Genomic DNA, 72,089 nt, shown 5'->3' with positions numbered 1-72,089 from the left:
CAAGACACTAGAAGAGGAAGAGGACATGTCCCGTGTTCCATATGCAAGTGCAGACAGTAGTCTGATGTATGCAATGGTCTATACTAGACCAGACATTACACATGCAGTGGGAGTATTAAGAAGGTTTATGTCAAAACTAGGGAAGGAGCACTGGACAACAGTGAAGCGGGTTTACAGGTATTTGTGTGGCACTAGTGATTATGGTTTGTGATACCAAGGAAGACCAAGATTAGACAGAGTGTTGGTTATTCATGGTTTTGTTGATGCAGACTGGGCTGGAGATTTGGATAAGAGAAGATCTACAAGTGGGTATGTGTTTAACCTATTTTGAGGTGCAGTCAGTTGGATGAATAAGAAACAATCTGTAGTGGCACTATCAACTACAGAGGCAGAATACATGGTAGCCACTCATGCAAGCAAGGAAGCGGTTTGGTTGCAGAGATTGTGTTCAAGTATGGGGTTAGTACAGGGAGCTATAAGGATAGACTGTGATAGCCAAAGTGCAATTTTCTTGGCAAAGAACCCTGCTTACCATTCAAAGACAAAGAACATCGATGTTCAGTATCACTTTGTGAGGGATATGATAGAAGACAAAAGGGTGTTGCTGGTAAAGTTGGACACTTTGAAGAATACTGCAGATGCATTGACAAAATCTATGAGCTCTGATAAGTTCTCTTGGTGTGAGAAACAATGGGCATTGTAGGGCTGTATAAATGACTAAGCTCTCCTGTGGCCCTTTGTTGAAGGAAAACAACAAGTGGGATAATGTTGGGTTGTGTTATATTCTTTACATGACTAGCCTACATAGTTAATCGGGGGGATTAGAGGGGGGGTGGAGCCCCCCCTTCATTGCTTCGATTGCGCAGCGGGGTGTCTGAGGGGGATGAGTAGCCCCCCAGGAAATTTTTTGTGGAACCTATATTAGGTTGGGAGAACCTACCTATGGTTTTGTGCATGGTTTTCACACATGGTTTTGGACGCAATGGTTTTCAGTCCATGATTTTGGACACGATGGTTTTTTGGTCCATGGTTTTAGACACGATGGTTTTTCAGTCCATGGTATTGGATGCTTCGGCATGTACAAATATGTATTGTATCATTGAAAGGAACATAATGAAAAATCAAGCTGGTAGTCCCAGATTTTGGATCCAAGGGAAAATCTCTATGTATATTTGTTTTATGTGTTATTCTCTCACATTGTTTATTTTCTGTGTTTTAGAATTCGTATGCAGGTAATTTTTGTATGGGGTTAAAACCTACATTTATGAGATTTGATCTAAACTCAACTTAAATGAATTGATTCATATTTTTTGAAATTTATTTAGTTTTTCAAATTTTTTTAAATTTTATAAGAATTTTGACTAAAATTATAATTTTATTTGTTTGATAGATTTTTTTTAATTAATACTTTATATTACTTAGAAAATCCATTTATATGAATTTTAAAAGTGACCGCTCAGGATAAAACACTCTTCATCATGCTGCCACTGATGACCAAAGAACCAAAAGACTCACATAACCAAAATACATTTAGACCAAGGTTGGAGATGACCTATATCTCTCCCTACCCATCCTATACATTGATACCAACTAATTACCCAAGGATGGGCATCTCATATAGCTTTCAAACAAACAAAATCCCACCATAATTTCAACATTAGAAGCCTTAAAAAATAACATCGACCAATACACAGATAACAAATTGAGATTGAAGTGTCGTGCCCATCCAATTCCATACACCGGAGCTTTTCAAAAGGAGTAACAGATGCCCTGAGAAATGGGCCCAGGACCACCGTAGGGATCCAATTTTTTTTTATGAAGTGTCATTTCCAACAATTTCCTAACAATATAGATTTCAAAAGAAACAAACAATGCCCAACGAAGCAGACCAGAGTCAACATGAAAATCAAAACACTGCGGCCATCCTATGTCGACACAACTAGAAGACAAAAACAGATAACAAGTACCTTGCATAAACGAGCCTACAACCAATGAGAAACCACCATACTACACCACCCACCATCCAAACTCATTGAGCATTTTCTAAAGATGAAATATTTGTTGGCGCCCTCACAATAGAACCAAGAGGATCCATCAAGTATCCACCATCTGAATCACAGGAAATATGGTTTTCTACATGCACCATGTGCGTGTCAGTCCTATCCAAGAAAAACCTTTGTTTCTTGATCATCCTCTTGACATCCTCCAGGGATGCAAACATATTATATTTCTCCACTTGCTTATCCCTCAATAACAGGTCCAACAAGGTCTTCATTTGGCAATGAAGAGCCACAAAGTTTAGGTACTACTTCCTCCTTCCCCTTTTATGCCCAGAGTGAGGAACCTAAGCTGAGATGTCATCCAAGATATCTGAATATGAAAGAGACTGTCTTTCCTCCCTTGCTTGGGACTCGAGCTTACAAATTTCCTTATGGGTATCAAGCGAAATTGCATTAAAGTAGGTGGTCACTGAGTCATGGGCAAAGAGTTTCGCGCCTCGTTTCCATGGCTGGGAAATGCCCCCCCCACCCCCCCCTTTATACTCCTCGTTGTTTGTCTTGGTGGAATCACAGAGACTTAGGGGGGGAGTTTATTGTCACTACAATGACTACCTCTAACCTCAAAAGAACAATGCGACAGACTCGACCCACCTCCTACCAGACCAAGATACTAGCAAGCCAAATCATCACAAAAACACCAGACATATGACCCAACCTTTGCAGAGGACCCACTAGTTAAGAAAAATCATGGATCTTCCTTATTTATGACCCGTTCGCCATTGACCATTGAACAAAAGAAAAACAACACCAAGACGAGAAGACATAAAAGATAGGATAGGGAAACCATACACCCAATTCAACCACCCAGTGATTATCCTGCCATGAGAACAACCCACCACAAGAGGATCCCCACAATTCACTCCAAATAAGACTCATAAACCTCAACTTGAACCTTGAATAGAGACCCTAAGGAAAAACCCAAAGCTAAGTTATCTATACACTCCAAATGGAGTCTTAGACTAAAGATGAAAATACATGCATGAAGAATTGATCCCTAGACCCATAGACCCAGACCCATCGAGATGCCTAAAGATACAAACCATTATTAGCAAATACATGACCTGAGAGTTCATGTTGTGCTTGAAATTCAATGTCCCCAACAACTTTACAAGAATGGAATCTCCCAATGCCACGAACGAAACCATGAATCCAAGACGCCCCAAGAATTCAAGCGTCAATTGCACTGGGCAACCAGAATTAAAATCCAACCGTCGAAACCCACTACAACCCATTTTTAATTTTTCATAGGGCTACATTGTTCTTTCCTTTGATAATTTCATTTTTTCATTAATAAATTAAGTTCACCCCATATCACCTTTACATTATTTAGATCTACACCATTATTCATCAACATATGAAATTATTTAGAAAGAACATCATCATCATCATCAATGCAGCGAAACATAAAGGAAAAATAGAAGAAAAGAATGCACACATAAAGACACCAAGATTGGTTCGAGACCAAGGAAAAACCCACTATGGGGAAAACCCTTGCAAATCTTCTTCTTCTTAGATCGTGATCAAATGATTCAACAAAAGGGAGTACAATGATCCATAACTTTATCTATGCAAAAAAACGACTATGATATCCATGAAACAAATATAATCATGCTTATAATAAAAACCCTCATTTTGATGGTTGTAATGTGTTGTAAATGATTGTAGTCAATTGTTGGATACTTCTCAACAATGCTGTCATTGAGTGGAATCTTCAGGATATTGAAATCTCATCTTTGAGTCTCGTATGCACAAAGGAGGAGACGTGTGAGCATCTATAGCTATCCTTGACATTATCTTTGAACTATATGCCAATGTCTATGGTAGCTCGCATGCTCCCTAGACCATTATGTGTGTTCGTCCGAGGACCAACTCACCCAGATTTTCTCCACATCCTCAAACGCTCTTTTCCAGTTACTGTGTGAGAGTCCGGGACTTCCTAGATGCTCTCAGGATGATCCAGATGGATATTAGTGTCCACCTGCCTATTCCACCTAGACCTCTAGTTGATTTCATCTGGTTTCTAATTTATTTTAGCATTTACTATTTTTAGCAGTTTTTCGAGTTCTGAACTTCTAGAGCAGTTTTGACCCCCTAAACAACATTTTTTTGAGGCCTGTAGTAGGCCCATAGTTGTAGCTTACGACAAATCCTGTAGTACTCTGGGAGACATTTCCATGAAGGTATCGTATGCGCCAAACATAGATAATATGACCAAGTTACAACCCTGGGAAGTTGGCTTCCCAACTAACCCCATCAGGGCCCAAAAACTCTTGGCATTACATCTCCTGGGGTTAGGGTTTTGGTTGTTTAGAGTTTTCCTTTATTGTTCAATAGGAAATAGGTGCTTGAGCCTCATTGTAACACAATTCAGAGGCATGTAGCTGCCACATCTCTTCTCAAAGATGAGCTACCATCACTTGAGCTAGTTTATTTTAGTATTTTGATATTAATGAAATGAAGTGTTATTTCTGCTGCATCTCTATATTTATGGTTATATCTATAATTTTTTGTGTTCTTGTTTAAGTTTGTATTAGTGGTATCAGAGTGGTCTTCTCTTTCTCCTTTTTTCTTTGCATGTCCCCAACGAGGTCATGGTATAAGGAGTTAGGGCTCGAACTGATTAAACCTTTGTAAGACCAACCTCGCAAACCCAAACACCCTACCATGGCAGAAGAAAATAAAGACAAGGGGGCATCAGATCCTTTAAAAATATTGCTCGAGGAAGCTCTCAAGTGACAGAGGAATGTGGTGATGGATAAATTTGCTCAGATCCTCCGGCGGCTACCCACATGTGACACATCTTCATCCATTAGCCACTCTAGAGGTGTCACCCCTTTTAAGGTACAAGTTAACTTTTATATTCCCATATTTAAGGGCCAAATAGATGAAGATGCCGTAGATAAATGGTTGAATTTGTTGGAAGGATACTTTTTAGTTCATGACTTTTCCAATCGAGAAAATATTACTTTTACACTTCTCAAAGTCGCCCCACACGTCAATGATTGGTGGGAAACCTACTTTGAACAAAAGAATGAGAGGGAATCCTCATTATTTTCAGCCGCATCCACTTGGGATTCTTTCTGAGATGCCATCAAGGAACAATATTACCCTATTTGTAGCTATTAAGATAAATACATAAAGTGGACCACGCTACCGCAGGGAAGGGACCAAGATGTGTCGGAGTTCACAAATGTTTTCCACACCCTCCACACGAAGTTGGGTATCAAATATTTTGAGCGACATTTGGTACTCAATTACTAGGACTATCTACATAAGTACATCCAATATGATATGGAGTTTATGGACATATCCTCACTTGGCACGACATACTGACACGTTGTCAAGATTGAGCAGAAGTTTAAACATAAGAAGTGAGAATTTGGACCTGTGAATCCGAAGTGAGGAAAAGGCATCCCCAAACCATAGAGCAAAGGCAAAAACCAAGGCAGGGCGACCTAGGACAACTTGTCAAAGCCACAAACAAAGAACAACACCACGAAGACAAAGAAGGACACGGGAAAATGGTGTGAGTTCCATAAGAGCTTCACTCACAACACAAGTGAGTGTCGGGCCAAGCAGTCACTGGTGGTGAAGCTAAAGGCTTCCGATTCAGATGCATGTTCCGACTCAGAGTCAAAACCAAACAAGGGGAATGAAAAAGGGAAGTAAATCATTGATGCAGAGCCTAGTGCCACTGTGGCCACCACCAAGATCCAGAAGAATGAGCCTGAAGATCCAGAGGAGGGGGAGCACCTCTTCCACTCACAGATGTGGGTGAAGGGTTCTCCGTTGTAGTTCATTGTCAAAAGCAAAAGCCTAAAGAACCTTATTTCAGCAGAGGTCATAAAGCGGCTGGGCCTACCAATGACAACACATCCACATTCGTAGACCATTGGGTGGCTTCACTAAGGACGAGATCCCTGTTTCAACTAGCAATGTCACCTTCCCCATAGCTTCAAGCCCTTCACAAATGATGTACTGTGTGATGTTTCTCCTGTCGAAGTTTGTGATGTATTATTAGGAAAACCATACTTGTGGAAGTGACATGTTGTGTACGAGTCTAGACCGAATTTAGTGATTATTACTCTGAGAATTAAGTTGTACAGGATATCGAAGGTAGCCCCACCTACTGCCATCTCTTTGATCACTGCAAAGAAATGCAGTAAGATCATTTCCCAAACTAGGAAATTTGTTTTCCTTATGATTCACCCTCTGGAAAATAATAAGTTTGTGGCCACAGCTTCCAGAGAGGGTTCCTACGCACACCAACAATAGATGGACAAGGTCGTCGAGGAGTATAGGGACATTTTTGCCTCACGTACAGGGGTATCTCTACACTATTAGGTCAAACACTCCATCATTAGGGGAATTTTGAGGTCTAAAATGGGCCTCATAAGAAATATGTACAACCAACATAAAATTTATAAGAACCAATAAGATTGAATATGATGATGTCAACCATGGGGGATGATTCACCATTTTCAGAGTAAAAAACTAAAAAGATTAAAAAATAGTAAAATTGTAAAACTACTTTTTCAACTCGTATTTTCAACTTAAGTCCTTAAGGTTTTACTCAAATTTTGAGTGGGAGTACTCATTGGATGAAAAATTTAATTCCTCATTGAAGGAGCACCCATGTTGTATACTTTCGATGGACCTTGCTACATGAAAAATGAGAAATACATGAAAAAGCGTGATTGCAATTACGTTTTTCAAGTATTTCTCATTTTTCGTGTAGCAGAGTCCATCAAAAATATGCAACATGGGTACTCCTTGAATGAGGAATGAAATTATGCATCCAACGAGTGTTTCCGCTCAAAATTGGAGTAAACCCATAGGGATATAAGTTGAAAATACGAGTTAAAAAAATAGTTTCTTCGTTTCTCCCTCTAAAATTTGATGATGTAATGTAATCTTATTTTATTATTTTGATTATTGTTTTATAATTTGCTTAGGAGTCCCATTTTAGACCTGAAAATTCCCCTAATGTGATATGACCTCGTGCACGTCACTACCCAATGGACTGATCTATCGATGCTCCATTCTGGAGAACGATGAGATCAAGAGGAAAATTCAGGAGTTGTTGCAGAAAGGGCACATCAAGCCAAACTCATCACCTTGTGGGAGCCTGATTGTATTGGTATAGAAGAAGGACGAGACCTGGAGACTCTGTATTGACAATCAGGCACTAAACAAGATCATTATCTAGAATAGGTACCCAATGCCACAGATTGATGACCTTCTAGACCAGCTCAAGGGGCCCAAATATTTCAGCAAGATTGACTTGAATTCTGTTATCATTAGGTGCCTATTGAACCCTCCGATGTGTGGAAGACTTCCTTCAAATCCAAGGAGGGCCTTTTTGAATAGCTGGTCATGCCTTTCAGGTTAACAAATGCCCCCGTAACCTTCAGGAGATTGATGGACAACATCTTACGACCCTTCACCAAGGCATTCATGGTGGTGTATTTAGATGAAATCTTAATCTTCAGCCAGAGTTGGGAAGATAACCTCCACCATATCCGACAGGTCCTTCAAACTTTGTGATAACAAAATCTATGTTCCAATTTGGAGAGATGGACTTTTGGCATGACCCAGGTTCACTATATGGGGTACATCATTGATGAGTAGGGTGTGCATGTGGACCCAGCCAAGATACATGTCATTCGAGATTGGTTATCTCCAACCACTCTAACAGAGCTCCACATTTTGTTGGGTCTTGCCAATTTCTACCGCAGGTTTGTGTTGGGGTTCTCTTATATCACTTGGCCTTTAAATCAAGTCACCATGTGCGGAGTGAAAGCAAAGTTTTTTTGGTCCAAAACCGAACATAAGGCATTCCTTGAGTTGAAGCATCACCTTTGATCTGCACTAGTACTCACATTACCAGACCTGCAACAACCATTTGAGATTGAGATATATGCCTCCAACTATGCTATTGGTGCAGTTCTTACTCAATAGGGGCATCCACTGGCTTACCACACTTTCAGACACATTCCGAAAGTATCCCACTTATGAAAAAGAAATGTATTCCATTGTGCAGGCCTTCCGTCAATTGAAGCATTACATTATGGGGAAGGAAACAATCATCCACATAGACCACCGACCCCTATAGTTCATGTAGACACAAGGGAGGTTGCAAAATGATTTCCATTAGAAATGGTCCACCTCCCTACAACAGTTCAATTTGAACATTAAGTACAAGAATGGAAACAAAAATAATGTTACAGACTGCTTTTACTAACCACCATTCATGGCGTTGATCATTGTGCTCGACTCCTGTGGGCACAAGACTTCAGAGTGGCCGCATCTTTACCAGAGAAATCTAGAATTCGGCAACACATGATAGACACTCCTGGAAGGGAAGCAAGTTCCAAGTTTTCACCTTCAGAATGCACTGTTATGCCACCTGGGACACATTTGTGTTCCTTTAAGGAAGTATGCCAAGATGATTTGGGAGACACTCTACAGCCGAGTGGCTAGACATTTTGGAGTAGAGAAAATAGTGGCGGTACTGCAAAAGTATTTTTATTGGCCAAAACTTTGTCAGGATGTTTGGAAGTACGTTAGATCATGCACTGCCTGCGCCATTTCCAAACCAACAATCAATAATCAAGGCCTGTATAATCTTCTACCTACTCCTAATCAACCTTGGAAATATATCTCCATGGATTACATGACAGGTCTTCCTTCTACTAAGAATGACAATGATTTCGTTTCATGGTCATCGACAGATTCTCTAAGATGACCATCATGAAGCCCTTCAAGAAGAGTATCACAACAGATGCCACTGCTAAGCTTTTATTTGAGTGAGTGTGGGTCCACTTTAGGATCCTATAGTCCATTATCTCAGACCAAGACAACAAATTTCTAAGTGCATTTTGGTCAAGTCTCTGGTCGATGCTAGATACCAAACTTACTAGGTCCACGACATTCCACCCCCAAATTGATGGCCAAACAGAGGTCATCAACATGATGATCACACACATTTTGTGCATGTACAACTCGAAGCATCCACACACATGGGATGAAAGCCTCCCCTATTTCTAGCACAACTACAACAAATATTTCCACAGCTCAATGGGCCATAGCCCCTTTCAGGTGGGGCTGGGATTTTAGCCATTATGTCCCATTGATGTGGCCATACCATTTGCAGCTACTCAGGCATATTCGTATCACGTCCAAAATGAAGCCGACAAGGCTAACAACTTCACTAAGCACATTCAACATGTTTGCCAGTAGGTCCATGATATATTGGATAAAGCCAATGCTAAGTACAAGCAACGCCATGATCAACATTGAGTGCCACAAAATTTCCAGGTGGGTGACAAAGTTTGGCTACATTTGCAGAAGGAGCCCTTTGTTGAACCCCACCACAAGCTTTGCTTGCTCAGATATGTTCCATATACCCTCATCAAGGTTGTAGGTGACAATTCCTTTGATCTTAGCATCTCACCATTCCTTGGTCTACACCTAGTGTTCAATGTAGGCCACCTTCGACCATACTTTCCATCATTGTTGGACAAATCTGACATTGCAGAACAACTCACACCAACAAAGTTCAACTTGGACTACATGGAACAAGCCATAACTAATCAAATCATGGACACGAAGATCAAGAACAATCACCAAAAGGATCTAACTATATCAAATTGTCAAAGCAAGCCAACTCCTTCACCAGGGCAAGTGGTTCACTAGGGACTAGGTTCAACAAAAAATTCCTCACCTCATGGAGGATCTGCACGTAATGAGGACCATTGCTTCCTAAGGGGGGAGGAATAATCGACATGGATATTGGTGTCCACCCACCTATTCCACCTAGACCTCCAGTCGGTTTCATCTATTTCCTTGTTTATTTCATCATTTACTATTTTTAGTAGTTTTTTGGGTCTTCAAACTTCTAGAGCAGTTTTGACCCCCTAAATTACATTTTTTTTAGGTCTGCAGTAGGCCCATAGCCATAGGAAAGGACCTATAGAAAATATTATAGTACTCAGAGAGACCTTTCCAACAAGGTATCGTACGCGCCAAACAAAGATAATATGACCAAGTTACGACCCCAGGAAGTTGGCTGCCTAACTAACCCCAACGGGGCCCACAAACTCTTGTGTTACATCTCCTAGGGTTAGGATTTTGGTTGTTTAGGGTTTTCCATTGTTGTTCACTAATAAATAGGCCATCGAGCCTCATTGTAACACAATTTAGAGGCATGTAGCCACCACATCTCTTCTCAAAGATAAGCTACCATCACTTGAGCTAGTTTATTTCCATTCTGTTTGTAAGCATATTTCAGTATTTTGATATTAATGAAATGAAGTGTTATTTTTGGTGCATCTCTGTATTTATGGTTATATCTATAATTTTTTTTCTTTCTGTTTAAGTTTGGAAAACAAGACCACTCTGTGCGAGCGTCTAGGGACCGACACCTCCAGATCTTCCTTTGAAACCCTGAACGCTCCCATAGACTTCTGTGTCAGCATCCAGGGTTCTCTGGATGCTATCTTGACCACTGTGTACCAGCGTCTAGGGACTAAAATGCCTAGTTCTGTGCCAATGTCAAGGAATAAAAAAAAACTTAGATCAATCTGAGCTTCATCCCTAAGATTTCGAACCCTTGCGTGAACTTTCCTCCGACATACCTAAGCGAACCAAGACAATAAGAGAAAGAAGAAACCTTGATCAATGTGTACAAATGAGCTTGAGGTATCTTCTATTTATAGGATTTCATGAGGGTCCACTTGGGGTTGAGGCTAACCTGTCCAATTTAACATGTGCTTAGGGCTGACCTAACCCAATATACATGAGTGAATAAATAAATTCAAAAACCAACTTTCTCTTGTCCAAATAAGGTAATATTTAGGTCCATTTTGGTCCTCTTGAAAATAGGAATCTAATGAAATCATCATCTCAGTCATCTGAGTTGTCTAAGGTGGAATTTGACCGCAGTTGCAAAAATTAACACTCCCTCTCAACTAGGGATAATTCCACTTGTCAATATCTGTCCATCGATTAATATGCCGTTCTAGTGTCTTTAAGTGTCATCACATATCATCCCTGATCATCTCTGTCATGTAGTCATCATGCCATTATCATCACAGATAATCAATGTACATCTCAATCTATCCCTTGATTATTCTTGCTTATCTCTTGATTGTTCATTCTCATATGCTAAACATTCTCGAATCTAGAAGAAGAAGAATTTGTTACTGGAGGGGAGCTTTAGCTACCACCCTCTATCCATCAGGTTGCTACCTGGCATCTCTTCCTGCGGGTTACTATCTAAAATATCATCATCAATTTTCATTAGATAGAATATCATCAAGGAGCACATCTCAACGTGGAACCACATCGGGGAACAAATCTCGACGTGTAACCTCATGGGGGATCTATACATATACAACCCCATATTGAGAAATAGGATATTTAAACACACAGGGGAGTACATATTGACCCTGGGATCTCATTAGGGAGTTCAATCTCAAGCTAGAATCACATAGGGCTATCTCAACCCATCTTGTTGCCTACTGATATTCCCATTGATGACCCTAAATATTCATGTGGTAGAACACCTACATCATAATTGACTTGGGTTGTATACCCCAAGTACACTGTCAACTTGTTGGGCAAACAAGGAGCGGTATTCCCGACTAGCCTAGCTTGTGGGTATGATGCCCACTGGGGTATACTCTGCAAAAACCAGACAGGGGAGAAACATTCTCCGACCCTATGAAGATAGGGGAGTAGCATCTTCAACCCTATGGATAACAGATAGGGGTCATAACCTATTTTCTAGACTTCCCTCAACCCTAGGAGCACTCTATCTTGATTCCTCACCCTGGGATCTCAGACAGGGAGGAAGAGTTGGCTCAATGTCCTCGATTAATGCTCCTCTCATCATACTCAAATTTGGTATCACCTTGTCTCAATAGCAGCTGTTTCATGTTCATACAGGACATCATATCAAATATCATGTCAGAATCATAAATAATCATATAAATCACAAAAGGATACCATAATCATCCTCCCTCTCAAGGGGGTGCCAACCATAAGCCAAATCTTGTTTCAAACAACTGCATTGTCTCAATATGAGAGTATCTTGGTCCCAACTATAAATATGGGATTTTCTTCTAATCGGATCTCAGACTATGTCATCACAATGTATCCATGTCATATCTAGATCATGCTCAAACAAATCGGTAAGGAGCTGCTTCATCCTGCCTCACAACTAGCCATGCTAGCAACATCATACTCATCCTCAATCGTACCATGGACCTCTCATCCAAGATATCATGGCAGATATCACACTAAAGAAGCATCCAAATGTGCTTAACAATTATCTCTATCAACAAAAATACATCCATGCAGTCACATATAGGAAAAATATCTCAGCCTCAAAAATAAAATATCTCATGCAAATATTTCAAAGGATTCTTGGTGGCAACTCTATGTGAATTAAGCAGCTCACTCATGAATTTATCCAGGTCCTATGAACATCATATACATATAGTTAGATGTTCAAAACAGAAAATCAATGCTTCAATCAATACTCATATGCCATGTCAAGTTCAATAACATCTTTGAACTTCAAATCAGTATCCAAGGATTTGCATTTTCATTATTCAAAAACATTTTCCAATAGATTTTAAATACATAATTTCTTTTCCAAATTCCAGAAATCTATTCAACATTCCATGATACATCATTTTGAGCTTCAGAATCTATCTCCCTCTAATTTAGATAATCAGAGGCTCATCACCTATCAAGAGTAGACTATCAGGATATAAAACCAAAACCATAATCAAAATCAAAGCCATACCTTGGAACTCATCATCCTGACTTCATCAGATAACTGTCAAAGATAGACATATGTGGGTCAGGGAACTTGCTTCATGCAATGCTCTCAAGCATAATAAATCAATGTTGTACCATCACATCAACATAGTCAGCTTATCAATTTTTAGAAGTCAGATCACAACCATTATCAAAGTCATCAACATCACATTATCAATTCTTTTAACCAGGAGATAGGTAGAGCTCATATCTGTTCGCGACTTCATTTGTTATTATTCTAACAAGGTGTCATCAAACATGCATTATGAATCCGGACTTTACCAAGTCATTCTCATAATCATAATACAAGTCATTTATGTCACTAGGTGCAAATGCATGCACCAAGGATGAGTCATGCAAGTTCCATTTTCATGCTGAATCAAACCTACCAACACCTCAACCATTGTGCTAGGAACGAGGAGGCCAATAAACAATCATTCCAAATACCCACATAAGTCATTATGCCCACATAGCATAGACATCAGGGCAGAACAACAATCATCAAATCAGATCATTAGACATCAGGTCAAGTCCAAATTCGTTATCATAGAGAGATCTATAGTCAAAACATATTTCCATTATGAATTCAAAATTCCAAGCTATTGTCAAGTATCATGACACAAAACTAAAGAATTCTCATCTATATCAATCAACCAAATCATGCCAAACTCTTGTAGCACAAACATAGTGACATATCTATATGTATGTCCCGGTCACCTGCAAACACAAGTTTAGCATGCATGTTCATGTTATGGAAAGCATTCAATATTTTCCTGCTTCCAAATCTTGTTATGTGCAACACATGTCGAACTGACATCTTCCAGTTTACCATCCGATTTCATGCACAATACTTCATTTTTATGTGATCAACAATTGAACCCAACAACTTCAAAAATCAAATTATAGTGGCATAATAAATGAGAGAAAACTTGATTTAGAGTTTAGAAAACTTCAACAAGCTTAATATGATAGTCAAGTGCAGTCAAACCCCTGGACGCTCCCTTCACGTTAGCATGGGAGCGTCTTTAGATGTCTGGATGTTACCTAGGCCTTAGCATGCATGCGTCTAGGGATAGTATTTCCCAGTTTAGTGCTAGCGTTCGGAGCAGAAACCCTAATTTTTGTACAAGTTTTAGATCTAAGACTTCACTATAGATCAATTATGTCAGATGCAAATAGATTATACTTCAATAGTACATAATTCAAATAGTAATAAGAGTAAGAATCTTGAGAAGAGACTTTCCCTCTGACTAGGAATCTATGTCATCAACCTGTCTCTACTAGAGTCAAGCAACAAAAGATCTGTTAGATCATAAACATATGTCTATCATGGATATCCGCATCATGACATCAATCTTTAGACTCAAAGTAGCATTTAGATGCAACGTCATATCTCAAATATTATGAACACAATAACACTTTCTATCAAGTCACTTCATCAACTTAGGACATTCAGTTTAACCATATGCCATCAAGACATGACCATAGGTAGTAAGAGATCTAGAGTATCAATCCCATAGTTATACCTCTAAGATCATGCTTATCATGATCAACAAGATCAGGTAAGGTCTTTCAATAAATATTTATCAAAACAATGAGAGTGTCAATCTCTCTTTCCATATGCTTTCATCATGCTTATCAAGAGTGTTATCAACAAACTTATGTATAGGAGTCAATGAGCTATCCTTCTATATAAAATACATCATGAAAAGTATCAAGAGTATCATTTACTAGAGTTAAGGTGTTATCCTTCTTTAGAGGATCAAGATATCCAAGAGATGTCCAACATATGGATGTTAGCCAAACATCAAGTGTGTCAATGTATCAACATTACATAGCCTCATAAAATTCAAGAAGATCAAAATGTTCAACACCAGGTGCATCATTTCATCATAGGAAACATAGATCTAAGTTACTTTCATATGAATGCATGAGCCATCCAATGTTGCAGCTGAAATACAAAATACCATGCATACCTTGTGGTATTCAAATGCTTATGCACCATTTCATTAGACATAGGCCACTTGAAGCACTTTTTCATCTTTTCATATAGTTCCTTTTAACCTTTTCCAGCTCTAGCCATCCTTCTTGCATTTCAAATGATCCTCAAGAAGGATCTATCTCATCGAGGAGGTTAGAAACATCCATATACTCAAATACATATGCAGGGAGTATAATAATAATTAGATCAATAAGTCTAAACAACAATAAGAGGCACCATAAGTTAAGAAATACTTATCTTCAATGAGAGGTGATCCTCTCCCTCTTGAACCAATCTTCAAGAGCCATCAATGTCCATGGTCCATATACCAATGTTTCCTTCAATTATCCAACCAGGTCTGCTAGGGATTATCCCATCTAGGGCTTCATCAAATCTTTGTCAAGTGCTTGAGCATCTTCACATTGACCAGCTAGGTTCCATATCTCATATTTTTTCCATAAACTAGGGTTTTCTCTCCAACCCTAACCTCATAGAATCCATCAAACCCTAATAATCAAGTTGCCTAGGGTTTTCTTCAAACCCTAGAATTATTTTAGGTCTCCACCATCCACTTCTTGCTTCCATCAAAGGTGTCATCATCAAGGTGATCTCCATGGCTTTTATTTAGCTCACCTATGATTTCATGTTAATGTTTCATAGGGCTACATTTTTCTTTGCTTTGATAATTTCATTTTTCATTAATACATTAAGTTCAACCCATATCACCTTCACATTATTCAGATCTACACCATTATTCATCAACATATTCAATTATATAGAAAAAACAACAACATCATCATCAATGCAGTGGAACATAAAGGAACAATAGAAGAAACTAATGCACACATAGAGACACCAGGATTGGTTCGAGACAAGGGAAAAACCCACTATGGGGAAAACCTTGCAAATCTTCTTCTTCTTAGATCATCATCAAATGATTCATCAAAAGAGAGTACAATGATCCATAACTTTATCTATGCAAAAAAACAACTACGATATCCATGAAACAAATCTAATCATGCTTATAATCAAAACCCTCATTCTGATGGCTGTAATGTGTTGTGTCACTAACTGTAGTTAACTACTAGATATTGCTCAACACTGGTGTCACTAAGCAGAATCTTTAGAATACTGAAATCTCATCTTTGAGTCCTAGACACAGGGAGGAGGAGCTGTGCGAGCGTCTATAGCTATCCTGGATGCTATCTGTGAACTGTATGCCAACATTTATGGTAGCCTTGATGCTCCCTAGACCATTTTGTGTGTGCGTTCGGGGACCAACTAACCCAGATCTGATCCAAACCCTTAGACACCTTCTTCTAGTTACCGTGTGAGTGTTCTGGATTGCCTGGATGGTCTCAAGACCACTCTGTATGAGCATCTGGGGATTGACACCTCCAGACTTGCCTCTGAAACCTTAGATGCTCCCATAGGCTTCTGTGCCAGTGTCCAGGGACTACAATGCCCAGTTATATGCCAGTGCCTAGGAATAAAAAAAACCCTAGATCAGTTTAAGCTTCATCCCTGAGATTTTGGACCCTTGCGTAGATTTTCCTCCAGCAGACCTGTGCGAACCAAGATAATAAGAGAAGAGAAGATGGCTTGATCAATGTGTCCAAATGAGCTTGAGGCCTCTTTTATTTATAGGCTTTCATGAGGGTCTACTTGGGGTTAAGTCCGACTTGTCCAATTTAACATGTGCTTTGGGCCGACCTAACCCAATATACCTAAGTGATTAAATAAATTCAAAAACCAACTTTCGCTTGTCCAAATAAGGTGATCTTTAGGTCGATTTTGGTCCTCTCGAAAAGAGGAATTTAATGCAATCATCATCTCGGTCATTTGAGCTCTCCAAGGTGGAATTTGATTCTCAAACATGCAAATCGACCAGAGGAACTGCACTAGGAGGGCAATGACGTTACCATGGCTCCTCTCCACTCACCACATACTGTCTCAATGCCAATTGAAGACTCTAAATAAAGCCAACCACCCATTGTGACATTGCATGCACATGCATGCGAAGGCTTACCACATCCTCTCTCTTAAATGCATAGTGTGTACTCTGGGGTGGTGGGCACAATGACCAAGGCCCTTATTCTATCCACAATTACACCACATCAAAAATTGTTTTATAAAAACTATAAAACTATATTATTTTTTTTACTTTATTTTAAATTTTTTTATATTATAATTTTTTTTTGAAAAATGAACAAATCATAATAGTTTATTTCAAAGAAAAATTTTAAGATAAAATGAATATCCGTTGAAGTCTTGTTTATCGTACAAATTGATATCACTCACACACATCTAGTAATGTAAGGATGAATATCACTCACATTATGAAATTTGATTTAAACTCACTGTAAATTAATTGATTTATATATTTTGAAATATAAATTAATAAATTATTAGAGATTAAATCTCATACAAATTAATTATTTTTTTATATTGCATGAGTTTCTGGAACTAGGAAACGTTGGGAACTTGGGTATGGGTGTCGGGAACGACTAGAGGTTTCCCCAAAATTTACCACAAACGGCTAATCAGGGCGGTAATATTATATAATAAAAAAATAAAAAATATAAAAATATAAAAATATTTTTTTAATTATATAATTTATATAATAATCAAAATTAATATTGAATCAAAATATTCAAATAATCAAATCAATTTAAATATATAAATAATAAATATATAATCTATCATATATATAAATATATTGTTTGGGTGTCTCTCTCCCTGAGTCTCTCAGTTTTTTATATATATGAAATATTAAAATGCAAAGTTCGTTATGACGCATGACAAGTCTTTGAAACAATCTGGCTTAAAAATACAAAGGAGCAATTTTACATATGTTTCTCTAGTTACTCTTAAGAGAAAAAGTAAAGAAACTCTAATGTTTAAGCATTGACTGCCACATACAATATGCACACAATATTCTGTGATATATATGCATACATCCCAGATATCCCCCTTACATCGAGGTGCCACACGCTTCTTTGACCCATCAAGAGATTGCTCCAGTTTCTCAATTAAGGATATCACTGTTAAGGATGTCTTTGGCCTTTGTTGCTGTGAAGGTTTCAACTTAGGCTCATGTTTTGTGGGCAGTTTAGCATATTCTCTACCAAATTTGTATTCCCCAATCCGAGGGAATGTTGGAACTCTAAAAAAAATAGTCTTCAAAGCTCTCGGAACTTTCCCAAGCTAGCTCCCATTGCATCTCCCACTGAAAAGGGAACATTCCCATAAAGTTTCAAAGCTCCCGGGAGCACGGGAACCATTGGAATGGGTTTCCCAACTCTTGGGAGTGGTTCCCATGTAACAAATATTATTTTATATTTCAGAGGTTAATTAATATTTACTTTTGTCATGATAATTTGAAAATTGTTATTTGAAGGATTTATTAGTTTTTCATTGTTCATGATGGACAAAATGAAAATGGTCTTAAAAAGACAGAAAATAACCATATTCTATTTGTTAAACATGTTTTGGAGGTTTTTTTAGTCTATTTTTAGTTTAATTTGTCTCAAATTTGATAGAAATTTGTTAAAATCACAAATTTGAATTATGAACTCTTCACAGTTAAAATATATGCTATATATATATTAAAAAAAAACCATTCTAAACAAAAATCAAGATTTACTAATTTTTTTTGACAAAACCAAAAATTCAAAAACTTTAATACTTAGACGACCTGCAGAAACTAAGGATAAAATAAGACATTGTTGCAAGGTGATATTAATACGTTACCTGCATTGGTAGGGTTAATTAGGTGACACAGACATGTTAAAGCATAAGTTTTCTTTAGGTAATCCATGTTGTCTGTGGTGACTTACGATGCATACGTTCCCTTGGGTCCTGGTGCAATCGCTGCAGCCTGCAACGTAGCGTTCATTAATGGATTACTTGGTATTAATTATCATCAGGTAGGAGGGATGCATTAATGAAGTGACAAGGATGTATTAATGTGCAGGGTTTTGGGAGTTATCATTAATGCTTATCATCAGGCAGGAGGGATGCATTAATGAAGTGATAGGACTGTATTAATGTGCAGGGTTTGGGGTTTTTTTAGTGAAACCAATTTTTGAGCAGGGGCTTCAACGAAGCTTACTACAGTAGTGCTACATTGTTGCTACAGTAGTGCGCTTTGCTGAGTCTCTTCTCTCTTGGCCTTACTGAGCCTCTTCTTCCTTGTTGTTATGAACTCAAAACTATCAGTAACCTTTCACGCACTCTGAGACCTTCACAATGACACTCCTATCCTTCCACGGTCTTTGGCGTCCCTTCAACTAGTTGATGTAGTGACGAACTTTTATGCAAGAATTACTATCTCAGCAGCACAAATTAAAGCACACAGTACTCGGAAGCGGAAAATGAAATAAGACTCTTTATTGATCTCAAAATGGATTACAGTAATAACAAATCTATTCAAACTAGAGTTTGATTGTGTTCACATTTACCAGACTTGAGCTGTCCAATGTTGGATGAGCTTTACTGGAGGCTACTTGGCGAATACACAGGCTCTGTTTGTGAACAAAGACTCAACACACACATATACCACACACATATACCTTGACACTCTAATGTTCTAGCCACTTTAAGTTCTCACCAGTGGGTTACACTAATGTGCAGGCTTCTCAGAACACCTAAAGACTTGAGTTCTTTACGTGACGCAAGCAGATCAGATAGATCGTCCATAGTTGCAGAGCAGGCAAAGAGCTCAGACTCCAAAACATAAGACTTACAAACTTACAATGACTAACAACTGATGCTCGAATGAGCCTAGAATCCTTGCATATATAACAAAAGGAGGGGACAACCATTCGACACCGAGAAACTGAAGTACGAAGGAATTTGTCAGTACAAGATGTGGTTCAATATCCACTAAAAATTGGAGAAGTTCTCTGGGTCTCGTGAATTATGGAATCAATCGTAAAAACTTTGTACACTATGGATGCCTTTTAACCAGTGAAGGCCCATGACAAAACTGGTCATGAATAGTCCTCATGACTAGACCATTGTACAATGTGGAGCTTTATGGCATAAGCCCACGGGAACCAAAAGTACTGGGGCCACCAAGGGCCATTATTCCGGGATAAACTCTGGGATATAATATACCATCCTAGGCTTTGGTAAAGATCCTTCTTACAATCATAGGTTTATTAAGCACAAATTGGTGTTTTATCTTTGTCATTACCAACCATTCATCATGACGACACATGAATTGTTGTAAGATATGATGGTTTGGGTAATTATACATGTGTCTTACATCTCTAAATGGTTCATGAATACATTCCATGTTATTTTTGTGAAAACATTTATCACAATTTAAGCGGAAATAGGCCTCATAGCAGATTGGATCAATGGTTGTACGATTAACACCATAGTCATCCCACCAATCCTCTAGCCATTTTGACTGTTGTGATCTTTGTGCAGTTCTGATAGTTCCAAACTTAAGCTTAGTGTAGTGTGTCTCATTTCTTCCATCTACATTAAGAAGATCCCACCATAGCTACTTATAACCTGCAAAATCAAACACTGTGTCAGGGAAAATAAGTTTAGGATCATTTTGGGGCCATAAGACTGGATTAGTAATTGGCCATTCTGTATTCCAGGCTCTGTTTATAGTGAAGTATCTATGATATATTTTTCTTCTGTCACCTCCTTCATTCCATATCATTGTTATATCTTTAAAGACATTTTGTAGTACTTCTTCTGTACTCTGTGCTCTGACCATACTATTTGAGTAAATCATGTCATGTATCCATTTATTGCCTTTTGGGAAGACTCTTATTTTTGGCACAAGATGAAGGAGATCTGTGTGTGGCTATAGATTAGCATCCAAGACTTTTGTGCTTCAGAGCTGCCATGTGGGTTTCCAATTTTTTCTGTATTCAGTCCAACTTTGATCTTCATTTATTGTTTTGAGGACTTCTTGGTTTTGAGTTGCATCCCATTCAGTTACTATGACCATAATATGATCTTGTTCTTGATGCTGGATGTTTTGAAGTTGTTCCCTACTTCAAAAGTTAGGGAGACAATTTTCATTACCCTTTATATGTTCTACACAATGCTTGCCATCTTGCGAATTTATCTTCCCCAGGTTTTTTGATATTTTTTGTCAAGAATTTCTTTAATGCTGGTGCATTAGTCCTGAGGAGGAATGTTCTGTTGATAAGATAAATTTCAAATTTATCAATGCAATTCCATGCAGCTTTAACTTCTTTTTCAATGGTGGAATAATTCTTCTCAATAGGGTTCCATGTTCCTGAAGCAAATTGAATAATTTTCTCTTTTGACCCTTTTCTTTGTTTCAAAATACCTCCCCAGCCAATATTGTTGGCATCTCACTCCACGATTTTGAATGCAACATCATCTGATATGTATAAGATGGGGAGAGTTTTTACCTTAGACTTGATATTTTGTACAGCTCTGGTATGAGCTGGAGTCCAGGGTTTAGGATTCTTGCGCAGACGTTGGTTCAACAGACTTCTGTCCTTTGCGCAATCTTGATAGAAATTACTGACATAATTGAGGCAGCCAAGAAAATGTTGTAGCTGAGTCTTGTTAGTTATTATATCTAGAAACTTGCTCGAAAATTCAAGAGCATGTTTCTGCAGTGAAATTTGGCCATTAAAAATATTGTGGCCTAAAAACTTAATGGAGGTTTGGAAAACCTCAATCTTCTTCTTACTTAGGACTAAACCATTTCTTTTGATGGTATTTACAAAGATCCGGATATGCCTGAAATGATCTTGCAAGTTCTTGGAAAAGATCAGAATGTCATCTATGTACACGATTAACCAGTCAAAGAATGGCTTAAAAATATTATCCATCACTTTCCGAAATTTTGACAGAGCACGTTTGAGGCCAAATGGCATAACATTCCATTCATAGTGCCATGCTGGGATACTGAAGGCAGTGTTAAATTTATCTTTCTTCGAAATGGCGACTTGCCAAAAACCTGATTTAAGATCAAATTTTGAAAATACTTTGGCTTCCTGCAATTCTACTAATCAGATCACCCTTGTGGGGGATTGGATATGTATCATCTGATAGTCATACATTTAGAGGCTTGTAATTTATGACTAGTCTCGGGATTCCTCTGATTTGTTCTGATCTTTTATTGACATAAAACCCATAGCAGTTCCATGGACTGGTTGATTCTCTGATCAATTTTTTGTCTAGCAGGTTCTGGACCTCTTTCTGGTAGAGTTCTCTATATTCTTTATTCATTGGGATTGCCTTGCTTTTACAAGGTATGCTTGTGTATTCTACTTTGTATGGGAGCTCAACTGAATGTTGCTTCCTGTGCTAAAATGCATTTGGTTCTTCAGCGCAACATTCATTTTCAATCTGGACTTTTAGCTCTGAAATCTTTTTCTGTATTGCTAGAGAAGTTAACTACTTTGAGATGTTGAGAGTGGATTTCAGATCTTTTAAGTCTGATAACTTGGCTTCTGCTTTTTCCAGTTCTTTCATAGTTTGGACCATTGTCGAGATTCTTGGGGTCGATACATATGGCAATTCTATCCTTTTGGATTGGCCATTGGAAGTAGGCAAAGTGATAAAATATCCACCTCTATTGTTCTTTGTCCTGTATGAACCATGAGGTTCTACAACAGCTAGAAAAATGTTTCCTAGGATGCAATCAACTAGGATGTCAGCAATAGCAAATTTCAATTTTATACAATGTCTATCAAAACATATAGAAGCTTTGGGCACTTCATAATGCAACGTCTTATTGCCTAGACCAATAACTTCTCTTTTAGCTGCCATCCAAAATTTTGCTGGGATAACTTTATTGTTGAGTATATTCACATAAGCTCCAGAATCAATAAGTGCAGTCAAATTAAAATTTTTATTCTGTATACAAATTTGTACCTGTACGTGGTGTTGTTGATACTCGACTACGAGTATCCACATTTCTTGAAAACCAGAATCATTATCTTTTATTCCTTCATAGATATGGACATTTTCTTTATAGTAATCTTCTGGATCAGATTCTTCTTCTAGTTTTGTTTCTTTATGCATTTTTCCTTTTTCTAATCCTTGAACCTAAATTTTTAGCTGGGAAATTTCAGATTTGAGATTGTGTATTTCATGGCTTACTTCCCCCAAGGTAAGTGGGTGGACTTTGTCCTATTTTCTTTGCCTTTGAAAATATTTTTCATTTCTTGCATATGAGGCATCAATAAAGAGTGGCTTCTTACCAGAATTTTTGCTATTATTTGAAATCTTCAACTGATCCATGAAGGCTTCTATGAGGTGGGTCTTCATTTCTCCATCCTCCATTGCACAGATCTGAGATAAGATTTTTATTTCATCTTCCTCTATTTGAGCCATAAGAACTTTTTCTTTGAGTTTCTTATACTGTGCCTCTTCTTCTAAAGGTGATTTTGTAGAATCAAATTCAATGTCAGTAAAAATGCATTTACAATTGTCTGAATCTGAGCAATTACAGGCATTAGCCTGAAGATTTATTTCTTCAAATTCTTCAGATGAATAGACAGGACTATTATTTGAATTTGAGAATTCATCAGATGAGTACAACAATTCTTGTTGTTGAATTTGGCGGCGATCACCAATTGTAACATTAGGACAATGCTCTGTCCTATGAGATTTGGACCCACATTTCATGCAAAAATATTGAATCTCAGTCTTGACTTGTTTTAATTTTTGATTTTGTGGCTGAGATTTCTTGTCACGATTCTTTTTCGACTCTTCTCCTATAGGACAATTATTTGCAGTGTGTCCTATTTGGCCATAGAGCCAACAAGTCAGTTTGTTCCACTTTTCTTGTTTATGACTATGTAAGTGGATATCAGATGGCTTGTAATAGTGTGTTTTTGGGATATACTTGTAATATCCCTTTCTTTTCTGTTGTGCACGGGGCCTAGATGGAGGCCTTTTCTTACTGAATCTATTATAATTTTTTCTGGTTGTGTGCAGCTTTTCTTTCTTAGCTCTTCTTTTGAGCTTCCTTTTCTTAACTAGTGGATCTTCTAGAGATAGGCCATATTTGCTGCAAAAAGATTTGCTGTCCGGAAATCTAGACAGCTTTTCTAATGAATTATTTACCTTTGCACTAGTACAAAGGCCAACCAATGTTTTAGTAATCAAACTGTAAATTTGTCCCCATGTATAGGACTCAAATGGCATCTGGAAGACTTCTTGTAATCGAAGATAGTCTACAAACTTTGATGGAAGTGCTACCAAGTAAACCTGTTTCCACAACAGATTTTTGGAGTCCTTTGTCTCATATATCCTCTACATCCAGTCTCTATGGAAGTCTTCATATTGAGAAATCTTGTAACATTTGAGGTTCATTAGAACAACTTCATTTTTGTCAGCTATATCAGCTTCTGAACCACACCAATGTTCAACGATCATGGAGGTTAGAGCTCCAATCATATTGTTTTGGACTGTCCCATCTGGATTGTGGATTATGTTACCTTGCTCATCTTTGAGCAATTGATCTTCCATTTGCTTAATCAAAGCAGGAGAAGATTCTGTTTCCCACCATCTCAGGAGTGTGCCTGTAAAGCACTGGATAATGGTCTTACAAGCATCTACCTCAGGTTTTCCTCTGAGACACATGAGTTTATACTCTGTGTACATCATATCTATTAATTCTCTGATTTGTCCTACACTGAGGTTGTCTATAGACCATTCTCTATGAGAATCAGCAAAGAATGTGTGAGTTTATGGAATTTTACCCTTGCCACGGATATCAGGCGCAACATACCTGGTGTATTGACTTTCTAGTGGCTCATATATAGGTAAAACTTCTGTCTTCTCTTCTTCTTTAAATAAAGCTGAGAATGTGATATGCTCATCTTTTGGTGTTTCTGCAACCTTAGATGATTCTTCTTTGTCTATTTCCTCTTTTATTTCTTGGGATGCAGACTCCTTGGGGAATAAGAATGGAAATCTGTCGATGGGTTTGACAGGGTCTTGTATTCGCACAGATCCTTTGTGCATAAATGCTGCTGGAATTGGTTTCTCTGTTTTGCCAATAGATAATCTGTCTACTTTATTTACCAATTCTGTTAATTGACTTGATGTAGAATCAATGTGCTCTATCACTTTGTCTTCTACGTTCTCTAATTTGTCTAGAGATTCTCTCATATAAGTCTTGACGACTGAATTATCAAATCGTACTTTATCTAGAGCATTATTTACAGTATTCAGGGAAACCTGTATAGTATCAAACTGATCTTTGACTACGGAAGCTTTGGCAATATTCATTTCAAGGCCTTTCAAAGCAGTATTCGTCCAGTTCAACTGCTCTGCTGATTTTTTGAATTCTGCCTTCAGTGCCGATTGCATTATCATCCTTTAAGACTAAAGGAACTGCTTTGGCAGAACTTTGTCCTTCTCCAAGCACAATTCCCTTATAAGGTGGAAATGTGGTTGGAGTCGCAACCTTAAGGCCATCTAGAGCTTGCCAGAGATGTTGGGATGGAGAGGATGCTGATGAGTTAGTCATTAAAACATTAGCAATCTGTCTTCTTTCTAACCAGGTATAGAAAGAAATCCAAGTATCAGTGGATTCCATGTGGTTTTTCCATTCTACAGACAATGCTATTTTCTGAGGAACAGTATGATTGCTTCCGAATTCTTTAGCTTTGGGGTTTGTGAAAATATCCCAATCAACATTGCTTTCATCCATTTTTCTGGGATTTTGGTTTTTGGACAACCATAAGAACTTATGCATCTCTGTTATACTAGGCTTTTTACAATCTTCCGGAACTCGGCCAAATCTATAGTTGGGAATCAATCTTTTTGATTTTTCAAGATAACTGAGACTATATCTTGGTTTTACTGGATATTGAGCTATAAATACATAGACATATATAAATACATAAATCAGTATATGCTTATTGTTAGATCGAAACAAGTACATGATATTCCAGATTCACTACTATTCATTATATATGATAATGATAAATAAATATTATTATATTGTTAAGATTTTTTAAGAATTATATTACCAAATTATAAAATTATAAAACAACTTCACCTTAACATTAACATTAACATTAACTGTTAAATAATAATTTTATTCAAAGTTATATATATATATTTTGGGGGTTATAAACTACACAGACTTCACCTAACGGAAGAATACATAGCCATTATATTAACTGTGAAATAATGATTTTATTACTCTGATAAAAGTTATAAAAACGCTTGCATGGAAATGGTGCGGATGATCCGGTTAACACATGCCATTTGCTTTGCTCCAATTTTCTCCTAAATGTGAAGCAGCTACATTCTTTTACAATTAGTTGCCCCTCATAGGATAGGGGTTTTAGCTTAGTCTACAAAGGCTTGACGATGTGAGCATTTAGCTTATATTATTAGAAGCTGAGAGTTGGCTTTTAACTTTACCAAGGGAAGGTCGTAAAGGGTTGAATGTCAAAACAAATAAATGATATTTTTTTGAAAAGGAAATATTAAAATTAATTAAAATGTTATAATTTGAAAAGGAAATCTTAAAATTAAGTAAAATGTTATAATTTGATTTTTTTTATATTTTGGTTTGTGTTCGGTATATTTTTAAGATAGATTTGATTAATATTTTGAATTATAAGTTTGAAATCAGGATAATTCAAATATTTTAAATCTCTTAGAATATTAAGAGTTTAACTACTTACCAATTTATTTTAAATATTTAAAAATAATGATTTTGTCTAAAATTTTATTGATAAATAATTATTAAAAAAGATCTGTGAGGTATAGATTAGGTGGTTTGTTTGGGGTTTAGTTTCTGCCAAGTCACAAGTTCAAACTTCATGGGGAGGGGTTAGGGAGTGGAAGCAACTTTGAGGGAATAAAACTTCCCAAGGGGCATTCGCATCTCGGACAATCCTCGTGATAAGCATCCCATGGTGAGTACATTTCAATTATTTCTGGTGGTTCATCATCAAGACCATCAAAACTAAGATGAATGTATTGATCCAAATATAATTTTAAATAAAATTAATTAGATGTGAAATAATAAAAAAATTATTTTGAGTTATATTTATATATTAATATAGTTTAATAATACTTAGTTATCGAGAGAATGGTTCCCGTAAATTACATTTCAGTTATTTTGGTTGACCCTTTTAGAACTACTAAGTGTGGTTCATCATTAAGACTAAGATGAATGCATTGAGTCAACCATGCAATTATATATGGTAGAAATGCAAAACAACTAGAAAGATGAGATGAACATTGAAAATAATAATAAATTAATTAAAAATAAGTGTTATATAATTTATAAAATAATCAATATAACCTTAGCCTCATTTATAAAAAATAATGTTTATAGAAGGAATTACTAATTTTAAAATATTGTTTATAATAATAATTTATTATAATTTTAATATTAAAAAAAAATTGTTTATCTCTCTCTCTATAAGAGTATCATTAATAAAATATATAAAAGAGTATCGTTAGTAATAATACTAATAAATAATAAGTATAAATTAATTTATAAATAAGAAACTTATTAAAAGATAGAGGAAACAACAAACAAAAGAAAATTAGGAAAAAAGAGAAAAAACCTATAAGAATCAACCAAAAAGAAGGCAGACTAGCACAAAGAAAGAGAGGAGAAAGGGGGAGACACTAACCAAGGGTAAAAGAGATGGGATCCAACAACTACTAATCTTCCATCCATAATCTCTATTCAGTGTGATAAACCTTTTTTCAATTTTGATAGCCTCCCTAAACTTCTGGTGATGGAAGTGGTCAATCCTTGCAAGGACTTGAGAATCTTATAAACAAAGTGGTCAATCCTTGTAGGGACTCGGGAATATTCTAAACAAACATGGTGTTTATTTTGGTCAGCATGTTCCACCAAAGTTGAGGAGTGTGTCCTACAATTTCTGTTATGAGCAGCATGCTCATGAATCCTTTGATTTATAGAGCGGTTCGTTTCTCTAATGTAATGTGGGGGGTCCCACATGAGCGTGAGATTAAATAAACATATTTCATGTCTTTGGGATACAATCGGCCTTTGATGGATTGTTAGATTTGGAAGAACACGTTGACAAAACTAAACGCCATGTTTGTTTATAAGATTCTCGAGTCCTTGCAAGAATTGACCACTTCCATCACCAAAAGTTTAGGTAGGCTATCGAAATTGAAAAACACGTTTATCATACCGAATAAGGATGATGGATGGAAGATTAGTAGTTGTTGGATCCCGTCTCTTTTTCCTTGAATTAGTACCTCTCCCCTTACCCTCTCTTTCTTTGTGCCGATCTCCCTTCTTTTTGGTTAATTCTTAGAGATTTTTTCTCTTTTTTCCTGATTTTCTTTTTTAATTGTTCCCTCAAACTTTTGTTAAGTTTCCTTTTTATAAATTAATTTATATGCATTATTATATATATAATATATATATATATATGAAAATTATAATAACTTATTATTATAAACAATATTTTAAATTTAGTAATTCCTTTTTATATTATTATTTTATAAATGATTTAACATTTACATCGATTATTTTATAAATTATATAACGTTTATTTTTAATTAATTAATTATTTGTTTCAACCTTAATTTCTTTAGTTGTTTTGCATCTCTACAATATATAATTGCATGGTTGGATCAATACATTCGTCCTGATGATGAACCACACTTAGTGGTTCGACAAAAATAATTGAAATGTGATTTACCGAAAGGATTCTCTGGATAAATATTATGAATCATAGAAGTTTGCATTTGAATACTTATTTATAATTAATGATGTTTAATTTTATTGAAATCTAATTTTTTTAATAAAAGTAAATTATTTAATTTTGAAAAAAAATATTTATTATATTTAAATTTTTAAAAAGAATTTTAAATTAATTTTAGGAATTTATTATTCATTATGTTTAAAATGATAACAATTTTTTAAGATGATGATTAAAATCTATATAAACTTGATTATGAGAGAAAATAATCATATTTCATTTAAAATTATATTTATGTGGTTGAAAACATTTATGAGAAGCCTTCTTAAATCACCATAGTCATGAGGAATTAAAATGTTAGTAAAGTTTGTATTGTTACAAATTTTTTGAAATAGAGATTTGAAGTGGGTGTATACATGACATTTTAATACAATATTCTTTACATCATTAACTATTTTAGTGTCATAGAGAGAAAAAATTATTTTGACCCACAACATTTTAAGAATTATCCAACATTCCATTTTACCATCGAGCTCATAGAGTTTGTTCTATTTTAGTAAGTGGAGTTTTTTTCTTTATGCTAGCAAAAACAAATATAGTTACTTTCAATATTCTAAGTTAGGTTTGATGAGCTCATAGAGTTTGTTCTATTTTAGTAAGTGGAGTTTTTCATTATGTTAGCAAAAACATATATAGATACTTTCAATATTCCAAGTTAGGGTTGATCACCTCCATATAATATCTTACTTTTATTTTATTTTCTAATTTTTTATCACGCCAATTTGGATGAAGAATATTTTTAATATCACGATTATTCTACAAACTAACCTCTTCCTTTGCAACACCATTTAAAACCCCAATAAAAAAGCACAAGAATCTTATTGTGGAGTGGGGAGGCACGATCAAAATGACAGGAGGAAAAGCCTTGCGTTTCATAGTTGGTCTAGGACCTTGTACAAATACAAAAATAGAATTAATTGCTGCCTGGGTTCTTATGTTTTTGGCTTCAACAAAGAACATAAAAAATATTCAAAGTTTGGGAGACTCCAAGTGCGTGATTGATTGGTGTTCGAAACAATGTTAATACTGGAGGGGGGGGGGGGGTGGTGGATCTGTATTAAGGCTAATTTAAACTTTTATGACAATTTTCCTTATTCAAATTTGGCATCCACTGAATGTGGGAAACCATTAACAAACCATAACAACAACCATATGAATCAACGGAAGCATACACATCATAAGCAACACAGATATGACACAAAGGTTTAACGTGGAAACAGGTTTAATGTGGAAACCCTTCCAGGAAAAAACCACCAAAGCTTGTTGTTGTTATTGATGTAAAAATGAGAGAACGTACTCTATTACATCAATCTATTTGTGAGCCACCACTCACAGGAAGCACTAAATCCATTTCATTGTTTGTTAGCACCAACTAGCATGAAGCACTAACTCCATTTGATTGTTTTCTAGCACCCACTAGCAAGAAGCACCAACTACCTCCTTTTGAAGACACTTGATCAACCTAATAGAAGCACCATCTGAAGCACCAACTTCATGGATTTGTTGCTAGCACCAACTTGCAGCTCAGATTTATGCAAGCGCCAACTTGCAGGAGGAACCAAACCCCAAGCCTTCTCAGACACCCACTAAAGATGGAATCACCGACTTCTTGTATGCAGGCTCCAACCTACACTCGAAAGAAAACTTACTGCTCATTGTAATTGGAAGCCTCTTTGCCTATTTTCAACTATGTTATGCTCAACAACCTTTTTGGCTCACACAACACTCGATCCTCTAAACACTCTACTGTAGCTCACTATTCTACTCAACAACATTCACTAACACACAACCCATACAACAATTTATTGTTCTTAGACCTTTCATCCCTTGCTGCTCCACAGTCTCTCTTGGCCTCTCACACAGTAACACAGGATTTATCGACCTCACACAACATCTCAGCCACACTTTGGGCCTTTTTCCTCTGCATAGGAACTCTCTGCATCTTTCTGCAACATAGGCTCAGTCAACCCCTTTTCTCTGCAGCATGGGATTTTGACCTTCTTCTTCTGCTTTAGCACTTTCAACCTCTTTCCTCTGCATAGGCACTCTCGGCCTCTCTCTACAGTACTAGTGGACTTGGCCACTCCTCAATAACATGCAAACACCCACAAAGCTCTCCACACAGCTCACTGGAAACAATGCTGCTTCTCCCCATGTTGCTCAACTGTAGTCCTAGGTTTTGTTTCACTGAAACACAGTGATCAATGTTGTCTTTATCAACCATCACTCTTCCATTCACACTGCCCGAGTGTACTCTTTCACTTGGCACTCCTTCCTGTTGTTGCATCTGATACATTGCTACTTCAATCATATTAAACACAGAGCATGGGCTTTTGAGCATTTTCTCCTGCTCAACTACTCAACAACTACAATTGTAAATTAATTGATGCAAGGAATGTCCACTTGAGTATCTTTTAACCTACCGAGAAATAAATCTTAGTTACACTATAGACTCAAGGAGATATTTCATTAAATTTAACTTATATCGACAGTATGGCTCTTTACTGCTTAGGACATACTTTTGAATTGTCTTCGAGATACTAACACGTACCTCATGCATGGATCTCCTTCGTGTAATCAAATCTTTTGTTCTTAGGCTCTGTTCTTCATCCTGTGCAATTGTACTTCTATCTGTTCTTCAAGCCAAGAGTTTCTATAATTGCTACTATTCCAACAACCATCTACTCTTTAACTCTCTTAGCTTCTCAGTCATTCATCTTTTCATACACCTTTGTGCCACAATTTCGGAGCATGACATCTCGTAACTTTATTAAGGTGATGTTATTAAATCACAAGATTCTGAGCCTGACCTTTAGTCCCTTTTTCTTAGCCTCTTATTATTTTTCACCGTAGGACTGGGTGTTGTGACTAATGACATAACAATTGGGTGCTAAGATCTTCAGGATCCACCGGGGTCTATATCCTTGTGTTCTTTGCTCTACACCCTTGGTTATTTTGGGATCCACGACCTAATGCCAACACATCTAAGCTCCATGGTATTCGAAATTTCTTCAAATTACAATTACAGAGGAGTTACGAAATTCTGACCTCTGAAATACTTCCCACGTGGTGTCACCATAACACTTAGGTGCTAAGCTCTTCACTACGCCCTTGGTTATTTGGGCTCCATGACCAAGTGCCAATCAACATCAAAGCTCCTTGGTATCAAAACTTTCTTCAAATTACAATTATAGAGGAGTTACGAAATTCTGACCTTTGAAATACTTAAGTAGAATCTCCATAGCACTTAAGTGCTAAGCCTTGCTCTATGCCCTTGGTTCATTGAGCTCCATGACGAATTGCCAATCAACCTCAGAAGCTCCCTGTATCGGGGTTTCCCAAAAAGAAAAAATATCCGAGTTACGAAATCTCCAACCTCTGATATAAACATCCAGAATGATGTCATGCTCGTGTCATCATATCCACATGACATCTCCTTAGTGGTGACAGGTGTCACTAGGATTTTCCCCATTAGGCCACTCAATAATGTTGAATATAACTGTCACGTGTCCTCTGTACAACCACATCATGTTGATGTCATCTTCCACCATTAGCTCCTGAGGGCCAATAAATGACTTCCATGTATCATGTCTAAGGAGAGAGAAAGGGTCCATCAGTATTTGGTTTTGGAAACGATTTCCTTTGTAAACCCTGCTCCTCACAACCCTCAGTGCTTTTCAAAGAATTCAATTTATAAGAAGTTACGAAATACCAAAGTTTCTAGGTTCCAATATTCTGAGGTTTTGAAGTCCTGAAGTTCTGAAGTTTTAAGATCGGCCTGCTTCCCTGGTTCCATGGTATCTCAGGTTTCTTTTTAAATAAACCTATGATATTCCAACCTTTCAATATTTCAACTTTTCAAGATTCTAACCCTTCGAGGTCTAGTAATTCTTACCCTTTGATATTTCGATCTTCTAATATTTCAGCCTTCCAAGATTACGTCCTTTGACTTCTCGAGCCTCCAAACCTTCGAAATTTGGGGTTCCGAAATTTGACCTACTCCTCTAGTTCTGAAATTCAACTTGCTTCTAAGGAATTCAAGATCCTTACTTCGACTATCAATAAATTTTGATCCCAAGATCCATTCATGGACTTCCACATATTGTTGGAAATCTCTTTCCAAGCACTAACCAACTGTACTAACTCCAGGAGTATATGAGTTGAGGTAGAATCTCCGCCAAATTCTTGGACTCCCAACCATCATAGCCATCATTTTGTGGCTTCTCTAATAATCCTACTACTATGATGATTCTCTACAAGAGACTACAACAACCATAGGACTCTCGTTAAGCTCGATACACCAATAATATCAATTCTAGCATCTACTTCAATCACATCTAGCCTAGTGGAAATCAATGTTGTCTTGCCAAATATCATGCTAGAACATACATCTATGCCAATCTAGTTGACATCAATGGCAACACACTTGCTAACTGTCAGTAAATTCCAACTACCCAACATTATCTCCCAGCATAACTATTGACATCAATGCCAACACACTTACTGCCACTAGCCAAACATGCAATACCATCTGTCCAACAATCTCCCCCTTTGGCATTGATGACAACGCCTCTTCACTTCTCCACATGGATGGCCAATCCTCATGCTACTTCCACACATCTCCTTGCATGAGCCACCAATGACTTTCTTTCCTTTGCTTGGGCCATAACAAATTTCTCTCCAACATCACAACTTTCTCTCCAATAAGCTTTTCTCCCCCTTTGACATCAATGTCAAAGGCCTACAAGTTGCTTCTTGTCCCCCATGCAATCACTAACTGTCAATGACAAGGGTCTAGTTGTTGTTGTGCATTTTTCTATGCAGAGTTCTCTTCAAGGACTGATAGTTGTTGTTTCTCTATAAAATGGACATATGTGATATGCTCCCCTTGAACATGTACTACCTCTTCTTTGAATTCCTCCAGTTTTTGACACCTTATGGTTGTTAGCTAAATATTATTTCTATCAATGCATCTTTTGTACCATTTAAAAAGAAATTGATACCAATTAAAATTTCTCATGATACTCCTGTTGGATGCAGATACCACCCAAAAGTGATGCATCATGCTTTCTCTTCACTGTTTCTATTGCTTCATCCTCTATTCTCACTTCTCCTAAGCATCTACATTAACCAACTCTGCTCCTCTTGAGATCAGGCTAACACAAATATGGATTGCTGGTTAAATAGTACTGATTGCACCAAAAAGGATGATACAAATTGGATAATGTACCAAGAAACTTCTAATGTAACCTTATTTAAAAAATAAATGCCCATTTGCGCAAAAGGCTTCTCCATATGAACCCATACCACCAATTGACATAGTGATACCAATTGAAATCTAAGGGACATTCCTAAGCTTGTACCTATTGTGTTTCCTGAACATAAGACTGCTAGGAAAAATAAAATTCTCAACTTAAATGAAATAAGGGTATTTCACCCAAGATGTAAACCTTTCATTTCATGTGCAATCTTTCTTCCTCAGGCTGACAATTGTTTCCTGTTACTTCTATCAAAGCAGCTCCCCCTGAGCCAATGCTCTCTGATCTCTTGTATTCATGTGAGGATAGATAATATGAACCTTACTTGACTCTGGAACTTTTGTAATTCCACACTTTTACTGCATCTCATCTTCTTTTCACAACATAAAATTTTGTTGTGTACTCCCCTTGAAACCATGCTGGCTGCTCTTTCTTATTTCTCACAATGCCGATACATTTTAAATAGACAAATACATTATTGTAATCAACAAGGGGCTCAATCATACCTTCATTTTTTAGATGCATCTCGTTTGTATGAGATTTTATACTGCACCTAACTTATTTGGCCTCCCTTGAGGCCATTCTCTTCTTTTATTGAAGAGAAACAAAGGATCTACTCCCCCTAAGCAGATCATCTTCCTTCTTCTTCCAAACATTCAATGGGTGAGTCCTAACAGGAGCATTACTTTCCAACTTCCTTTCTGCCCATGTTTGGGCTTTCTCTTGGCTACTCATGGCTAGAGGAAACTTATCCTTCAATTCTTCTTTCTCCACAAGTATTCTTGCTTTCTTTTTTCCTTACAGAGGGGTCTACTACAAGAGTAAGAGGATCATTCTTCCTGGTTTTCTTTTTATTTCTTCCTCCTATTTTCATCTTGCTCTTTTGATATTGAGCACTAAAGACAAACTTGTATTCCTCTACTCCATTGTTTCTTCTTGTCTTCAAATCCTGAGCTGCTACATTTACATGCATATGCTGAGAATCATGCCATTTCTTCTCATATCTGCATCTTGCTCTCTTGTGCCCAAGATTGCCACAATTTTAGCATTTGACATAATACCAAATTGTGGAAGAGGAGTTACAATTCTCGACAACATTCTTATCAAAACTCCTATCACTACTAGCATGCTTTGGCCACTTTGTGCATTCTTAAGTTGCTTCCACCCAACATATATTGTTTTCTTGCATGCCATCTACAATATATGTCTTAATGTCCTAAATTATTGCAAGAAAAACAATATCCATAAAAGAGATTTTGAGGACTCAAGATACCTTTTCTTTGAAGGCTTTGTCCTTGAGGGGGAAAGGACCTCTGTTGATTCTTCTAGTGTCATCCATGGAAATTTGTATTACTGCCTTTCACACTTTCTTGCAAGCGCTTAGCTCTCTTCTACTGCTCCTTGTTGTCGTTTCTTACCATTCTGTTGCTGCTTCTGCTTCTATTGCTGCTGCTGCTGAAGTTCAACAACTTATTTTACTTTTTTGTTGTTGGAACATCTAACTGCCTTTACATGGGTGGTTGACCCTTCAACCATTTCCTCCTTAGATCTTGGTTCTTCTTTGAAACCCAATCCAACCCCGATGAAAGGGGATCTTTGATAGGAAATAATCTCATCCAATACTTTCTTTCTCTCCCCAAGCTTTTGATGTTGAGACAATTCTTTATTTTTCTTTTCTAGATCATTCCTCAATGACACTACTTCAACTAGTAGTCTCTCACAATATATTCTCTTTCATCTAGCTGAATGGTTAACCTCCCATTAAAACTGCTAGCCTCTTTTTGTTGAGCATTTATATCAACTATTGTTTTTCTCGACTTCTCATTCTCAAGCCCATACTCATGCCATTGCTCCTTTTGCTTGAGGTTTTCTTTTCATAGATCCTTGATATCTGTTGATGGTGTTGGAAATCTGTCAACCAAGGCGTCTCCCTGATGTGAATTCCCAATTATACCTCACACCATTTGGAGTATGATCCCCATCCAGAATATCGACCTAGTTGCTATGTATTCTTATAGATTTTCCTTGGCTCTATCTATCAACAATAGAGAGGAATGTGTGTGCCTTTGAAAAGTAAGGGGGGTTTGACTGGTGAGTGTTCGATTGTATGTGTGTCAAATTTGTTACACTATGGAGGGTAGGATAAGTGAGCCTGTAAGAGAGAGGTAGTAGTACCACCCTAGTATAAACACACATGAACAATAAGGGTTCGTACAACATCATGTGGAATAGTCCACAAAGATGCGATGGTAATTGAAACAATATAATAAGGAAGATCTATCTAATATCCAGCAAAATAGTCCACAAGGATGTGACAACGATAATAGAAATTACAACACATTCTCAATATGATAAGTACCAAAATGATCGAAATAGTTCAACTACCTTAGAATAGATGAAAGCAAACATGAATTAAAAATAATCACAAAATAATCTTACAAATATCCATAATCCATGCATGGAGAATAGGGATTCTAATGTTAAGTAAAATTTTCAAGACACATATATACAATGAACACCACTAGCTCCAGTAGTGGAGTGTTGGAGCCACTCCTTGCTCATCAAAATAACTAGCTTATCTCTCTAATTCCTTGCGGGAGGATCCAAGATGAAAAAGTCCTTTTCTCATACAATGAGGGTGTATATATAATGAAGGGGTTATGCTTCACCCTCCTTGTGACTCTTTGACTACCCTCGTGATTGTTTGACTTCCTATGATTTTTCGACTTACATGATTCTTCATATTCCGTGTGTGTCCTTTGGACTTCCACTTTACAATACATTTTGAATAACTAATTACATAATCCACAATAAGGATGTGGCATATGATGAATTTTGACATGACATTGCATGACACTGATGACATGGACTGCATGATGATGTGACAATGCCAAGCTGTCATTCTTGATGATTCTTTCTTTGTGTCTTCCAGAATAGATGGTAAATGTTCTCCTTATGACTTTAAGATGAGGAGTCTTCCATGTGATCTTGATCTTGATCTTTTGTTAGAGTTCGATGTTCCTTCGTCTTCTTGCATGTTCATCATATTATCTCTTCAGCTCCATATGTGTGTTCTAACATGTTCTCCTTCTCCATATCCTTCTTCACCATATTTCCATAACATGATAGAGTTCCTGGATCTTCAATTCACTCATGACAAGATGACATCAGTTCGATAAACCCATAGTCTAAGATGGCACACATTGATCCACTGACTGAGTTGGAACCAGGTGATAGACTGGGAAAGAGGCTCAGTAATTACGCAATTGCACAACTCAAGAAGTCAAGGGTGAAGCTTAAGTATTGAGACTGCGTAATGCATAGTTCAAGCTAGGCTAAGGAAGAAAACTGCGCAATATGCGATCTCAAGATGACAGGATGAGGGGATAGAATGGATCATCCTATTGCGCAGTTTTGGAGGAAGAATGAGCCTAGGTGACTACGCAATTGTGCAGTTCAAGTGCTCAGGGCTGAGGCTTAAGCCTTGAGACTGTGCCGTGTGTATTTCAAGCTGGACTGAGGGAGAAAATTGTGTAGTCCTGGAACCAGAGAGGTAGGTTGAGGGGATGGATACTAAGTGAACAAACTGTGTAGTTCTGGGAAACAAGGGCAGTTGGGCCACTGTGCAATTGTGCAGATCAGGAGCTCAAGGGATGAGCTTGAGGCTAGAGATTGCAAATTACGTAGTTGAGGCCAGGCTGGGAGGATGAATTGTGTAATTTTTGGAGGCAAGGTTGGGCTTGAGCACTAAAGTTGTGAAATGCTCAATTCTAAACTTGATCACTGATGTTTCGAAATGCACATTTACGCACTTAAGCACTGGAGTTGCGAAATGCATAGTTTTTGAGGGCTGGATGAGGCTAGGTTGCTGGAATTTTTGAAATTTGGCTAAGTGTGGGATTAAAGAGGCTGTTGTGAAAAGTGATATGACTTGACTGTGATCACACAATTGAGACAGTTTGACAACATAACAACATAGATCACCGTAAACATGTTAACAACATATTTCCCTCAATGCGAAAACTTTATGATAGTGTGACACTAAAGTTACACTTTGCAACGACTCTGACAACACTTGTACGATAGTGCATAAAAATTTGGGAATGAGTGAAACTAATGTTTACATGGTTAAATCAACTCATTCACAAAAATATAACCCCTTGAAACCACCAAAATGAGCATGCATACATTGTGTGACAACTAACATGCGAAAAGACACCAATTGCTAAATTGCAAATGACTCTTGTGATATGTGAACGACGGTGAAAGTAACACATGGCAAAGAAAATATAACATGAAAAAGAAACTAATTAGAGTGAAGGAAATAAACAGAGACAACCGAAAACATGAAAATGACACTCGCGAAAAGGAAGGTGCACGAAGGCGAAAATTTGCAAAACTCACCGAAATGGAAGAACGAATGTAGCTAGAATGTGAGAAATTTTCGTTGTTAGTGTGTAGTGACTATCGACATGGATTGGAAATCGCTAAGAACAATCTTGATGGAACATGCTATGTTTTTCCAAGCTTGCGTAAAAGTATGCGCTCATGAACTTGTTGTGGGTTGAACATGTGTGAGAAATTGACTTCGACACTTTTGATCTAAGAAGGGAGCTCAAAAGCATTAGCTGACCAAGAAGTGACTATGGAACAACCGATCGTAAGATCCATAATAGGCTCCAAAATTTGAGTGTATGCAAAATTTTAGAGGGTGTTTGTCGTTGCGACAACACTTGGCGACACATTGGTAGAACTCTAGCTTCTCTGCCTTGGTCAATTATTTTGTGCAGGGTCTAGTTCTTTAGGAGGTATTGATTCATCATTCAGATTACCATGGATTCGCCACTTATCCTGTGCATACACATAGTCCCCTTCATTATTTTACTCAATTAAACACAAACAAAAGATCAACAATCACATAATGTTTCCAATCAAAATAGGGTAATGAAGTTCACGAGTTTTAGATTTTGAAAGTACAGTTTTTCATCTTTGGTATCGCTCCGCTATTGGCAGGCCTAAACAGTACCCCGTTGGAGTCACTATAGGAACACAAACATTACTTCGCTTCCAGCGAGCCTAGATAGTACCCCGATAGGGTTTCTTGCTTCACCTATTTGTGTAGGAAGCCTTTCTCTTTTTTCGACTTTATTTATTTATTTAAAGAGGATTGTGCATCTACACTTATTTATTTATGGGTGGAAGAGGGATCCTGACTTATTCAGAGAAGAAGAGGTTGTCCCTTCAGAGAATCATGTATAAGATCTCTAATATTTGTTTGCTCATTTATATTTTCCCCTTGTCCTTCTCTACTTGATTGGATCGGCTTGAAAACACCAAAACATATAATGCAAGTGCAGGCATGAGGTTCTCTAGAATAGACATGGAGGTCATGGTTTGAAACAAGTATTACTTAACACAAGGATCATATTTTCCATCAGAATGTAAGTGACCAAAAGATGTATCTTGACAAGGAAGAAGGACAAAGAGTTAGCCAAATGCTGTAGTGCTACAAAGTCCCTTTATATTTTTCTGCATTCCCTTTTAAGCCAACATGACATCTTCATGTAAGGTGTTATTAATGGAACAAAAGCAAAAATACACAACAAAATATGAAAGAAACCAAAGCACAAGCACAAGAAGCTAAACCAAAGCATAATGCAAGCCAAAAGTAATAAAAGACAAGAGAGACTAAAGAGAATAAGAATAGGATGAATGCAAGAGAGGGAAAACTAGAATGCAACTAGTCCTACTCCTAACCTAACAACTAGAAGGTTAGGGTCACATATAATGAAATTTCTAGTGAAGCCACTATAGTTTTCCCGACCTACATGCATAAAGATACGAACAATTAAAACAGATATAAAGTAATGTGCAACAAAAAAGATAAAAACTTGAATAACTTGCACAAAAATTTGAAGGTCTTGCCTGTGGGTAGAAAGATGTGTCACAACCACTACTTTCATCCAATTCACATTCTTACCTCTTCGACGGAAAGAAAAATTAGACAAATCTCGAAGACTTCTTGTGAATGCCCCTTATTTTGTGTCATCCTTCTTAGAAAGAACGAGAAAAGTTCAAAACCTATTTATTGAAATGGAGCTTGCCAAGTAATATTGCTCCAACTATTTAGCAATTGGATCATAAAATTCACAATGATCCTCTTGAAAACCCCAAAATATTTGAAAAGATGGAATTTCAGTTAGAAGCACGGGACTATAATGAGAATCTTGTGAGGGAAAACAGATCTGATCATATTTAACAGTCATGTTGAGACAATGAGGACCTAACATAAGCATCAATGAAGGCTAAAGTTCCTCAACCCCTCAACAAAAATCCGAATAGTGAGATGTTGAATGATGAAGATCAAAGGATCTAAAACAACTACCATTGGATATATTGATGGGAAAATGATAAACTGAATGACAGTCATCAAAGACAGAATACTGATCAAATGGGTTGATTAAAACATCAGATTCTCAATTTGTAATTAACAAAGATAAATCAATTTGAACAGTTCTAGAAATGCTCTACATAGTAGAATCGTCTTCCTCACCTGACGAATGTAACAAATCATTTCCTTATGATTGGTGACACACTGCACTAGTGCTGTAATCGTCGAAAAAAGTAAAAACAAATGCTAGTATAAAAAAACATGAAACCAGTCAGGGTAAAATAAGTGAAGAATAATTTGATTCACCAAATAATCCATGAATTCACTGACGCTCAAGAGGATTTCAGGCGCGATGAAGAAAAGGATTAGCATCAGAATATTTGCAAGAAGGATCAGGAGTTGATTGTTTTCAAAAGAGTAGGATAGGTATGAATCCTTTGGTCAAAGATAATCTTCAGAATAATCAAATTCGCAATTCGATGATTCTATGAGAGATAAACATTCCAAACACGAGTTTGATACAAGAGGCTTGCATGGAGATAAATAATCTTGAATATGATCATAAGTTGGATCTTAAAAATTTGAGAGAACATATCCCCAATGCCAAATATATTTCAAGAAGGAATTTACATCAAGTGAAACTATGCAGAAGGAAGAGTTTTGCAAAACCAGACCTGAATTAGTTCGAGGTTCTTACCATAGTTATGGGATCCTGACATAACCATCAACAGAAGTTGAAGTGCCTCAACTCCCTGGAAAGTCCCAAAACTTTCAAAAATTTTAAAATCGCATTTTGAAGATTGAACTAGATTGTGCATAGTGTGAGGTAGTTTCTTTCATTGAGCTTGATGAGATCACTATTAATCGGGTGGAAACCATCTCTATGACTGATTTGATCATATTTTTCAACTTCAACAATCAGATTACTCAAGTTAAAAGATTGGTCTGATTACAAATCTGAAGATGTATGAAACGGGAAAATGTCATGAGAAATCTACTTTTAAGAGTTGTCTCCATGCAAGAGAAGAGATGATGAGGGATGGAAATAGTACTCAATGATTCGATTGTGTCCATTTTCATCATGGATAATCTCATCACCATGTGTCAATTGATAATTTAACTCATTAGATGAAGAACTGGAAGAGCATGGAGTATCTCCGTTGCAAGTAGATGCATCACAAATGATAGAAAGCAAGGGATTGTGAGAAGAAGAGGAAGTTTCGATACAAATATTTTCTTTGGGTGGATCAGGTTCTAGGTCTTATTTCTTTAGATCAACATGTTCTGGAGGATCCAAAAAATCAGATAATGTACCTAGGCATTCATGATCGCATACATGAATAGAGTCACCATCACTAGAATGATTTTTGCCAAGGCTATAGATTGATCAAAAGAGTTGATTGTATTTGATTCACTACCGAGATTAAAATATTGACAATCATCAAATAATGGAAGCACATCATCTTGAAATGGAGGATCTAAAAAAAAAAAAAAGATTGAAAACATCTTCACCTTCCTGCTCCTATACCTGTGTAAATTAGCTTCCTTGGACCTAATCACAATTTGAATCAGCAACGTGAAAATCAAGAGAGTGTAAAATACTAGCTAGCAGAGAAGATTGATCAGGCGAATCATGGTGTTGGATAGGTAAATCCCCTCTGCGGACAGAGGCGATCCCACTAGCCTAAAACAGAACTAGCCACAATCAATTCACGCTACTACGCAAGTTCCTAGTTGTACATTAAAGGTGAATTAAGAAGACCAACCTGGAATCCAACGCTGTAGTCGAGGCAGAGTTGGTATTCCCGCTCCCTCGCTCCGGCAGGTCACAATCCTCGCGATCCTTGCAAACGGACACCTGCACATGCAACGGAAGAAACAAATACAAGCATAAAATCCACCAAGGCACAACTATATTTCAGTCAGAAAGGAAATAAATAAAACATCACTATAATAGACAATGAGATTGGAACTATAATAGCAGTCGTTCATTAATGAATAATAGATAGGAAAAGTTACAACCAAGGTTCTGACGTTGAACCTCTCCTCTGGCTGGGCGAGCAACTATATGTGTCTTGCAATGTACCTCCTCTCCGGCAGCATAACCTCTCTATGCTTCACTATCACTCACGACAAGCATAATCACAACTAGCATTCCTCCAAGAATTAAGAACTAGCTTGTATAATGCATGAGGACAGATATTTATAGATGGAGAAGGGAGAAAGATTCGATGAACCAGGACACCCATTGTGGATTGGCATTATCTCTGAGAAAGCCATTGTGGATAGATATCAAGGATAGATGATGACTCTTGACCTCTATCAGATGGATTTTTCCCTCAAAATACTTCGTGATCTGAAGGGAAAAAACATATGGGCGTGCATTTAGCAAAAATCATTACCAAACTGGGCTGGCGGGGGTGTTGTTCTGTGACAGAGCGCCAATGGTCGCGCCCTCTTTTGAGGATCTCAGTGATTGGCGCGGGTAAGATACTTGTGGACCTGCGCCAATGGAAAAAGAGTACTTTTTAGGGAGAATTTGCAGAAGGTGTCTTCAGGGAACATGAAGTACATACTCAGGGGAACATAATGCAAGTGTTTTTGGGTTATGTCACTGCTCACAGGCCCCGGAATGCATCCTCCAATGTATGGAAACAGGGCGATAGGGACGGTGACCAATGGTGACAAATTACTGTGTAACAGATGCCCCCTAAAGCATGAAGTCCGAGAGGGAGAGAGAGGGGTGAAATGCTTTATAGGAACACACAAGAACACATATAGCTGCCGCCGAGGATCTGCATTGAGAGACACGACTGATAGTTCAATTACATGATGTACTTGGTATGGTCGCAGCCATCCATAAGTACATAAATAATCTAGATCCATAGTATGGACGCAGCCATCTGGTTAGGATCAATGAATTGACTCAGGTATGGTCGCAGCCATCCAGTGGATGAGTCATGTATCAAGAATCACGCCTGGATTACAACAGACACAATCCAGGGTCTTGCGCTCCATCTCGACCCGAACAAGAGTACAAGTTCAAGCATGCGAATATATGAGCTGAAGTCGAGCATGCATGAACGTCGTCTGATTACCAGTCAATAGTGGAAACTGTTAACAGACGCGAGAGGTACCACCAATAATGACAATGGCCCTCAAGGTACTATAGGTACAATCTTCGGCGTGCGAATTAATGAGCTGGCGTCGAACACCCGTAGAATCATTCGATCGGAGGCCAATGATGAAAACCTCACGTCGAACACGAAGAACCTGCCATTGAGGCATGCAGGCTCCAAGGCACCGGAAGGGAGTCTCTAGATCAGCTTCCTGGATAATGAGCTGAAGTCGAGAGGAAGTGACCTTGATCGAAGGTGGGCCATAATGTTTCCCACATCATCGACACGAGACAAAGAGATAATGTTGTGAATCAAGATCATGTGAACTATCAGATGGAGGTTGTTTCTTTTCAGAGGTCAACTTCTCTTGAACATATCGGCGGCACGATAGTGGAATTGGTAGTATTTGACATCGATGGATCAAAGGTCATGATGATGAGGCAATGAGTAGATGAGAGGTTAGATAGGGTACCCAAGTCCATGGAAGCAAGTGAAAAATATGAGATGAGATATCCCCACCCTGGACACGAAAGCAGAGAAGTGCCATGTTCAAGAGCGACATACTGCCGACACGACGGTAACTATGGTTCCTTTTTCCCCCCGCCATTTCTGGCGAGTACCCCAATTATTTTTAACAAGCTTGATGGGGATAGCATATGCTTGTGGTACGTCATTTCGACAAAATCTGATGTCATCAGGTTTTAACGAGTCTGACAAAGGAAGAACTCGGCGTCTTTTCATGTTTAGAGAGTTTGAAAAGACAACAGAAAAGGAAACTCCAGGGGTGTCCTTTTTCGTAAAGTTGTGTCTCTCGGGCCCGAAAAAGTATAAAATAATGCCCGAAAGAACCGCCCGACCATTACGATCGAGGAGTACTTTTCATAAATAGTGATTCCGACCTGAAAAAGTAAAAAAGCGGTTGAAATCACGTCGTTTCATGACCATTAACGAGTTTGAAACGACAAAACCCGGTAATCTTTTTATGTTTTAACGGTCGACAAAAAGAAATTAAAACGACCACCCCTTATTAACGTTTAACGAGTCAAGAGGAGTAACTCGGCAATCTTTTCCTTTTTAAAAGGTCAGAAAAAGAGCTGAAAGCAGACCTCCATTTTTATTCTCTTTAACGAGTCAAAAGGAAAAAATACTCGGCAATCTTTTCATCTTTTACGAGTCTGAAAAGAGCTTAAAGGAGACTCGTCCTAGAGGAACGAGTGGTATAAAGGGTAGCAACTGGTTGCGGTAATGGTGGAACTGTTCAAAACATGTAATGGTCAAGAGGCTGGCTAATAAAACCACTCATCGCTGCGGTTCCTCAGGAAAGGATAAACAACCAAGTGAAAGCGTATGGTCGGCCAAAGAGATGGTGGCGATGGAATGAAACAACCAAGGCTCATCTAGCAGAATTTAGCAGATAAAAGGCAATCACGGGATGTAAATCAGGTATGGGTTCATTTTTACACAAGCTTGAACCATATAGAACTTTGCTTGAATTCGGTTTCATGTTTACACAAGCTTGAAACGAAAAACTATGCTTGCTATAAATTTGCATGCCCCCAGCATGATAATGCAAATCGAGGTACAGGCCCCCCAAGCTTCATGGCATTCACGGAGTGGATGGAATGAAGGTTCACTTGGAAAGACTCGATTTTAAAAAGGAGGATGCATGCCCCCCGGGCTTCAGTCACGCGCCCGGGTCAGCTGCCGTCATCAAGATGACGGACTGGATGTTGAGGCATTTCCTGTGGAAATAAGACCATTTAGGAATGGTAGATGACTATATGTGAAGTGTGAACCGGGGAACGAAAGTTGGTCTATGACCTTGATCGTCCTTCCTTCGTGCGGAAAACACATCACTCTGAAGAGTGAGGACACAATTGCGCGTATGCGATAAATATAGTCTCGACCAAGGAGTAAATTGTAATCTAACGGACCTTGGACGACCATGATGCCCATTTGAACGGTCTTCCCTTCTAATGTGATAGGTACATTGGGAAGAATTCCTAAAGGTCGAATGGTTTCTCGATGAAAACCTGTAAGGTTTCTCATCTCAGGCAGAAGCAGTGGCGAACCAAGTGCTTCCCAAGCTGTTGAAGAAAGGATGCTCACAGGAGATCCCTCATCAATAATGGTACCGGCCATAACCATTCGGTAGACTTGAACTATAATTCGAAATGGCATGGAAGCTGGTAACCGGGGATTGCCTAGTTGATCCCAATTAAAGGAAACAACTAGGTTGCTTGGAGGTGGGACCGGATAAACGACCGGATATGACTCTGATAAACTTCCTTCCTGCTGCGAAGGAATGAGAGGGATGCTCACTTGATCATAAGAGTCTGTGTTTATGAATAGAGTTTGGACGGTGTGGTCTTCATTCTTTACAGTGATAATATCATCTGAGGATGGAACTTCTGAAGGCAAAACTGGGTCACTTGTCATCTGGACCTCTTGAAAGACCGGGTCACTTGTCATCTGGACCTTTGGACTTTCGTCTGGTTTGGATTCAGATTCTGAAGGCAAAACCGGGTCACTTGTCATCTGGACCTCTTGAAAGACCGGGTCACTTGTCATCTGGACCTTTGGACTTTCGTCTGGTTTGGATTCAGATGGTTCATCCTTGATGATAAACACTCCCGGAACAAAGTGGTGCATAGATGATGAACGTAAATCAACACTCTTTCCGACCAGGGACTGGTCTGGAACAGGCTGAGCACAGCCAGGTTCGGGAAGAGAAGACTGGACAAGAGAAGGCTGGACAAAAGAGGAATCTTGGTTGATTTCTTTGTCAGCAGGGGAACGTTCTGCAATTGCAGAAAGACGTTGATAACCAGTAGGAAGTTGAGGTAAGGGAGCTGACAGACTTTCCAAAAGACGGGAGGCTTCATCCATAAGTGGACAAAGGCGAAGGAGATGATTACCTTCACAAAGTCGACAAGGGAAACGAACCTTCCCTTTTCCCTTACCAGCTGATAAGGTATCGTCAATCTGCGACGACGAGGGGCGAGTCGGGTCACGGGACCATATATCTAGGACCCTGGGAATACCAGGACAATCAGTAAGAAAATGGTCCTCCTTGCATAATCGACAAGGAAACTTAGCCTTCCGCGGAGGAGCAGAAGGTGGCTTTACTTGAGGTATACTCGGGGTAGATGCGACCTTTCCCTTGGGAGACTTCTTCTTTTTGGTCTTCTTCTTCTTCTTCTTAGCCACCTGGTTACCTAAATCCAGAGTTTCACCAGGCGAAGTAGAAGATGAGGACGCAACAATAGGCGAAGAAGGGAAGGGGTCCACCTTGGGATCAACATGATGTTGTTCGGGTGGAGGAGGTGGTGGTGGAACAGGAGTTATCACACTCGAGACCACCGAGTTTGAAAACAACCACACGGGCAAACCGATGGTTAACCCAGGCAAAGACAAAGTTGCGATATACTGAACACCGACATTTCCAACAGCAGGAAATGGACGAGGGTTTCCATCAGGGGAACACCTTGGCCGGTGGGCTCAGGGAAGGATGCCATTGAACGAGAAATAATCCTACTCAAGCTAATCGCAAACAAAATCTAATTGGGTAGATGTTATCGTAGCCAGATAAATTTTAAGACGCAAAGACACGACTTGACCTTTTCATGTTTTAAGAGTCGAGAAAAGGACAAAAGATGACTCTAGTCTCCTTCGAATATTTAATGAGCACGAAGTGACCAGACGCTTAGAGGCACCTTTTCTTTTAGGGAGTCCGAAAAGGATCAAAAGTGACTGCTCTGGAAAACTAGGCAAGAGGTTTACCAAACAATCCGTAAAACTGCTTATACACCTTGGCAATCAGATGAAAACCAAGGACTTCCCGTACTGCAATCAATCTTTCCGAATGCTGTGTTCAGTGCATTACGGCTTGTAAGGCGGCAGACTCGGCTTCCTATGGATAAAGGATGATAGCCTAGTGGGGTCTCCCGTATATACGCGACGGTACGTGGGAGCTCAGTCCGTATTGGCACCTATCGTTTCACCGTGGAGGAATCACCCAACCACTCAACGGTAAGCTACCAGGTTTAAAGACGCCGGAACACGTCTCTAACCTATACCTCTAGAATGTTTGCGTTAGGTTCCAATGCGTTGTTATGTTCATTGAGTTTATTTTAAAGTTTATCTTCAATTATGTTTCAGTTTTTTGGTCCTACTGCATGTGATATCTCAAAAGCTTCTTAGATGCAAACTACATGCCAAAATGATACCATTTCATTCGATGAATTCTATCTACAGGAGGGTTGAGATCTTTACACAAACGAAATGATCAGTCAGCAAACAACAAAGATCCTGATGCAGCTAATAACAAGAAATGAAATTTTTTTCTTTTTCTTTTTAATAGCAACAAATAACAATAAACGCTAACTAATATGATGCAAAAGATTTTTTGTTTTTCTTTCCTTTAAGATGGCATGATGCATTTAAACAAATCTTAAGAGATATTCACAAGTATAAACAAACCAAGTTCACGTGATGAAATGGAACCAATTCTGAAACACCAAGATGAACTATCCAAGCAAGGAGAAACACAAAGACTTTCAATGAACCATGTAATCTAAGTTCAAATGAGGTCGAGCAAAATCCAGAGAAGCTAGAAGTGAATCACCCAAAGCATAGAAGACCAAGCTTTAACAATCACTAGATAGGTGCAGAACACAACCAACAAGTTGACTGGAAAATCAAAAGACCGAAACTTCCCACAGAAGGCTAGACATGCGAAGCCACTTGATGTTCTAGGGCTGAGACGAAAATCAATAGAAATCAGCAAACAACTGAAGGATAAAGGCCAAAACCAGTCAAACAGAGGTTCAACACACTTCGAGAGGCTGTAAGAGATATAAAAAGATAAAAATCTGGGCCGAAAGAGCTTCCAACCGACACACAGGCAAAATTCACAGGGCTGGCGCGACTGTCAGCCTGCAACTTGCGCTACCAAAAGATTGGCGCGAGCTATTGTTGGGCAACATGCGCCAACTGGCGTGACTGTCAGAATAAAAACCGCGCCAACTAAGCTTGCCGACTAAAAAATAAATAACACGACCCCAGGTCGGGCCGACAGTGCTCAGATGGATCAAACAGCGAATAACAATCTCAAAACTGACCCAGAAAGCTCATTCACTCAAGCAAGCAAGAGAAAATTAACATGCAAGACAAATTCAAAATAGCTTCTCCCCAGTGGAGTTGCCAAATTGTTGGATAGGTAAATCCCCTCTGCGGACAGAGGCGATCCCACTAGCCTAAAACAGAACTAGCCACAATCAATTCACGCTGCTACGCAAGTTCCTAGTTGTACATTAAAGGTGAATTAAGAAGACCAACCTGGAATCCAACACTGTAGTCGAGGTAGAGTTGGTATTCCCGCTCCCTCGCTCCGGCAGGTCACAATCCTCGCGATCCTTGCAAACGGACACCTGCACATGCAACGGAAGAAACAAATACAAGCATAAAATCCACCAAGGCACAACTATATTTCAGTCAGAAAGGAAATAAATCAAACATCACTATAATAGACAATGAGATTGGAACTATAATAGCAGTCGTTCATTAATGAATAATAGACAGGAAAAGTTACAACCAAGGTTCTGACGTTGAACCTCTCCTCTGGCTGGGCGAGCAATTATATGTGTCTTGCAATGTACCTCCTCTCCGGCAGCATAACCTCTCTATGTTTCACTATCACTCACGACAAGCATAATCACAACTAGCATTCCCCCAAGAATTAAGAACTAGCTTGTCTAATGCATGAGGACAGATATTTATACATGGAGAAGGGAGAAAGATTCGATGAACCAGGACACCCATTGTGGATTGGCATTATCTCTGAAAAAGCCACTGTGGATAGATATCAAGGATAGATGATGACTCTCGACCTCTATCAGATGGATTTTTCCCTCAAAAGACTTCGTGATCTGAAGGGAAAAAACAGATGGGCGTGCGTTTAGCAAAAATCATTACCAAACTGTGCTGGCGCGGGTGTTGTTATGTGACAGAGCGCCAATGGCCGCGCCCTCTTTTGAGGATCTCAGTGATTGGCGTGGGTAAGATACTTGTGGACCTGCGCCAATGGAAAAAGAGTACTTTTCAGGGAACATGAAGTACATACTCAGGGGAACATAATGCAAGTGTTTTTGGGTTATGTCACTGCTCACAGGTCCTGGAATGCGTCCTCCAATGTATGGAAACAGGGCAATAGGGACGGTGACCAATGGTGACAAATTACTGTGTAACACATGGTATAAAGATTCATGGCATGTAGATGATAGAGGATCATAGAAATCTAGATCATATTGGAGTCTATAGTTATGAATGATAACATCATGTTGTGAAATGGGGATGTTAGTCTTCCCCATGGGATTCAGCATCCATTCTGGGATTTCCTCCATTGAATTTAGGTCATGAGAAACAAATGAAGATTGAAAAGATGGATTAGGAATTTGATTTGTAGATTTTTAAACTTTATTACCATCACACATAGGAACCTTCATCAGAATAGGAAAACGAGGAGGACAAAGAACAAAAGGAGTAGTAAATTCCTCCTCTGAAATTAGAGGTGTCACATGATTCACAAAGTTGGGGAAGTAGGAAAATCAGGGTGTTGAGGTTCATCGTATAAAGATATAAGAACCAAGCGCTCAAACTCTTTTTTCAAGAAATCCTAATTAATGTCTTCTTCATAAATTTCACAACAAAGGTGAAGGAATCGATTAGAAAATCCTCAACTGATTCATTAGGCTTCATTATTAAGAGATTGATTCTCTTACAAACATCTCAATAATTATACCTATCAAAGGGTTGATGAAGCTCCATGAGGAAATGATGAATGGATGGAAGAAAGTGGCAAGGTATGGAACCATCGATTAACATGACCTTCAAGGGTGAGGAAGAAAATCACACAAGCAAAATCTTCATCATTGATTTCATAAGATTCTCAAAATTTAAGAAAATCAAAAATGTGTTCAATTATGGATGTTCCATCCTCATCATCAAACTTTATCTGGGACAAGTGATAGAGAGGCTCATCAAGGATTAGAAATTGATAAATTGAAAAATTATAGAAACAACCTAGGAGTAAGATTTGAGGATGAGCCATTTTAGATAAGAGGCTCAAACCAGATTCAACGGGCTCAACTTATCATTTGGACCTCCTTCTAGTGCCACTGTTGATAGTGCTAGAAATTCGTCAACCAAAGGGTCTCCTCGAAGTGAAGTCCCAATTAGACTTCACATTGTTTGGAGTAGGAGCCCCATCCAGAATATTGACTTGATTTCCCTTTATTCTTATAGATTTTCCTTAGCTCTAACTATCAGCAAGAAAGAAAAATGCATGGTGCCTTTGAAAAGAAAGTGGGGTGTGCCTGGTGAGTGTTCGATGGTATGTATGTCAAAGTTATTTTACTATGGAGGGGAGAAAAAGTGAGCTTCTAAGAGAGAGGTAGTAGTACCACCCTAGTAGAGACACACATGAAAAAGAAGGGTCCATACAACATCAAGCAGAATAGTCCATAGAGATGCAATAGTCATTGAAACTAATATAACGAGGAAGATCTGTCTAATTTCCAGTGGAATAGTCCATGGGGATGCAACAACAATAATAGAAATTACGAAATTACAACACATTCTCAATATGATAAGTACCAAAATAAACAAAATAGTTCAACTACTTTAGCACATATGAAAGCAAACATGAATTACAAACTTTCATAGAATAATCTTACAAATATCCATAATATAGGCATGAAGAACAAGATGGCCCATAGGGCTTATGATATTAAGTAAAAGTTCCAAGACACATATATACAATGAACACCACTAGCTCCAATTGTGGAGCGTTGGAGCCACTTCTTGCTCCTCAAAAGAACTAGCCTATCTCTCTAATGCCTTGCAGGAGGAGCCAAGGTGAAAAAGTCCTTTGCTAATATAATGAGGGTGTATATATAACCAAGAGGTGATGCTTCACCCTCCTTGTGACTCTTTTACTACCCTCATGACTGTTTTACTTCCTATGACTTTTCGACTTACATGACTCTTCATATTCCGTGTGTGTCCTTTGGACTTCCACTTTACAATACATTTCGAATAGGTAATTACATAAGCCACAATAACGATATGGCATATGATTACTTGTGAAAGGACATGGAATGGAACTGATGACATTGTGACAGTTCCAAGCTGCCCTTCTTGCTTCTCATTTCTTTGTGTCTTCTTGAGAATATGGTACATGTTCTCCTTCTTCCTCCTCCTTATGAATGGAAGATGAGGAGTCTTCCATGTGATGTTGGTCTTGATCTTCTGTTGGAGTTCGATTTTCCTTTGTCTTCTCGCCCGCTGATCATATTATCTCTTCAGCTCCATATGTGTCTTCTAGCATGTTATCCTTCTCCATCTCCTTCTTCATCATCTTGGCATAACATGATAGAGTTCCTATATTTGCAATTCACTCATGACAAGACGAAATCTGTTTGATAAAACTATAGTCTAAGATGGTGCACATTAGTCCACTGATTGAACCAGAACTAAGTGACAAGGCGGAGAAGGAGGCTCAGTAACTATGCAATTATACATCTCAAGTAGTCAGGGGTGAAGCTTGAGCCTTGAGACTATGCAATGCACAGTCAAGGGTGGGTTGAGGAAGAAACCTGTGTAGTCTACGAGCTCAGGATGATAGAATGAGGGGATAGGCACTAGATAAGCCTATTGCACCGTTATGGATGACATATGAGCCTAGGTGACTGCAAAATCACTCAGCTCAAGAGCTCAGGGCTGGGGCTTGAGCCTTGAGACTGCATAATGCGCAGTTTAGGTTGGACTAAGGGAGAAAACTACGCAGTTTAGGATCCAGAGAGGCAGTTTGAGGGGATGGAAACTAAGTGAACACACTGCATAGTTATGGGAGACAAGGGAGGCTAGGTCATTGCACAATTGTACATATTAGGAGCTCAAGGGATGAGCTTGAGGCTAGAGATTACAAAGTGTGCAGTTGAGGCTAGGCCAGGAGGATGAATTTCACAATTATGGAAGGCAAGGTCGAGCTTGAGCACTAAAGATGTGAAATGCATAGTTCTAAGCTTGAGCAATGAATTTGCAAAAAGCAAAGTTTTAGGCTTAATCATTGAATTTGCGAAATGCGCAGTTTTGGAGGGCTAGATGAGGCTAGGTTGCCAGAATTTTTCAAAATTTGGCTAAGTGTGGGACCAAAGAGACTATTGTGAACAATGATATGACTTGACTGTGATCACACACTTGAGACACTTTGAAAAAACAACAACATAGATCATCTGGAACACATTAACAACATATTTCCCTCAATGTGACAACTTTATGACAAGTGCGACACTAAAAGTAGACTTTGGACGACCACGATGACACTTGTGCGAAAATGCTTAAAAATTTGGGAATGAGTGCGAATGATGTTTACATGGTTAGAAAATATCATTCACACAAAGATAACCCATTGTAACCATTAGAATGAGCAAGCATACATTGCGCGACAACTAACAAGCGAAAAGACGCCAATTGCTAAAGTGAGAATGACACTTGTGATATGTGAACGTTAGTGAAAATAACACATGCCAGAGAAAAGATAACATGAAAATGATAATAATTAGAGTGAAGGAAATTGAAAGAGATAGCCAAAATCATGAAAATGACACTCGTAAAAACAAAGGTGCGCGAAGGCGACAGTTTGCAAAAGTCACTGAAATGGAAGAACAAACATAGCTAGAATGTGAGAAACCATTGTTTTCAGTGTGCACTGATTGTCGACATGGATTTGAAATTACACATTCACAGTATTGATGGAATGTGTTATGCTTGTCCAAGCTTTCATAAAAGGATGTGCTCACACTACAAGAAAAAATGACATTGGTGAGGGTAAAAAAATGTCACTATAAGCTCATTAGTGACAGTCAAAAGAGCATTCATCACCAAAACTTGATAGTCACCAAAGGTGGCATCGCCAAAAGTATAGGTGTTGTGGTGACATTCAATTTTTGTCAACAATAATGATTTATAATGACTGATAGTGACCGTCACCATTTCATATGAGCAATGGTGACAGACCTTAGCCTCCGTCACAAAATAATTGAACGTAACAAAAGGTGGGATTGCCCAAAGTATAGGTGTTGTGGTGACATTCAAAGTTCGTCACGAATAATGATTATAATGATGAATAATGACCATCACCATTTCATTTGAACAATAGTGATTTATGGTGATGGACCTTTCATGGTCGTCGCTATTAATGCATATATATGGTGGCGGTCGTTAACCGTCACCATTTCATATTTTGGTGAGGGTTGAAAAATTTCACCATAAGCTCATTGGTGAGGGTTGAAAAATGTCACCATAAGCTCATTGGTGATGGTAAAAAGAGCCTTCGTCACCAAAAACTAATTGTCACCATTCCATATGAATATTAGGGCACAATGGAATCGAACCACCAACCTCCTGCTTGTAAAGTAGGTGCTCTTTGATTGAGATAGCACCCTTTAAAGAAATAGAATTAAAAAAATTAAACCTAGAAACTTTATAAATTGTAAATTATACAACTTTCAATAAATTATAGAATTGTATAAAGACTTTACAAACATTTTACTAAACAAGCAAAATAGCATCGAAGTTGCAGGTCTCTACCTAATGGTTATGGTAGTTATGGAAAGGGGGTGGAGGGAAAACTAGTTATGTATAAGATACCCAATATGTTCAATTGAATACTAAATTAGAAGTGAAGCTTTGAAGACATTTATATAGCCTATAAATGACCTATAATTATCAAATCCAAAATCTGCAATTACACCAAAGATTGATTTCTAACCTTGTGAATCATGTAAATTTATTGCAACAACATAAAAATTTACCTCTAAAAAACTGAATTACATGCCAAAAAGTAGAAAATTATGAGGATATATCATGCAATTATGACTAATGAGCTACATCCTTGAATCCCACTAGTTATGGGGTCTAGAAAACTAATTGGGAGTGCTTCTCTTTATTAATTAATTCAATAGGTCAAAATAGAATAATCGATAACAATGATCCTAAAATGTAACCACTAAACAAATGTTAAAATTGTAAGAAAAATTTTGGCTAATATTCATTACACCAACAAAATATCCAAGTGGCATTCAAACACTTTAAAATTCACACCAAGCACAAGTATCCAAAGATGCAATTGCATGGATACAAAAAATGAACTTTCTACCTCTTAATGATAACTATGTCTTCCCACAAGTACTTCAACTAGAAAAGGGGTGTGAAGACAATTACCTCAAAACAAAAAGAACTACACAATACAAAAATACACTTCATCCCCCCTCTACCTTTATAGAATAGATTTAGGGGAATAAAAAAATGATCCATAGAGAATAGGATTATAGTGGGAAAAATAAAGATGATAAACAAAAAAATAACCAACAAAGAAATCTACTAATTTGAACGTGTCCACATGTACTCAAATATTATAGGAAACAAAAGAACCTGACATGATTGATTATACACTTAATAAAATGGCATTTACTTCTTTAGTAAAAAGGAAGAAAATCCAAACCTCTTTTCTATTGTCCTCTGGAATAAATCCTCTATGTATGGCATTGGGGTTTTGTACTACACTCTATGCTTACTCTCCAACATTAAAACAAGAGTGGTTGTAGAGGAAGCCAGTCCTTGCCAACTTGATTTTGTAGACCAACATACTACATTACTGGTGCTTTTTATACTTCATCTTCGGAACTCCTAATCAGGTAAAAGAAGAGGATTTTAGGAAAAGGCACCTGAAGAAACAATGTTATCATCAACAACATAAACATAGTCTAGCCTTGTATTCCATAGTCATGTAAGCCGTTGATTCTTTTGAAAAAAATTGTAGCAATAAATTATGCAAATCAAAATCCAATGAACGAGCATTAAGGCAAAACAAGTTGTATTGATATTTGAAGTGCAATATTGCACCAAGAGTTCTAGGATCACATCTCCATATTGTAATACTATTGCTTTGCATTCCTGGTTGACAATAGCTGAGGCATTAATAGCATTGTTGATTTGTGTTATAATGCCCCACATTTGAGACAATTTACAGAAACACTTCTCAACCAATTTTGTGAAGATTATAGAAAAAAATAATGAACAACGTTAATGAAATTAAAATCATATTCATGAACATCTCAACTACTTTCACAACACAATTATAGAGTATTACGAAGTTCAATGTATAAGAAACATAGTCTATAAACCATAGAATAAGGGCAGGTATTTATCAAAACAATGAATAGGATAAACAAATGAAGTAAAGAGCCTACCTGGTATAGAAAATTACAAAAACAAATAGACATGCATGGCTTAAATAATGTAATAATTAAAAAAAACTCGAATCGAGGTAAGGCCTCCTAAAATTATGCAATGTTTAGAAAACCTGGTAGGCCTGCAACTAAGCTTGTTCTCCAAGAATTTCTTGCATAATGTAGAGGAATGTTGTCTATATAAACTTCAGTTGGCTCACTCTCATCTGGATTTAGTTTGGTATGAGAGAAGAATCAACAAGAGGCAAGAAGCCAAGCCAGACAAAAATTGAAGAGAAGAACATGTGGCCAATCTGGACAATTGGGCAACCACATGCAACAAGGGGCTCAGGAAATCGTGGTGAAACTCATTTGGTTTGATCCATCATCGTAGGTAAATTCCACTTTCTATCATCAATTGATTGAGCCTCATTTACCTAACATACACTAGGCCACAAATTAGCTATGTTGTTATTTTTTATGACTCACACAGGAACCAAACCTGAGTCACTAGAAACCAGCAAAACAAATTGAAATATATTCATGGTTCTATGTAATAGAGCTTAGAATACAAAAAAAATGATTATTTCTTCTTGACATGATACATGAAATCAAATCTTGGAGGTTCCACTGATGACAGGAAATCCACCTCTAGATTTGTTTTTCTTTTAGGATCTAGTCCTATGTCATGGGGGAACAAGAAGTGGAAATTTGTTTCTCAATATTCCATTGAAGCAGAATATTTCACAATAGGAGGATCTGTCTACAAAGCAACTACATTACATACTTTTAAGATTGGGTGTACCACAAATACATTAGATTATCTTGTAGTGCGTAAATTAAGGTGTTTTATAACTTGTTTTCAATCCACTATTTCATGTGAACACAATACATCAAGGTTCAATACCAATTCAAATGCAAACATGTTCAACAACACAACATGCAGCTCCAGTTTTTTTCACTCAATATCAGCGCGTAGATATCTTTACCAAGTCACTTGTATGTGATAATCTTGAGGCATTCTAATTCTCTCTCATGTACTTATAATAGTCTGGATTAATTGAGGGGGATGTTAGAATAATTACATCATAGTATATGTAAATAAACCAATTTAAATGGGGTGTTGAGCAACAACAAAATTACAAGCAGGATACATTTAATCCATTATCTTAGACATATTAGAACATGTTTGAGATGTTGGGTTGTGTTATATTCTTAGACGTCTCAGAACCATGGTATTGGACGCAATGGTTTTCTGTCCATGGTATTAGATGCTTCGGCATGTATAAATATGTATTATAACATTGAAAGGAACATAATGAAAAATCAAGCTGGTAGTCCTGGTTTTGGGATCTAGGGGAAATCTCTGTGTATATGTGTTTTATGTGTTATGCTCTCGCATTGTTCATATTTTGTGTTTTAGAATTTGTATACAGGTAATTTTTGTATGGGGTTAAAACCTACATTTGGTATCAGAGCTATTTTTGGCTTCAAGGGGATGCCTTTGTTGCTGAGGGATTTTGATCGGGCCTGTGGTAGACCTTATTCAGTGGGAGATCTGTGAGATCGATTCTGGTGGTGAAAGAAGATGGTGAGCAGTGGAAAGATAGAGATCGAGAAATTTAATGGTCAGAGTTTTAAGTTGTGGAAACTCAATATGGAGGATCTGTTGGTGGATAAAGATTAGTGGATCGTGGTAGATCTGGGTACTAAACCAACGGGAATGTCCGATGAATAATGGAAGAAGTTGGATCGAAAGGAAAAGAGCACAATACTATTGTGTGTCTCAGATTTAGTATTGCTGAATGTATCAGGGGAAGCTACGGCGAAGGCTTTGTGGGACAAGTTAGGGAATTTGTACCAATCTAAGTCTCTGGTGAATAAAATGTTCTTGCGGAAAAAGCTGTATAACCTGAGGATGAGAGATGGAGACTTGGTGATAGAGAATCTGAACACATTTAATACTGTGGTAAGTCAATTAGCATATGTTGATATTAAAATTTCAGATGAAGATAAGTGCATCATTTTGTTGTGTTCTATACCAGATTCGTGGGATAGTCTGGTTATTGCAATAGGTAGCAATGCAACTACCTTGCATTTTGATGAAATAGTCTCATCCTTGTTGATGGAGGATACGAGATGGAAAAATATGGAGAGCCAGAATGGTGATTCCTTGTTTGTACGAGGACGGTCCTAGAACAGAAACAAAAATAAGTCATCGAGTGGGAGATCTAAATCTAGAGGGAGATCTAAATCTCCAGGAAAACCTGTAACGGTGGTGTGCTGGAAATGCAGAAAGGAAGGGCACTTCAAAAGGGACTGTTGGGTCCCTATAATACTAGTGATTACCCCATTACTATTGTATTTATACCCCTTATTAATATTTTTGTGCCCCTATTACCCCCATATTGTTATTACTGTGCCCCATAGAATCCCTCTATTGTTATTTTTGTGGCTTTATATTATTATTGTTAGGTCGGCTGGATTATATTGTGACTCCTTAGACTCCTATATATAGAAAGGAGGTTTTGTCATTTGTATCATCCAAGAATTGTTCATTTATGTAATGTAAAGGAGGTTTCCCCCTCGAAGAGGCTAAATTCTAAGGTGTTGATCTATCTTTTCTATCTTTTCTTGAGCTGGTTTCATAACATTTGGTATCAGAGCTTTGGATTCTAGGGTTTCATTGCTCCAAACAAGTCATCGTGGAATTTTCGCTATAACTTTTTTCTCCGACGTTTCAGAAGTTACAAGAAAAACCCATTTGAGAAGAAATTGCGCTGAACCTCGGGTCTGAATTGTAGAGCTTTTCGCGCTATAGTTGCGGAGATATGATATGAGGATGTTGGTCTTTTTGCAGACTCCTGAATTACATTCAAAACAGGTGACCTGGGGAAAATCGTCATAAGTTTCTCCTTGGGGATCAGATTAAAATTTCATAAGAAGGTATAGAAAGAGGACGGACTGTAGTTTCTTGTATGCTTTTTTCAGATCCAAAAGTCGAAACAGTGACTCTTGGCATGCCGTACAAGTTCACTCTACTGAACTAGTCTATAATCAAGTCACTGTGGGAGATTTCGCATAAATCTTCCTTGGAGAATCCAATTTGGGTTAGACTTGTGGCATTGGAAAGGGGACACAATGGGCTACTACAGGTCACAAACTCAGAACTAGATGATCATAAAGTACAAAGATACATCAGAGGCAATATCGAGCTCCTACAAAGTGAAAAAGGTGTGTAGATTTTCTTAAATTTTTGCTTAAGCTTGGTTTGAAAATTTATTTTGAAGGAATTCAAAGGGCATAATAGAGCATTATTATCGGTAACTGATGCCCTAAGGAAAGAAAATGCAAACACCTAGTAAGGAACCTGAAAGCTCTAGCATGACTCATGAAGATGAAGAAGAAATGCTATATGATATATCAAAATTACAAGAACAAGTGCAACAAGTGTCACTTGCACAAAAAGCAACAGAATCTAAGATGGATGGTTTAAGGAAAGATGTAGAAGCTAAGATGGATGGTGTAAATAAAGGTGTACAAGCTAAGATCGATTGTTTAAAGTGTAGAAGCTAAAATTGATGGCATGGATGATAAGATGTAAGAATTGGAGATAAATATGAATAAGTTGCTACAAGAAATGGTCACTAAGGGTGAAAGGGTACTAAAGGAAACTCATGATGAGAACAAGAGAAATGTTAATCATGATTTCATAGACTCTAATGTTGGATCAAAGACTCACCATATTCCAAAAATTGATATGAGGAAGTTTGATGGCACAGATCCCGCCACATGGATATTACAGATGGAGCAATTCTTCGATCTCAATAATGTGCAAAACATACAAAAGGTACGTATGGCAACTTTATATTTGGAACCAAATAAGATTGTATGGTATCAATGGCTTTTCTCTCATAAACAATTTATCACTTGGGCAATTTTTATGGAAGAATTGATAGCACATTATGAGGATACAAAAAGCAACACTTTTTTTAGCCAATTGATAAGTCTGAAACAAAAGGGTTCAATAATGGAGCACATTGAGGAGTTCCAAAAATTGAACATAAGGGTAAAAGATATTCCAGAGGAGCATAGGATTGATGTGTTCATAGGGTCTTTAAAGGATAATATCCAACATGATGTTCACCTTTGGGAACCTGATTCATTAGAAAAGGCATTCAGGTTAGCAAGAAAAATGGAAAGCAAAATTATGGCAACCAGGAAGCATACCACTCAAAACTATAAAGACGGAAGTGTTGTTGCCCCTAGTCTTCCACAACCTATAAGGTTGACACCACAACAATTGGAAGAAAAAAGAGCAAAAGGGCTTTGTTACAGTTGTGATAGCAAATACACTAAAGGTCATAAGTGTGCTGAGAAGAAATTATTCTACATAGATTGTGAAGAGGAAGAAGAAAAGGAGCAAGAAAGGTCAAAAGAAGAGGATATACTCCAGGAACAAAGCCTAGATGAAGAAAAAATAAATCCAACCATATATTGTAATGCATTGGCAGGAATTACCACTCCTCAAACCATCAAGATAGAAGGACAAATCAAGAAGAAAAAGGTAATAGTGTTGATTGATTCAGGAAGCACCCACAATTTTATTCATTGTAAGGTAGCAAAAGAATTGAATTGCTTCCTATATCCAGCACAACAGTGTCAAGTGATTATTGCAAATGGAGGAACAATAAATTGCTCTGGAAAGTGCCATAATATCAAGCTATCCATGGGAGAATATGTATTGACCAGCCCAATGCTTTCCATTCCAATGGGAGGTGCTGATGTTGTACTAGGAGTCCAATGGCTACAATCCTTGGGTACAATAGCTTTTAATTTTCAAGAAATTTTCATCAAATTTTCTACGGAAGGAAAGGAAGTTGAATTAAGGGGTATTGTAGGGAAACCAGGAAAGATAATCAACTCTAATGGTATGACAAAGCTTCTAAAAAAGGAGCAAATAGGTGTAATTTCACAATTATGTTCGCTAGATGTTTCCACATCAGAATCATCTATTTCTCCAGATCTCCAAAAAGTCCTGGACAATCATTCCAAGGTATTTGAGACTCCCAAAGGTCTCCCACCTATGCGTGATCATGATCATGCTATTCATCTGATTCCAGGAAGTGTTCCTCCAAACATCATGCCGTACAGATATCCACATGTCCAAAAGAGTGAAATTGAATGTATGGTTGCAGAAATGCTAGAGGCTGGTATAATTCAACCGAGTCAAAGTTCTTTCTCTGCTCCAGTAGTATTGGTGCACAAGAAGGATGGATCATGGCGCATGTGTCTGGATTATAGGGAACTCAACAAGCTCACTATTAAAGATAAGTTCCCCATTCCTCTCATTGATGAATTACTGGATGAATTGCATGGATCAATTTACTTCACCAAGTTGGATCTTCGTTCAGGATATCATCAAATCAGAATGAAGACTGAAGACATTCCGAAAACAACATTTAGAACTCATGAGGGTCATTATGAATTTTTGGTCATGCCTTTTGGCCTTACCAATGCACCTTCAACATTTCAAGGTTTGATGAATTCAATTTTCAAACCATTCCTTAGAAAATTTGTGTTAGTAGTTTTTGATGATATACTAATCTACAGCAAGTCTTGGAAGGATCATGTTGAACATGTTGACACGGTGCTACAACTATTGGAGGAGAGACAATTATATGCAAAATGATCCAAATGTTTCTTTGGAGTCCAGGAGGTGGAATATTTGGGTCATATTGTATCTCATGAAGGAGTTAAGGTAGACCCTAGCAAAATTAAAGCCATTAAGGAATGGAAAATCCCCACATCCATAAAGCATCTGTGAGGATTTCTCGGGTTGACAGGGTATTATCGCAAGTTTGTTAAGAATTATGGGAGAATAGCAGCACCTCTAACAACATTATTGAAGAAATATGCATTTTCATGGACTCCAGAAGCAACAAAGGCCTTTTAACATCTTAAAGAGGCAATGTGCCAAGCACTGGTCTTAGCTACACCGGGCTTCACAAAAACTTTTATTGTGGAATGTGATGCTTCATGAAATGGAATTGGTGCTATTCTAATGCAAGATGAAAGACCCATTGCTTTTGAAAGTCGTCCAATCAAGGGAGAGTTTTTAAGCAAAGCTATTTATGAGAAGGAAATGTTGGCAATACTCCATGCACTTAAGAAATGACGACCCTACCTAATGGGAATACACTTCAAGGTAAAAACGGATCATGATAGCCTTAAATACCTTTTAGAACAAAGATTATCCTCAGAAGAGAAACAAAAGTGGGTCACAAAGATGTTGGGTTATGACTTTGAAATCGTCTACAAAAAAGGGAAGAGAAATGTGGTGGCAGATGCACTCTCAAGAAAGGATGAGGATGTGGAAGCATTGTTGTGCACCATTTCTATTATCCAACCAGATTGGATAAACGAAGCAAGGGAGGAATGGAAGAATGACAAAGAAGTGTGGGTACTTATTCGAAAGTTACAACAAGATTCCAGTACGTCTGATACATTTAGCTGGAAAAATGATTCGTTATGGTACAAAGATCGCTTATACCTCTGTAAGAATTCCCAGCTAAAACAAAAGATTCTTATGGAATTGCACACTTCTCCCTTAGGAGGGCACTCAGGATTTTTAAAAACTTACCACAGGGTTAAGAAGGAATTTTTTTTGGATGGCCTTAAATCAGATATTCAAAAGTTTGTGGCAGAATGTTTGGTTTGCCAACAAAATAAAGTTGAAACAATTAAGACACCGGTCTATTACAACCTTTATACATTCCAAGCCAACGTTGGGAGGAGGTTTCAATGGATTTTATCACAGGTTTACCCAAGTCTGAGGGAAAGAGTGTCATCATGGTGGTAGTTGACAGACTTACCAAGTATGCACACTTTTGTGCATTATCACATCCATTTAAAGCTAGTACAGTTTCTACTGCATTTATGGAAACAATTCAAAAGCTACATGGAAACCCAAAGATTATTGTAAGTGACAGAGATCCCATTTTCACTGGAAATTTTTGGACATAATTATTTTCTTGTCTTGGTACTCAGTTAGTTCATAGCTCATCTTATCATCCTCAATCTGATGGGCAAACTGAGATAGTAAACAAATGTTTGGAAGGATATCTTTGTTGCTTTGTATCTGATAAACAGACACAATGGTTCAAATGGTTGCCTCTGGCTGAAGGGTGGTATAACACTTCCTTCCATACAGCAACAAAAATGACCCCATTTATGGCACTTTATGGGTATCAACCACCATCCATCACATCATATTTAAGAGAAAATTATAAGGTTTAGGCAGTGGAACATCACATCGAACATCAACAATAAGTCCTCCAACTCTTAAAGGATAACCTCGTGTTGGCACAGAATAGAATGAAACAACAGGCAGATCAACATCACAGTGAAAGGAGTTTTGATGTAGGTGATTGGGTATTCCTACGGCTACAACCATATAAGCAAATGTCCCTCAAGTAAGCTAAGAAGGATAATAAATTATCACCAAAGTATTATGGTCCATACAAGGTGTTGCAAAAGATTGGTACTATGGCATACAAATTGGAGCTTCCTGCAACTTCTGGATTGCACCTAGTTTTCCATGTTTCATGTTTAAAGAAGGTTATAGGCGACAAGCTCCCAGTTCAAACAATATTGCTAGAACTTGACAAGGAAGGAAAAATTATATTGGAACAGGAAGCAGTCACAGAAACAAGAAATTCACAGCTACGAAATCGATCAATTTCAGAGTATCTTATCAAGTGGAAGAACTTATCCGCTGAAGATTCCACATGGGAGGATGAGAATTTTATGCAGAAGTATCAAGAACTACTCAAGCGTTGAGGAAAACACTTTTTTGAAGGAGAGGGGCATGTTGGGTCCCTATAATACTAGTGATTACCCCATTACTATTGTAGCTATACCCCTTATTATATTTTTGAGCCCCTATTGCCCCCATATCGTTATTACTGTGCCCCATAGAATCCCTCTATTGTTATTTTTGTGGATTGATATTATTATTGTTAGGTCGGCTGGATTATATTGTGACTCCTTAGACTCCTATATATAGAAAGGAGGTTTTGTCATTTGTATCATCCAATAATTGTTCATTTATGTAATGTAAAGGAGGTTTCCCCCACGAAGAGGCTAAATTCTAAGGCATTGATCTATCTTTTATACCTTTTCTTGAGTTGGTTTCATAACAGGGACTATAAATCTAAAGCTCCTGATAAAGGAAAGGGATATGATGATGCTCCTTCTATAGAGGCGAAAACCACCTCAGATGAAGGTGGGGATGCATACTTGGCTTCTTCAAGTACACATGTAGATCATGAGGCATGGTTGATTGACTCAGGTGCATCCTTTCACTTCACTCCCCATAGAGAGTGGTTCTGTGAGTATGGTGATGTCTTCTTGGGGGATGACAGGAAGGGTAGAATCGTTGGTCGCAGAAAGGTAAAGTTGAAGTTGCAAGGTGGAAGGGTTAGAACACTTTCGGGTGTTCTTCATATTCCTGCATTGGCCAGAAATCTGATTTTTGTAAGCAAGTTGGATGATGCAGGTGTAAAAATAGTGTTCGAGAAGGATACTTGAAAGATGGTTCAAGGAGCACTGGTATTGATCCTGGGAGTTTGGACTGGAACTCTATACAAGCTGCAAGGTAGCACTGTTGTTGATGGGTGCAACAGTTATGTGGTTCCTTAAAGTGGAGCAGGAAATCTAGTGGTATCTGGAGAGAAGACCATGCCGTGGTATCAAAGGCTTAGACATATTGGAGAGAAGGGCCTTTGAATACTTCATGGTAAAGGTATGGTAGAAGGTATGAGTAATAGCTCTCTAGATTTTGATCTCTGTGAAAATTGTGTATATGGGAAGCATAATTGGGTGAGTTTCCCCTCTGGTGGTAAGAGGGAGAAACAGATATTAGATCTTGTGCACAGTGATGTGTTTTGATCTGTGAAGGTTCCATCACTGGGTAAGTCTGTGTACTATGTATATTTTATAGATGACTTCTCAAGGAATACATGTATATATTTCCTTAAGAAGAAATCTAAAGTCTTCGACAAGTTTAAAGAATTTAAGGCTCTAGTGGAAAACCAGATAGAGAAGAAGATAAAGGTGCTGAGGACAGATAATGGTGGAGAGTTTTGTAGTAGGGAATTTGAAGAATTCTGTAAGAAGTGTGGCATAGCACGACAGAAGACTACTCCATATACACCTCTACAAAATGGAGTTGTAGAAAGAATGAACAAGATGTTGATGGAAAGGGTAAGAAGCATGCTCAGTGGTGCCGGGTTAGGAAAAAAATTCTGGTCAGAGGCGATGGAGACAACATGTTACCTGGTCAATAGATCACCTTCATCAACGTTGGAGGATAAGACTCCACAAGAGGTATGGACTGGTAAGAAACCCTCTCTTTCACATCTGAGGTTATTTGGATGTGATGCATATGTACATGTTCCAAAGGAGAAATGAACCAAGTTGGATAGTAAATCTGAAAATTGCATCTTTATTGGGTATAAGGATGGTTTAAAGCGTTACAAGCTTTGGAACCCAGCAACAAGGAAGGTTGTGTATAGCCGAGATGTGGTGTTTAGAGAGGTGAAAGATGTTATTAAACATGAAGTCCAACCCAAGGAACCTGAGAAGATAGAGTTTGAGCTAAAGGAGGAAGAATCAGACTCTACAACAAAGGAGGAATTAGAAGATGAAGAGCCACAAAATTTGGGTGTGAGAAGATCAGTTCGAGAAAGAAGATAGCCAGAAAGGTATAGTCCATCTGCTTTCTGTTCAAATTTTGCTTTATCTATTACTGATGATGATCCCAGAACTGTGAAGGAAGCAATAGATTCAGAGGATGGAAAACTCTGGAAAGAGGCCATGGTTGATCAAATGGAATCTTTGCACAAAAAGGAAAGGTGGAGAAACACAAAGCTCATTTGGTAGCAAAAAAGTTATTCCCAAGTGCCGGGAATTGATTTTGGTGATATTTTTTCTCCTGTTGCCAAGGTAACTTCTATTAGATTACTTTTATCTGTTGCTGCTATTTTTGATTTTGAGGTAGAACAGATGGATGTGAAGACAAGATTTCTTCACGGAGATCTGGAAGAGGAGATCTACATGAAGCAACCTGAAGGCTTTTTGGTGAAGGGTAAGAAAGAACTGGTATGCAAGTTAAAGAAGTCTCTATATGGGTTAAAACAGTCACCAAGGATGTGGTATCAGAAATTTGATACATTTATACGAGGACTTGGCTTCACAAGAAGCAAAGCAAATCACTGTGTGTATTTTAAATTAATTGGTGACCATGTTATTTATCTAGTCTCGTATGTGGATGATATGTTGCTGGTTGGAAATGACAAAGAAATTATCCAAGATTTGAAGACCCAATTGTCGTCCAAATTTGACATGAAAGATCTTGGTGCTGCAAACTGTATTTTGGGCATGGAAATTAAAAGAGATCGGGCAAAGAGGAAGCTCTGGTTAAACCAGAGGAAGTATGTCGAGATAATATTGCAGAGATGTAATATGCAGGATAGTAAACCGGTGAAGGTTCCTATTCCTGTAGTTGTAAAGTTATTTGCTGAACAGTGTCCCAAGGCACAAGAAGAGGAAGAGGATATGCCCGTGTTCCATATGCAAGTGCAGTCGATAGCCTGATGTATGCAATGGTATGTACTAGACCAGACATTTCACATGTAGTGGGAGTGCTTAGCAGGTTTATGTCAAAACTAGGAAAGGAGCATTGGACAACAGTGAAGCAGGTTTTTAGGTATTTGCGTGGCATTAGTGATTATGGTTTGTGCTACCAAGGAAGACCAGGATTGGATAGAGTGTTGGATATTCGTGGCTTTGTTGATGTAGACTGGGCTAGAGATCTAGATCAGAGAAGATCTACAAGTGGGTATGTGTTTAACCTATTTGGAGGTGCAATCAGTTAGATGAGTAAGAAACAATCTGTAGTCGCACTATCAACTACAGAAATATAATACATAGCAGCCACTCATGCAAGCAAGGAAGTAGTTTGGCTGCAGAGATTGTGTTCAAGTATGGGGTTAATACAGGGAGCTATAAGGATAGACTGTGACAGCCAAAGTGCAATTTTCTTGGCAAAGAACCCTACTTACCATTCAAGGACAAAGCACATTGATGTTCAGTATCACTTTGTGAGGGATATGATTGAAGACAAAAAGGTGTTGCTGGTAAAGGTGGACACTTTGAAGAATACTGTAGATGCATTGACAAAATCTGTGAGCTCTGAGAAGTTCTCTTGGTGTAGAGCAACAATGGGAATTTCAGGGCTGTAAAAATGACTAAGCTCTCCTGTGGCCCCCTGTGGAAAGAAAACAAAAAGTGGGAGAAAGTTGGGTTGTGTTATATTCTTTCCATGACTAACCTACGTAGTGAACCGGGGGGTTGGAGGGGGGGCAGAGCCCCGCTTTCGTTGCGCCGATTGTGCAGTGGGGGGTTTGAGGGGGGCGGGTAGACCCCCTCTATGGGGTCCGGGGCAGTGCCCCAGGAATTTTTTTTTTTGGATCCTATATTAGGTTGGGCGAACCTACCTATGGTTTTCGGTCCATGGTATTAGATTCTTCGGCATGTATAAATATGTATTATAACATTGAAAGGAACATATGAAAATCAAGCTGGTAGTCCCAGTTTTGGGATCGAGGGGAGAATCTCTGTGTATATGTGTTTTATGTGTTATGCTCTCGCATTGTTTATTTTATGTGTTTTAGAATTCGTATGCAGGTAATTTCTGTACGGGGTTAAAACCTACATGAGATCCTAATATATATGAACTAAGTTAGCTATTTTGTATAAAATATGCATATGCTCCAATGAATAAATCAAGACTGCCAATTCTATATTTGTGTTGCAAATTTTTGTATTCTACACCAATATGGAATAGGTATTGTTAGCTAGCTGCAAAGTGATGTACATGTCAAAGACAAAGTGAACAAGAGGAAGCCATTTCTATGACTTTTGGGGCACAATTGCTATATTACATATCTTTGAATGTCCCTTGTGTAACTATATTACTATCTTTGAAGCTCTAGCATATTATAGGACTAGAAGCATACCTCCCTATTTAATGCAGAGCTTCTCTTCCATAGGTACTGAGAGAATATTCCCTTATGGATGTGCATTTGACTATTTTTCTACCTACTTTCAGTCGCTTGCACCCCTAATTGGAATGATTAAGCTATAGACTATGTTGACATTCAAATATTTACACAACTACACAAATCATCTAGTAGGACTATGAGACAATAGATCCAAACTCCTAGTACACACCTTTATGGAGTATGCCAAGAAGGAAAATTCAACATTTCATTGTTAATTCATTAACTGCCAAAGCAGAGGGATTAACCTTAGATGGTAGTAAATGTTATCACTCAGTTTGTTCCCTTTGACTCGCAAGGGAATACGGCCGAGGTAACCACTAACCAATCTTTGGGTCACAGGTTCTAGCCTACCTATGACCAGAGAGGGCTCTCTCTTTATGTTTTTAACTTTGTTTGTGTAATTTTTTAGGCTAGTTATGATGCTCAAGGTTTTGTTTTTGGAATTTGCTGGATGATGACTTCAGTCAAGATATATATGTGCTTACCAGGGTGTTCTAGGCCATTGGGCATGGAGTCAGTGGTGCTTAATTTGTTTGATATGTCTGTGTTGATACAGTAGTGATGCTGCAGAGCCAGATAAGTGTTTGAGAAACAATTCTTTGAATCTGTGATTAAGTGTGATGTAACCAGGGTATGAAAGGCAATTAAGAATCTTTCAACAAACTGGTATGGAGAAACAGTGAGAATATTATTTAGAAGCAGTGAAGAATTTCTACATAACATTCATATTTATAGAATTAATGAAAACATGAGCAATTAAGAATTCATGTTCATGATCAATTCTGAAGAAAACATTTTCAGCAATAAAGATTGAGCACAAGGTGTAACCAAACATTTCTGTACTATTCCTTTTCTCTACTGCTAGATTAGTGAGACATGTGTATGATTTAATAAACATAAGAAGACAAAACATAGATTGAGAAAAACTTATTGTTCCATCAGACAGCACAGGAATTCTGCAACAGCACACATAGCATCACCAAGACATCAAACATTCAGGAAATCACTGAGCTTTTCCAGCCTTTTGCATTAGATAATCTGAAAATATACAATACATTTGCCTCAGAATGAAAATCACCAACCCCTCATACGTTGCCAGGGGAGGTATATATACATAATTTACATAAGAAAATATCTAGCTGATGAGTAAATGTTTCATTAATGTCGTGCCAACTCCTGGAGCATTGTAGCTGAGAAAGTAAATGCTGTAGTAACTCCTCAGTGCCTTAGCTGTCAAAAATGGTCAGAGAATGTTGACTTTGTGACCGTTGGAGTCGGCTGAAGATATGCTGCCCAAAATTTGCGTATTTTTGATCTTTTGCTTGCTGTCGCTGTCCTTTGCTGAGTCACCCTTTCGGCTGCCTAAAGTGCTGTCTTTATTATGCTTTTTGCCTTTTGCTGAGTTGAAGCTGACTGGGACCGAGCAACTGAGACTACTGTGGCAAAATTTGTAGCATTGCCTGCCACCAATCTTCTTTGGGCAGCTGGTGTCTTCGAATTTTCACCAATGTTTCATCTGCCTCTGTATATCTATAAAAATTAGGAGGAACCTCAAAAAGGTGGTGGATTTCATTTTCAATGAAAAAACAGATTTTCAAGTTTGTCAAGAAGGCCCTGCCCTGTTGGAGGCCCTGCTTCCTCAGAAGTACTGGCAGATGCAGTAATATGATTTTCAATAAAAGTTGCCATCCTGGCAGCATATTGCTCACGGGGGAGCAGTTTCCCTGTGCTGGTTAGTAGGCTGGGCAATCCCTTTCCTTGTAGTGCTCCCATTTTGAGCTTGTATTCATCCACCTCAGCCTGTATTTCGTGGCACTTTCTCTCTACAGTCTGTACATAATTCCTGAGAGTCAGCACCTTTTTAGCCGTAAGGACAGCCTCTGTTCTGTTGACAATGTTGATGGCTGCTAGCTCCTCCTGGGTCTGACTGTTCAAAAAGTGTATCATTCTATTGGCCTGCTCAGGCCTGTTCCCCAGTACTGTCTGGCCTTCTGGATCTCAATCTGTGCTTTTCCAATTAACTCCATTTGTTCATGCACAATCTTGATTGACTTCCATTGTCTAGTAATGGATTGGTCAATTCGGGCCCACAAAATTCTTTTTATTTCTGCCATAGCACTTTCTAGCTTGAGCTCTTTCTCCAAGGCCTTTATTTTCTCTTTGAGGGCCTTTATTTCTCTACCTTGCTCTGCCACAGTCATCTTTGATTTGTCATATTTGGCCTCTAGCTCTGCCAACTTTTCCTTGGCTTGCTTAATCTCAGTAGCCTGGAGCTCCATTTCTTTGATAGCCTTAGTCAAATCTTCCATGTTTAAACTGGACTCTGGGGCTGTTGTTGTTGCTGCTGCTTCTGTTGTGGCTGTAGTTGTTACAGGGGCTACTGCTGCCTCTGTAGTTGTTGCAGTGGTTGAAGTAGTTGGAGGAGCTTGGGATGTAGATTCTCCCTGCTTATCTTGTAGTGCCCCTTCAAGCTCCTTTTCCAAATCAAGGACCTTCTGGTTAAGCTGCATTATTAAATCAAGCTGCTCATCGGCCTCCTTTTCCTTCTGCAATTCTGCTGTTTGGGGGTGCTCGGTGGGCAGTAGCTTTAACCTTTTCTTCAATGCATTAAGGTCATCTTCTTTTTTCTTCATGAGGGCCCTCACGCCCTTTGGGTCCTTAGGATCATGTCCTAGGTCTATGATGATGTCCTCAAGTGATTTAATTCTGTTGTCCTTGGCCATGGAGGACATTCTCTCAAAATCCAACTGAATGTTGGTATTCTTTAATGATTCCTTTAATTCATGGGCCATTGTTGCCCTGTCCACCAAGGTGGCATAGACCATTTCTCCAGTTTGCTTGTGGAGTTCTATTTGGTCCATGGGGTGAATGTCTTTTGCCATGACTTCCACCCTTGTTCTTACATAATCTGCAGCTGATTTGGGCTGCGGCACCTTAGGTTTGAAGTGGCTGAGGATCATTTTCTCCTCTTGAATGTCATAGACAGACATCAGCCTTTCTTGCTTGGCTGGTGTTGCTTTCAGAAACTGTTTGTACACTTCAATTCTCAGCAAGTCATTTTGTGCCTTTATTTGTTTGAAAGAAGCCTTAGTGCTTGAGGGCTTCTTGCTCTGCTGAGTGGAGGAGGACACCTCCAAGCCAAGTTGCAATCCCTGCTCCTGCTGAAAGGAGCTTGTACCTGTTTGCTGGCTGTCTTCCCCATCTTTCCTTGGACTGTCAAGGACTTCTTCACTTATTTCTTCTATTACCGGGGAGTCAACCTTTTGCCTCTTGGCCTCAGGTTGCTGGGAGGATCCACTAGCAGGAGTGGACTCTTCTCTGTCTCTTTTCTTACCCTCTCCTCATGTGCTGGAGTCTGCAAAATTGGTGCTGCTGGTGGCTCTGTTTGTGGTGGAGGGGTCTGCTCTTGTTGCTGCCCAATTGAGGAGGCAGGTTGTTCTTTTAGTGTTTCCTCTTCAGCACCCATTATCCCTTTACCTTTATCTGTACCTGATGCTGCTGTAGAAGGTGCCTGGGTGGCTGGTGCAGTTGTTGTGGCTGAGGTTCCTTCTCCCACTGGATGTGGTTGCTTGAAGATTACCTGCTGCACAGAATCTAAGTCAAGAGTTTTTTCCAAATCCTTGACATTCTTTTGCATTATCTCTTCTTCAGTTAATTTTTCAATTAAAGTATCTTGCAGCCATTCTTGCTGATTGGCATACTGTTCAATATGTGGATATTTGCAATGCTCATAGCCTAACAGCCTGTACTTAACCCTCCTGGCACAGATGAAGCCTTCAGGGTCATAAGGGACCCACCGGAAGCTTTTTGAGAGCATGTACTTGTCTTTGAGGATTAGCTCAGCATCTTGCCATCCCTCTTTTTTGTTCATGATGAAGGGGCCCAGGTGGTGCTTGAACTTGAGATGGGCTTTCTTTTTGGCACTGTGGAAGTGGGTGAGGTCAGAGTGAATGAGCTGCCTATAATACTCCAAGGCAAACAGTCTCATGGGCACATATTTTGGGAGCCTGTATGGACAGAGCTCACAGCCATAGATTCTGATGACTGTATGATCCTGGTATAGGTACCAATCACCTATTTTATAGTTTTTAGAGAGCTGCAGGGTTTTCTGTATTTCAAATGACACTCTGGGAGGAGGGGACCTCATCAATAAGCAGGAGACTGGGTATACAAACTGATCAATAAATTCACAATATGAATATGGTGAATTTTGGACTTGGTGGAAGACAGATGTCCAGAAGATAACAGATCTTCTTTCTCCTCTAGAATCCAGCTTTTTGATGTAGCATG

The sequence above is a fragment of the Pinus tabuliformis genome, chromosome 5_1 (genome assembly GCF_031772625.1).
Source record: "Pinus tabuliformis cultivar Carrire ecotype Pingquan chromosome 5_1, CPIR1, whole genome shotgun sequence".
Lineage (NCBI taxonomy): Eukaryota > Viridiplantae > Streptophyta > Pinopsida > Pinales > Pinaceae > Pinus > Pinus tabuliformis.
This window is presented reverse-complemented; position numbering follows the sequence as displayed.